The sequence below is a fragment of the Calliopsis andreniformis genome, unplaced genomic scaffold (genome assembly GCF_051401765.1).
Source record: "Calliopsis andreniformis isolate RMS-2024a unplaced genomic scaffold, iyCalAndr_principal scaffold0086, whole genome shotgun sequence".
In the NCBI taxonomy this organism is placed as follows: domain Eukaryota; kingdom Metazoa; phylum Arthropoda; class Insecta; order Hymenoptera; family Andrenidae; genus Calliopsis; species Calliopsis andreniformis.
In genome coordinates, this window is record NW_027480495.1 from 1245101 (window position 1) to 1317189 (window position 72089).

The following is a 72089-nucleotide window of genomic DNA, read 5'->3' on the forward strand; positions in this document are numbered from 1 at the left end:
CATCAATACTCAATCTTCAATCCTCAATCCTCAAACCTCAATCCTCAATCCTCATTCTTCAATACTAAACACCCAATCCTCAATCCTCAATCCTCAATCCTCAATCCTCAGGCATCAATACTCAATCTACAATATTCAATCCACAATCCTCAATCCTCAATCCTCAGGCATCAATACTCAATCTACAATATTCAATCCACAATCCTTAATCCTCAATCCACAATCCTCAACCTTCAATACTCAATACTCAATCTTCAATCCTCAATCCTCAATCCGCAATCCTCAATCCTCAATCCTCAATCCTCAATATTCAATCCTCAATACTCAATCCTCAATCATCAATCCTCAATCCTCAATTCTCAGTCGTCAATCCTCAGTCATCAATCCACAATCTTCAATACTCAATCGTCAATTCTTAGTCCTCAATCCTCAATCCTCGATCCTCGTTCCTCAAACCTCAATCCTCAACCCTCAGTCTTCATCCTCAATCCTCAAACCTCAATCCTCAACCCTCAATATTCAATCATCAATACTCAATCTTCAATCCTCAATCCTCAAACCTCAATCCTCAATCCTCATTCTTCAATACTAAACACCCAATCCTCAATCCTCAATCCTCAATACTCAATCTTCAACCCAGAACCCTCAACCCTCAATACTCAATCCTCAATCTTCAATCCTCAATACTCAATCTTCAATCCTCAATCCTCAATCCTCAATCCTCAATCCGCAATATTCAATCCTCAATACTCAATCTTCAATCATCAATCCTCAATCCTCAATTCTCAGTCGTCAATCCTCAGTCATCAATCCTCAATCTTCAATACTCAATCGTCAATCCTTAGCCCTCAATCCTCAATCCTCAATCCTCGTTCCTCAAACCTCAATCCTCAACCCTCAGTCTTCATCCTCAATCCTCAAACCTCAATCCTCAATCCTCAATATTCAATCATCAATACTCAATCTTCAATCCCCAATCCTCAAACCTCAATCCTCAATCCTCACTCTTCAATCCTAAATACCCAATCCTTAATCTTCAATCCTTAATCCTCAATCCTCAATTCTCAATCCTCAATCCTTAATCCTCAGACCTCAAATATTCAACCCTCAGTCCTCGTCCTCAATCCACAACCCTCAATCCTCAGTCCTCAATATTCAATCATAAATATTCAATCTTCAATCCTCAATCCTCAATCCTCAATCCTCAATCCTCAATCCTCAATCTTCAACCCTGAATCCTCAATCCTCAATACTCAATCCTCCATCTTCAATCCTCAATACTCAATCTTCAATCCTCAAACCTCAATCGTCAATCCTCTATCCTCAATTTTCAATCCTCAACACTCAATCTTCAATCCTCAATCCTCATCCTCACTCCTCAATCCTCATTCTTCAATCCTCAATACCCAATCCTCAATCTTCAATCCTCAATCCTCAATCCTCAATCCTAATTCCTCAATCCTCATTCTTCACTCCTCAACACCCAATCCTCAATTTCAATCCTCAATCCTCAATCCTCATTTCTCAATCCTCAATCCTCAATCCTCATCCTCATTCCTCAATCCTCAATACCCAATCCTCAATCTTCAATCCTCAAACATCAATCCTCAATTCTCAATCCTCAATCCTCACTCCTCAGTCGTCGAATCTCAATCCCCGACGCTTAGCACGCATCCTCAATCCTCAATCCTCAATCCTCAGGCATCAATACTCAATCTACAATATTCAATCCTCAGTCCTTAATCCTCAATCCACAATCCTCAACCTTCAATACTCAATACTCAATCTTCAATCCTCAATCCTCAATCCTCAATCCTCTATCCTCAATCCTCAATCCTCAATATTCAATCCTCAATGCTCAATCTTCAATCATGAATCCTCAATCCTCAATTCTCAGTCGTCAATCCTCAGTCATAAATCCTCAATCTTCAATACTCAATCGTCAATCCTTAGTCCTCAATCCTCAATCCTCAATCCTCAACCCTCAGTCTTCATCCTCAATTATCAAACCTCAATCCTCAATCCTCAATATTCAATCATCAATACTCAATCTTCAAACCTCAATCCTCAAACCTCAATCCTCAATCCTCATTCTTCAATCCTAAATACCCAATCCTCAATCTTCAATCCTCAATCCTCAATCCTCAATTCTCAATCCTCAATCCTTAGTCCCCAGACCTCAAACATCAATATTCAACCCTTAGTCCTCGTCCACAATCCACAACCCTCAATCCGCAGTCATCAATATTCAATCATCAATATTCAATCTTCAATCCTCAATCCTCAATCCTCAATCCTCAATCCTCAATCCTCAATCCTCATTCTTCAATCCTCAATACCTAATCCTCAACTTCAATCCTCAATCCTCAATCCTCATTTCTCAATCCTCAATCCTCAACCCTCAGCCCTCATACTCCATCCTCAGTACTCAATCCTCTATCCTCAATCTTCAATCCTCAATACTCAATCTTCAATCCTCATTCCTCAATCCTCAATCCTCAATCCTCAATCTTCAATCCTCAATACTCAATCTGCAATCCTCAATCCTTAAACCTCAATCCTCAATCCTCATTCCTCAATCCTCAATACCCAATCCTCAATCCTTAATCCTCAATCCTCAATCCTCAGTCCTCAATCTTCAACCCTGAATCCTCAATCCTCAATACTCAATCCTCAATCTTCAATCCTCAATACTCAATCTTCAATCCTCAATCCTCAATCCTCAATCCTCAATATTCAATCATCAATACTCAATCTTCAATCCCCATTCTCAATCCTCAATTCTCAATCCTCAATCCTCAATCCTCAATCCTCAATCCTCAATCCTCAATCCTCAATCCACAATCCTCAACCTTCTATACTCAATAATCAATCTCCAATCCTAGATCGTCAATCCTCAATCCTCAATCCTCAATCTTCAACCCTGAATCCTCAATCCTCAATACTCAATACTCAATCTTCAATCCTCAATACTCAATCTTCAATCCTCAATCCTCAATCCTCAATCCTCAGTCCTCAATCTTCAACCCTCAACACTCAACCTTCAATCCTCAATCCTCAATCCTCAATCCTCAATCCTCAATCCTCAATCTTCAATCCTCATCAATAATCTTCAATCCTCAATCCTCAATCCTCAATCCTCAATCCTCAATCCTCAATCCTCAATCCTCAATCTTCAATCCTCAATTCTCAATCTTCAATCCTCGATCCTCAATCATCAATCCTCAATCCTCAATCCTCAGGCATCAATACTCAATCTTCAATGCTCAATCCTCAATCCTCAATCCTCAATCCTCATTCCCCAACCCTCAATCCTCATTCCTCAAAGCTCAATCCTCAACCCCCAGTCCTCATACTCAATTCTCAATTCTTAATCCTCAATCCTCAATCCTCAATCTTCAATCCTCAATAATCAATCTCCAATCCTCAATACTCTATCCTCGATCCTCAATCCTCAGGCATCAATACTCAATCTTCAATACTCAATCCTCAATCCTCAATCCTCAATCCTCAATCCTCAAACCTCAATCCTCAATCCTCAATATTCAATCATCAATTCACAATCTTCAATCCTCAATCCTCAATCCTCAATCCTCAATCCTCAATCCTCAATCCTCAATCCTCAATCCTCAATCCTCAATCCTCAATCCTCAATCCTCAATCCTCAATTCTCAATCCTCAATCCTCAGTCCTCAATATTCAATCATCAATACTCAATCTTCAACCCTCAATCTTCAATCCTGAATACTCAATCTTCAATCCTCAATCCTCAATCCTCAATCCTCAATCCTTAATCTTCAATCCTCAACACTCAATCTTCAATCCTCAATCCTCAATCCCAATTCCTCAATCCACATTCTTCAATCCTCAATACCCAATCCTCAATCTTCAATCCTCAATCCTCAAACCTCAATCCTCAATCCTCAATCCTCAATCTTCAATCCTCAATACTCAATCTGCAACCCTCAATCCTCAAACCTCAATCCTCAATCCTCAATCCTCAATCCTCAATCCTCATTCCCCAACCCTCAATCCTCATTCCTCAAACCTCAACCCTCAACCCTCAGTCCTCATACTCAATTCTCAATTCTCAATCCTCAATCCTCAATCCTCAATCTTCAATCCTCAATAATCAATCTCCAATCCTCAATCCTCAATCCTCGATCCTCAATCCTCAGGCATCAATACTCAATCTTCAATACTCAACCCTCAATCCTCACTCCTCAATCCTCAATCCTCAAACCTCAATCCTCAATCCTCAATATTCAATCATCAATACTCAATCTTCAATCCGCAATCCTCAATCCTCAATCCTCAACCCTCAATCCTCATTCCTCAAACCTCAATCCTCAACCCTCAGTCCTCATACTCAATTCTCAATTCTCAATCCTCAATTCTCAATCCTCAATCTTCAGTCCTCAATAATCAATCTCCAATTCTTGATCCTCAATCCCCAATCTTCAATCCATAATCCTCAATCTTCAATCCCCAATCCCCAGTACTCAATCTTCAATCCTCAATGCTCAATCCTTAATCCTCAATCCTCAGTCCTCAGACCTCAATCTTCAATCCTCAAACCTCAATCCTCAACCGTCAGTCCTCATTCTCCAACCTCAATCCTCAATCCTCAATCCTCAATCTTCAATCCCCAATACTCAATCTTCAATCCTCAATCCTCAGTACTCAATCCTCAATCCTCAAGCCTCAGGCATCAATACTCAATCTTCAATACTCAATCCTCAATCCTCAATCCTCAATCCTCAATCCTCAACCATCAATCCTCATTCCACAAACCTCAATCCTCAACCCTCAGTCCTCATCCTCAATTCTCAATTCTCAATCCTCAATCCTCAATCCTCAAGCTTCAATCCTCAATAATCAATCTCCGATCCTAGGTCCTCAATCCCCAACCTTCAATCGTCAATCCTCAATCTTCAATCCTCAATCCCCAGTCATCAATCTTCAATCCTCAATGCTCAATCCTCAATCCTCAATCCTCAGTCCTCAATCCCCAATCCTTAATCCTCAAACCTCAATCCTCAACCGTCAGTCCTCGTCCTCAATCCTCAAACCTCAATCATCAATCCTCAATATTCAATCATCAATACTCAGTCTTCAATCCTCAATCCTCAATCCTCAATCCTCAATCCTCAATCCTCAATCCTCAGGCATCAATACTCAATCTACAATAATCAATCCTCAGTCCTTAATCCTCAATACACAATCCTCAACCTTCAATACTCAATACTCAATCTTCAATCCTCAATCCTCAATCCTCAATCCTCAATCCTCAATCCTCAATCCTCAATCCTCAGGCATCAATACTCAATCTTCAATGCTCAATCCTCAATCCTCAATCCTCAATCCTCATTCCCCAACCCTCAATCCTCATTCCTCAAACCTCAACCCTCAACCCTCAGTCCTCATACTCAATTCTCAATTCTCAATCCTGAATCCTCAATCCTCAATCTTCAATCCTCAATAATCAATCTCCAATCCTCAATCCTCAATCCTCGATCCTCAATCCTCAGGCATCAATACTCAATCTTCAATACTCAACCCTCAATCCTCACTCCTCAATCCTCAATCCTCAAACCTCAATCCTCAATCCTCAATATTCAATCATCAATACTCAATCTTCAATCCGCAATCCTCACTCCTCAATCCTCAACCCTCAATCCTCATTCCTCAAACCTCAATCCTTAACCCTCAGTCCTCATACTCAATTCTCAATTCTCAATCCTCAATTCTCAATCCTCAATCTTCAGTCCTCAATAATCAATCTCCAATTCTTGATCCTCAATCCCCAATCTTCAATCCATAATCCTCAATCTTCAATCCCCAATCCCCAGTACTCAATCGTCAATCCTCAATGCTCAATCCTTAATCCTCAATCCTCAGTCCTCAGACCTCAATCTTCAATCCTCAAACCTCAATCCTCAACCGTCAGTGCTCATTCTCCAACCTCAATCCTCAATCCTCAATCCTCAATCTTCAATCCCCAATACTCAATCTTCAATCCTCAATCCTCAGTACTCAATCCTCAATCCTCAAGCCTCAGGCGTCAATACTCAATCTTCAATACTCAATCCTCAATCCTCAATCCTCAATCCTCAATCCTCAATCCTCAACCATCAATCCTCATTCCTCAAACCTCAATCCTCAACCCTCAGTCCTCATCCTCAATTCTCAATTCTCAATCCTCAATCCTCAATCCTCAATCTTCAATCCTCAATAATCAATCTCCGATCCTAGGTCCTCAATCCCCAACCTTCAATCGTCAATCCTCAATCTTCAATCCTCAATCCCCAGTCATCAATCTTCAATCCTCAATGCTCAATCCTCAATCCTCAATCCTCAGTCCTCAATCCCCAATCCTTAATCCTCAAACCTCAATCCTCAACCGTCAGTCCTCGTCCTCAATCCTCAAACCTCAATCATCAATCCTCAATATTCAATCATCAATACTCAATCTTCAATCCTCAATCCTCAAACCTCAATCCTCAATCCTCATTCTTCAATCCTAAATACACAATCCTCAATTTCCAATCCTCAATCCTCAATCCTCAATTCTCAATCCTCAATCCTTAATCCTCAGACCTCAAACATCAATATTCAACCCTCAGTCCTCGTCCTCAATCCACAACCCTCAATCCTCAGTCCTCAATATTCAATCATCAATATTCAATCTTCAATCCTCAATCCTCAATCCTCAATCCTCAATCCTCAATCCTCAATTTTCAACCCTGAATCCTCAATCCTCAATACTCAATCCTCTATCTTCAATCCTCAATACTCAATCTTCAATCCTTAATCCTCAATCTGCAATCCCGAATCCCCAGTACTCAATCTTCAATCCTCAATGCTCAATCCTCAATCCTCAATCCTTAGTCCTCAGTCCTCAATCTTCAATCCTCAATCCTCAATCCTCAACCGTCAGTCCTCATTCTCCATCCTCAATCCTCAATCCTCAATATTCAATCATCAATACTCAATCTTCAATCCGCAATCCTCAATCCTCAATCCTCAACCCTCAATCCTCATTCCTCAAACCTCAATCCTCAACCCTCAGTCCTCATACTCAATTCTCAATTCTCAATCCTCAATTCTCAATCCTCAATCTTCAGTCCTCAATAATCAATCTCCAATTCTTGATCCTCAATCCCCAATCTTCAATCCATAATCCTCAATCTTCAATCCCCAATCCCCAGTACTCAATCTTCAATCCTCAATGCTCAATCCTTAATCCTCAATCCTCAGTCCTCAGACCTCAATCTTCAATCCTCAAACCTCAATCCTCAACCGTCAGTCCTCATTCTCCAACCTCAATCCTCAATCCTCAATCCTCAATCTTCAATCCCCAATACTCAATCTTCAATCCTCAATCCTCAGTACTCAATCCTCAATCCTCAAGCCTCAGGCATCAATACTCAATCTTCAATACTCAATCCTCAATCCTCAATCCTCAATCCTCAATCCTCAACCATCAATCCTCATTCCTCAAACCTCAATCCTCAACCCTCAGTCCTCATCCTCAATTCTCAATTCTCAATCCTCAATCCTCAATCCTCAAGCTTCAATCCTCAATAATCAATCTCCGATCCTAGGTCCTCAATCCCCAACCTTCAATCGTCAATCCTCAATCTTCAATCCTCAATCCCCAGTCATCAATCTTCAATCCTCAATGCTCAATCCTCAATCCTCAATCCTCAGTCCTCAATCCCCAATCCTTAATCCTCAAACCTCAATCCTCAACCGTCAGTCCTCGTCCTCAATCCTCAAACCTCAATCATCAATCCTCAATATTCAATCATCAATACTCAGTCTTCAATCCTCAATCCTCAATCCTCAATCCTCAATCCTCAATCCTCAATCCTCATACTCAATTCTCAATTCTCAATCCTCAATCCTCAATCCTCAATCTTCAATCCTCAATAATCAATCTCCAATCCTCAATCCTCAATCCTCGATCCTCAATCCTCAGGCATCAATACTCAATCTTCAATACTCAACCCTCAATCCTCACTCCTCAATCCTCAATCCTCAAACCTCAATCCTCAATCCTCAATATTCAATCATCAATACTCAATCTTCAATCCGCAATCCTCACTCCTCAATCCTCAACCCTCAATCCTCATTCCTCAAACCACAATCCTCAACCCACAGTCCTCATACTCAATTCTCAATTCTCAATCCTCAATTCTCAATCCTCAATCTTCAGTCCTCAATAATCAATCTCCAATTCTTGATCCTCAATCCCCAATCTTCAATCCATAATCCTCAATCTTCAATCCCCAATCCCCAGTACTCAATCTTCAATCCTCAATGCTCAATCCTTAATCCTCAATCCTCAGTCCTCAGACCTCAATCTTCAATCCTCAAACCTCAATCCTCAACCGTCAGTGCTCATTCTCCAACCTCAATCCTCAATCCTCAATCCTCAATCTTCAATCCCCAATACTCAATCTTCAATCCTCAATCCTCAGTACTCAATCCTCAATCCTCAAGCCTCAGGCGTCAATACTCAATCTTCAATACTCAATCCTCAATCCTCAATCCTCAATCCTCAATCCTCAATCCTCAATCCTCAACCATCAATCCTCATTCCTCAAACCTCAATCCTCAACCCTCAGTCCTCATCCTCAATTCTCAATTCTCAATCCTCAATCCTCAATCATCAATCTTCAATCCTCAATAATCAATCTCCGATCCTAGGTCCTCAATCCCCAACCTTCAATCGTCAATCCTCAATCTTCAATCCTCAATCCCCAGTCATCAATCTTCAATCCTCAATGCTCAATCCTCAATCCTCAATCCTCAGTCCTCAATCCCCAATCCTTAATCCTCAAACCTCAATCCTCAACCGTCAGTCCTCGTCCTCAATCCTCAAACCTCAATCATCAATCCTCAATATTCAATCATCAATACTCAATCTTCAATCCTCAATCCTCAAACCTCAATCCTCAATCCTCATTCTTCAATCCTAAATACACAATCCTCAATTTCCAATCCTCAATCCTCAATCCTCAATTCTCAATCCTCAATCCTTAATCCTCAGACCTCAAACATCAATATTCAACCCTCAGTCCTCGTCCTCAATCCACAACCCTCAATCCTCAGTCCTCAATATTCAATCATCAATATTCAATCTTCAATCCTCAATCCTCAATCCTCAATCCTCAATCCTCAATCCTCAATTTTCAACCCTGAATCCTCAATCCTCAATACTCAATCCTCTATCTTCAATCCTCAATACTCAATCTTCAATCCTTAATCCTCAATCTGCAATCCCGAATCCCCAGTACTCAATCTTCAATCCTCAATGCTCAATCCTCAATCCTCAATCCTTAGTCCTCAGTCCTCAATCTTCAATCCTCAATCCTCAATCCTCAACCGTCAGTCCTCATTCTCCATCCTCAATCCTCAATCCTCAATATTCAATCATCAATACTCAATCTTCAATCCGCAATCCTCAATCCTCAATCCTCAACCCTCAATCCTCATTCCTCAAACCTCAATCCTCAACCCTCAGTCCTCATACTCAATTCTCAATTCTCAATCCTCAATTCTCAATCCTCAATCTTCAGTCCTCAATAATCAATCTCCAATTCTTGATCCTCAATCCCCAATCTTCAATCCATAATCCTCAATCTTCAATCCCCAATCCCCAGTACTCAATCTTCAATCCCCAATGCTCAATCCTCAATCCTCAATCCTCAGTCCTCAGACCTCAATCTTCAATCCTCAAACCTCAATCCTCAACCGTCAGTCCTCATTCTCCAACCTCAATCCTCAATCCTCAATCCTCAATCTTCAATCCCCAATACTCAATCTTCAATCCTCAATCCTCAATACTCAATCCTCAATCCTCAAGCCTCAGGCATCAATACACAATCTTCAATACTCAATCCTCAATCCTCAATCCTCAATCCTCAATCCTCAACCATCAATCCTCATTCCTCAAACCTCAATCCTCAACCCTCAGTCCTCATCCTCAATTCTCAATTCTCAATCCTCAATCCTCAATCCTCAATCTTCAATCCTCAATAATCAATCTCCGATCCTAGGTCCTCAATCCCCAACCTTCAATCGTTAATCCTCAATCTTCAATCCTCAATCCCCAGTCATCAATCTTCAATCCTCAATGCTCAATCCTCAATCCTCAATCCTCAGTCCTCAATCCCCAATCCTTAATCCTCGAACCTCAATCCTCAACCGTCAGTCTTCGTCCTCAATCCTCAAACCTCAATCATCAATCCTCAATATTCAATCATCAATACTCAATCTTCAATCCTCAATCCTCAAACCTCAATCCTCAATCCTCATTCTTCAATCCTAAATACCCAATCCTCAATTTCCAATCCTCAATCCTCAATCCTCAATTCTCAATCCTCAATCCTTAATCCTCAGACCTCAAACATCAATATTCAACCCTCAGTCCTCGTCCTCAATCCACAACCCTCAATCCTCAGTCCTCAATATTCAATCATCAATATTCAATCTTCAATCCTCAATCCTCAGTCCTCAATCCTCAATCCTCAATCCTCAATTTTCAACCCTGAATCCTCAATCCTCAATACTCAATCCTCTATCTTCAATCCTCAATACTCAATCTTCAATCCTTAATCCTCAATCTGCAATCCCGAATCCCCAGTACTCAATCTTCAATCCTCAATGCTCAATCCTCAATCCTCAATCCTCAGTCCTCAGTCCTCAATCTTCAATCCTCAATCCTCAATCCTCAACCGTCAGTCCTCATTCTCCATCCTCAATCCTCAATCCTCAATCCTCAATCTTCAATCCCCAATACTCAATCTTCAATCCTCAATCCTCAATCCTCAATCCTCAATCCTCAATCCTCAATCCTCAATCCTCAATCCTCAGGCATCAATACTCAATCTACAATATTCAATCCTCAGTCCTTAATCCTCAATCCACAATCCTCAACCTTCAATACTCAATACTCAATCTTCAATCCTCAATCCTCAATCCTCAATCCTCAATCCTCAATCCTCAATCCTCAGGCATCAATACTCAATCTTCAATGCTCAATCCTCAATCCTCAATCCTCAATCCTCATTCCCCAACCCTCAATCCTCATTCCTCAAACCTCAACCCTCAACCCTCAGTCCTCATACTCAATTCTCAATTCTCAATCCTCAATCCTCAATCCTCAATCTTCAATCCTCAATAATCAATCTCCAATCCTCAATCCTCAATTCTCGATCCTCAATCCTCAGGCATCAATACTCAATCTTCAATACTCAACCCTCAATCCTCATTCCTCAATCCTCAATCCGCAATCCTCAATCCTCAATCCTCAACCCTCAATCCTCATTCCTCAAACCTCAATCCTCAACCCTCAGTCCTCATACTCAATTCTCAACACTCAATCCTCAATTCTCAATCCTCAATCTTCAGTCCTCAATAATCAATCTCCAATTCTAGATCCTCAATCCCCAATCTTCAATCCTTAATCCTCAATCTTCAATCCCCAATCCCCAGTACTCAATCTTCAATCCTCAATGCTCAATCCTCAATCCTCAATCCTCAATCCTCAATCCTCAACCATCAATCCTCATTCCTCAAACCTCAATCCTCAACCCTCAGTCCTCATCCTCAATTCTCAATTCTCAATTCTCAATCCTCAATCCTCAATCCTCAATCTTCAATCCTCAATAATCAATCTCCGATCCTAGGTCCTCAATCCCCAACCTTCAATCGTTAATCCTCAATCTTCAATCCTCAATCCCCAGTCATCAATCTTCAATCCTCAATGCTCAATCTTCAATCCTCAATCCTCAGTCCTCAATCCCCAATCCTTAATCCTCGAACCTCAATCCTCAACCGTCAGTCTTCGTCCTCAATCCTCAAACCTCAATCATCAATCCTCAATATTCAATCATCAATACTCAATCTTCAATCCTCAATCCTCAAACCTCAATCCTCAATCCTCATTCTTCAATCCTAAATACCCAATCCTCAATTTCCAATCCTCAATCCTCAATCCTCAATTCTCAATCCTCAATCCTTAATCCTCAGACCTCAAACATCAATATTCAACCCTCAGTCCTCGTCCTCAATCCACAACCCTCAATCCTCAGTCCTCAATATTCAATCATCAATATTCAATCTTCAATCCTCAATCCTCAGTCCTCAATCCTCAATCCTCAATCCTCAATTTTCAACCCTGAATCCTCAATCCTCAATACTCAATCCTCTATCTTCAATCCTCAATACTCAATCTTCAATCCTTAATCCTCAATCTGCAATCCCGAATCCCCAGTACTCAATCTTCAATCCTCAATGCTCAATCCTCAATCCTCAATCCTCAGTCCTCAGTCCTCAATCTTCAATCCTCAAACCTCAATCCTCAACCGTCAGTCCTCATTCTCCATCCTCAATCCTCAATCCTCAATCCTCAATCTTCAATCCCCAATACTCAATCTTCAATCCTCAATCCTCAATCCTCAATCCTCAATCCTCAATCCTCAATCCTCAATCCTCAGGCATCAATACTCAATCTACAATATTCAAGCCTCAGTCCTTAATCCTCAATCCACAATCCTCAACCTTCAATACTCAATACTCAATCTTCAATCCTCAATCCTCAATCCTCAATCCTCAATCCTCAATCCTCAATCCTCAGGCATCAATACTCAATCTTCAATGCTCAATCCTCAATCCTCAATCCTCAATCCTCATTCCCCAACCCTCAATCCTCATTCCTCAAACCTCAACCCTCAACCCTCAGTCCTCATACTCAATTCTCAATTCTCAATCCTCAATCCTCAATCCTCAATCTTCAATCCTCAATAATCAATCTCCAATCCTCAATCCTCAATTCTCGATCCTCAATCCTCAGGCATCAATACTCAATCTTCAATACTCAACCCTCAATCCTCATTCCTCAATCCTCAATCCGCAATCCTCAATCCTCAATCCTCAACCCTCAATCCTCATTCCTCAAACCTCAATCCTCAACCCTCAGTCCTCATACTCAATTCTCAACACTCAATCCTCAATTCTCAATCCTCAATCTTCAGTCCTCAATAATCAATCTCGAATTCTAGATCCTCAATCCCCAATCTTCAATCCTTAATCCTCAATCTTCAATCCCCAATCCCCAGTACTCAATCTTCAATCCTCAATGCTCAATCCTCAATCCTCAATCCTCAGTCCTCAGACCTCAATCTTCAATCCTCAAACCTCAATCCTCAACCGTCAGTCCTCATTCTCCAACCTCAATCCTCAATCCTCAATCCTCAATCTTCAATCCCCAATACTCAATCTTCAATCCTCAATCCTCAATACCCAATCCTCAATCCTCAAGCCTCAGGCATCAATACTCAATCTTCAATACTCAATCCTCAATCCTCAATCCTCAATCCTCAATCATCAACCATCAACCCTCATTCCTCAAACCTCAATCCTCAACCCTCAGTCCTCATCCTCAATTCTCAATTCTCAATCCTCAATCCTCAATCCTCAATCTTCAATCCTCAATAATCAATCTCCCATCCTAGGTCCTCAATTCCCAACCTTCAATCGTTAATCCTCAATCTTCAATCCTCAATCCCCAGTCATCAATCTTCAATCCTCAATGCTCAATCCTCAATCCTCAATCCTCAGTCCTCAATCCCCAATCCTTAATCCTCAAACCTCAATCCTCAACCGTCAGTCCTCGTCCTCAATCCTCAAACCTCAATCATCAATCCTCAATATTCAATCATCAATACTCAATCTTCAATCCTCAATCCTCAAACCTCAATCCTCAATCCTCATTCTTCAATCCTAAATACCCAATCCTCAATTTCCAATCCTCAATCCTCAATCCTCAATTCTCAATCCTCAATCCTTAATCCTCAGACCTCAAACATCAATATTCAACCCTCAGTCCTCGTCCTCAATCCACAACCCTCAATCCTCAGTCCTCAATATTCAATCATCAATATTCAATCTTCAATCGTCAATCCTCAGTCCTCAATCCTCAATCCTCAATCCTCAATTTTCAACCCTGAATCCTCAATCCTCAATACTCAATCCTCTATCTTCAATCCTCAATACTCAATCTTCAATCCTTAATCCTCAATCTGCAATCCCGAATCCCCAGTACTCAATCTTCAATCCTCAATGCTCAATCCTCAATCCTCAATCCTCAGTCCTCAGTCCTCAATCTTCAATCCTCAAACCTCAATCCTCAACCGTCAGTCCTCATTCTCCATCCTCAATCCTCAATCCTCAATCCTCAATCTTCAATCCCCAATACTGAATCTTCAATCCTCAATCCTCAATCCTCAATCCTCAATCCTCAATCCTCAATCCTCAATCCTCAGGCATCAATACTCAATCTACAATATTCAATCCTCAGTCCTTAATCCTCAATCCACAATCCTCAACCTTCAATACTCAATACTCAATCTTCAATCCTCAATCCTCAATCCTCAATCCTCAATCCTCAATCCTCAATCCTCAGGCATCAACCCTCAATCCTCATTCCTCAATCCTCAATCCGCAATCCTCAATCCTCAATCCTCAACCCTCAATCCTCATTCCTCAAACCTCAATCCTCAACCCTCAGTCCTCATACTCAATTCTCAACACTCAATCCTCAATTCTCAATCCTCAATCTTCAGTCCTCAATAATCAATCTCCAATTCTAGATCCTCAATCCCCAATCTTCAATCCTTAATCCTCAATCTTCAATCCCCAATCCCCAGTACTCAATCTTCAATCCTCAATGCTCAATCCTCAATCCTCAATCCTCAGTCCTCAGACCTCAATCTTCAATCCTCAAACCTCAATCCTCAACCGTCAGTCCTCATTCTCCAACCTCAATCCTCAATCCTCAATCCTCAATCTTCAATCCCCAATACTCAATCTTCAATCCTCAATCCTCAATACTCAATCCTCAATCCTCAAGCCTCAGGCATCAATACTCAATCTTCAATACTCAATCCTCAATCCTCAATCCTCAATCCTCAATCATCAACCATCAACCCTCATTCCTCAAACCTCAATCCTCAACCCTCAGTCCTCATCCTCAATTCTCAATTCTCAGTCCTCAATCCTCAATCCTCAATCTTCAATCCTCAATAATCAATCTCCGATCCTAGGTCCTCAATTCCCAACCTTCAATCGTTAATCCTCAATCTTCAATCCTCAATCCCCAGTCATCAATCTTCAATCCTCAATGCTCAATCCTCAATCCTCAATCCTCAGTCCTCAATCCCCAATCCTTAATCCTCAAACCTCAATCCTCAACCGTCAGTCCTCGTCCTCAATCCTCAAACCTCAATCATCAATCCTCAATATTCAATCATCAATACTCAATCTTCTATCCTCAATCCTCAAACCTCAATCCTCAATTCTCATTCTTCAATCCTAAATACCCAATCCTCAATTTCCAATCCTCAATCCTCAATCCTCAATTCTCAATCCTCAATCCTTAATCCTCAGACCTCAAACATCAATATTCAACTCTCAGTCCTCGTCCTCAATCCACAACCCTCAATCCTCAGTCCTCAATATTCAATCATCAATATTCAATCCTCAATCCTCAATCCTCAATCCTCAATCCTCAATCCTCAATCCTCAATTTTCAACCCTGAATCCTCAATCCTCAATACTCAATCCTCTATCTTCAATCCTCAATACTCAATCTTCAATCCTTAATCCTCAATCTGCAATCCCGAATCCCCAGTACTCAATCTTCAATCCTCAATGCTCAATCCTCAATCCTCAATCCTAAGTCCCCAGTCCTCAATCTTCAATCCCCAAACCTCAATCCTCAACCGTCAGTCCTCATTCTCCATCCTCAATCCTCAATCCTCAATCCTCAATCTTCAATCCCCAATACTCAATCTTCAATCCTCAATCCTCAATCCTCAATTCTCAATCCTCAATCCTTAATACTCAGACCTCAAACATCAATATTCAACCCTCAGCCCTCGTCCTCAATCCACAACCCTCAATCCTCAGTCCTCAATATTCAATCATCAATATTCAATCTTCAATCCTCAATCCTCAATCCTGAATCCTCGATCCTCAATCCTCAATCTTCAACCCTGAATCCACAATCCTCAATACTCAATCCTCAATCTTCAATCCTCAATACTCAACCTTCAATCCTCAATCCTCAATCCTCAATCCTCAATCCTCAATCTTCAATCCTCAACACTAATCTTCAATCCTCAATCCCCAATCCTCAATCCTCAATCCTCATTCTTCAACCCTCAATACCCAATCCTAAATCTTCAATCCTCAATCCTCAATCCTCAATCCTAATACCTCAATCCTCATTCTTCAATCCTCAATACCCAATCCTCAATTTCAATCCTCAATCCTCAATCCTCATTTCTCAATCCTCAATCCTCAACTCTCAGCCCTCATCCTCCATCCTCAAACCTCAGTCCACAATCCTCGATCTTCAATCCTCAATTCTCAATCTTCAATCCTCGATCCTCAATCATCAATCCTCAATCCTCAATCCTCAGGCATCGGTACTCAACCTTCAATGCTCAATCCTCAATCCTCAATCCTCAATCCTCATTCCCAAACCCTCAGTCCTCATTCCTCAAACCTCAATCCTCAACCCTCAGTCCTCATACTCAATTCTCAATACTCAATCCTCAATCCTCAATCCTCAATCTTCAATCCTCAATAGTCAATCTCCAATCCTCAATCCTCAATCCTCGATCCTCAATCCTCAGGCATCAATAGTCAATCTTCAATACTCAATCCTCAATCCTCAATCCTCAATCCTCAATCCTCAAACCTCAATCCTCAATCCTCATTCTTCAATCCTCAATATTCAATCATCAATACTCAATCTTCAATCCTCAATCCTCAATCCTCAATCCTCAATCCTCAATCCTCAATCCTCAATATTCAATCATCAATACGCAATCTTCAACCCTCAATTTTCAATCCTCAATAGTCAATCTTCAATCCTCAATCCTCAATCCTCAATCCTCAATCCTCAATCCTCAATCCTCAGGTATCAATACTCAATCTACAATATTCAATCCTCAATCCTTAATCCTCAATCCACAATCCTCAGCCTTCAATACTCAATACTCAATCTTCAATCCTCAATCCTCAATCCTCAATCCTCAATCCTCAATCCTCAATCCGCAATATTGAATCCTCAATACTCAATCTTCAATCATCAATCCTCAATCCTCAATTCTCAGTCGTCAATCCTCAGTCATCAATCCTCAATCTTCAATACTCAATCGTCAATCCTTAGTCCTCAATCCTCAAACCTCAATCCTCGATCCTCAAATCTCAATCCTCAACCCCCAGTCTTCATCCTGAATCCTCAAACCTCAATCCTCAATCCTCAATATTCAATCATCAATACTAAATCTTCAATCCTCAATCCTCAAACCTCAATCCTCAATCCTCATTCTTCAATCCTCAATCCTAATTCCTCAATCCTCATTCTTCAATCCTCAATACCCAATCCTCAATTTCAATCCTCAATCCTCAATCTTCATTTCTCAATCCTCAATCCTCAACCCTCAGCCCTCATCCTCCATCCTCAGTACTCAATCCTCTATCCTCAATCTTCAATCCTCAATACTCAATCTTCAATCCTCATTCCTCAATCCTCAATCCTCAATCCTCAATCTTCAATCCTCAATACTCAATCTGCAATCCTCAATCCTCAAACCTCAATTCTCAATCCTCATTCCTCAATCCTCAATACCCAATCCCCAATCCTCAATCCTCAATACTCAATCCTCAATATACAATCATCAATACTCAATCTTCAATCATCAATACTCAATCTTCAATCCTCAATCCTCAAACCTCAATCCTCAATCCTCATTACTCAATCCTCAATACCCAATCCTCAATCCTCAATCCTCAATCCTCAATCCTCAATATTCAATCATCAATACTCAATCTTCAATCCTCAATCTTCAATCCTCAATACTCAACCTTCAATCCTCAATCCTCAATCCTCAATCCTCAATCCCCAATCCTCAGGCATCAATACTCAATCTACAATATTCAATCCACAATCCTTAATCCTCAATCCACAATCCTCAACCTTCAATACTCAATACTCAATCTTCAATCCTCAATCCTCAATCCTCAATCCTCAATACTCAATCCTCAATCCTCAATATTCAATCCTCAATACTCAATCTTCAATCATCAATCCTCAATCCTCAATTCTCAGTCGTCAATCCTCAGTCATCAATCCTCAATGTTCAATACTCAATCGTCAATCATTAGTCCTCAATCCTCAATCCTCAATCCTCGTTCCTCAAACCTCAATCCTCAACCCTCAGTCTTCATCCTCCATCCTCAAACCTCAATCCTCAACCCTCAATATTCAATCATCAATACTCAATCTTCAATCCTCAATCCTCAGACCTCAATCCTCAATCCTCATTCTTCAATCCTAAATACCCAATCCTCAATCTTCAATCCGCAATCCTCAATCCTCAATCCTCAATCCTCAATCCTCAATCTTCAACCCTGAATCCACAATCCTCAATACTCAATCCTCAATCTTCAATCCTCAATACTCAATCTTCAACCCTCAATCCTCAATCCTCAATCCTCAATCCTCAATCCTCAATCCGCAATCTTCAATCCTCAACACTCAATCTTCAATCCTCAATCCTCAATCCTCAATCCTCAATCCTCATTCTTCAACCCTCAATACCCAATCCTCAATCTTCAATCCTCAATCCTCAATCCTCAATCCTAATTCCTCAATCCTCATTCTTCAATCCTCAATACCCAATCCGCAATTTCAATCCTCAATCCTCAATCCTCATTTCTCAATCCTCAATCCTCAATCCTCAGCCCTCATTCTTCATCCTCAATCCTCAATCCTCAATCCTCAATCTTCAATCCTCAATTCTCAATCTTCAATCCTCGATCCTCAATCATCAATCCTCTATCCTCAATCCTCAGGCATCAATACTCAATCTTCAATGCTCAATCCTCAGTCCTCAATCCTCAATCCTCATTACCCAACACTCAATCCTCATTCCTCAAACCTCAATCCTCAACCTTCAGTCGTCATACTCAATTCTCAATTCTCAATCCTCAATCCTCAATCCTCAATCTTCAATCCACAATAATCAATCTCCAATCCTCAATCCTCAATCCTCGATACTCAATCCTCAGGCATCAATCCTGAATCCTCAATCCTCAATCCTCAGGCATCAATACTCAATCTACAATATTCAATCCACAATCCTTAATCCTCAATCCACAATCCTCAACCTTCAATACTCAATACTCAATCTTCAATCCTCAATCCTCAATCCTCAATCCTCAATCCTCAATCCTCAATCCTCAATCCTCAATATTCAATCCTCAATACTCAATCTTCAATCATCAACCCTCATTCCTCAAACCTCAATCCTCAACCCTCAGTCCTCATCCTCAATTCTCAATTCTCAGTCCTCAATCCTCAATCCTCAATCTTCAATCCTCAATAATCAATCTCCGATCCTAGGTCCTCAATTCCCAACCTTCAATCGTTAATCCTCAATCTTCAATCCTCAATCCCCAGTCATCAATCTTCAATCCTCAATGCTCAATCCTCAATCCTCAATCCTCAGTCCTCAATCCCCAATCCTTAATCCTCAAACCTCAATCCTCAACCGTCAGTCCTCGTCCTCAATCCTCAAACCTCAATCATCAATCCTCAATATTCAATCATCAATACTCAATCTTCTATCCTCAATCCTCAAACCTCAATCCTCAATTCTCATTCTTCAATCCTAAATACCCAATCCTCAATTTCCAATCCTCAATCCTCAATCCTCAATTCTCAATCCTCAATCCTTAATCCTCAGACCTCAAACATCAATATTCAACTCTCAGTCCTCGTCCTCAATCCACAACCCTCAATCCTCAGTCCTCAATATTCAATCATCAATATTCAATCCTCAATCCTCAATCCTCAATCCTCAATCCTCAATCCTCAATCCTCAATTTTCAACCCTGAATCCTCAATCCTCAATACTCAATCCTCTATCTTCAATCCTCAATACTCAATCTTCAATCCTTAATCCTCAATCTGCAATCCCGAATCCCCAGTACTCAATCTTCAATCCTCAATGCTCAATCCTCAATCCTCAATCCTAAGTCCCCAGTCCTCAATCTTCAATCCCCAAACCTCAATCCTCAACCGTCAGTCCTCATTCTCCATCCTCAATCCTCAATCCTCAATCCTCAATCTTCAATCCCCAATACTCAATCTTCAATCCTCAATCCTCAATCCTCAATTCTCAATCCTCAATCCTTAATACTCAGACCTCAAACATCAATATTCAACCCTCAGCCCTCGTCCTCAATCCACAACCCTCAATCCTCAGTCCTCAATATTCAATCATCAATATTCAATCTTCAATCCTCAATCCTCAATCCTGAATCCTCGATCCTCAATCCTCAATCTTCAACCCTGAATCCACAATCCTCAATACTCAATCCTCAATCTTCAATCCTCAATACTCAACCTTCAATCCTCAATCCTCAATCCTCAATCCTCAATCCTCAATCTTCAATCCTCAACACTAATCTTCAATCCTCAATCCCCAATCCTCAATCCTCAATCCTCATTCTTCAACCCTCAATACCCAATCCTAAATCTTCAATCCTCAATCCTCAATCCTCAATCCTAATACCTCAATCCTCATTCTTCAATCCTCAATACCCAATCCTCAATTTCAATCCTCAATCCTCAATCCTCATTTCTCAATCCTCAATCCTCAACTCTCAGCCCTCATCCTCCATCCTCAAACCTCAGTCCACAATCCTCGATCTTCAATCCTCAATTCTCAATCTTCAATCCTCGATCCTCTATCATCAATCCTCAATCCTCAATCCTCAGGCATCGGTACTCAACCTTCAATGCTCAATCCTCAATCCTCAATCCTCAATCCTCATTCCCAAACCCTCAGTCCTCATTCCTCAAACCTCAATCCTCAACCCTCAGTCCTCATACTCAATTCTCAATACTCAATCCTCAATCCTCAATCCTCAATCTTCAATCCTCAATAGTCAATCTCCAATCCTCAATCCTCAATCCTCGATCCTCAATCCTCAGGCATCAATAGTCAATCTTCAATACTCAATCCTCAATCCTCAATCCTCAATCCTCAATCCTCAAACCTCAATCCTCAATCCTCAATATTCAATCATCAATACTCAATCTTCGATCCTCAATCCTCAATCCTCAATCCTCAATCCTCAATCCTCAATCCTCAATCCTCAATCCTCAATCCTCAATCCTCAATCCACAATCCTCAGCCTTCAATACTCAATAATCAATTTCCAATCCTAGATCCTCTATCCTCAATCCACAATCCTCAATCCTCAATCCTCATTCTTCAATCCTCAATATTCAATCATCAATACTCAATCTTCAATCCTCAATCCTCAATCCTCAATCCTCAATCCTCAATCCTCAATCCTCAATATTCAATCATCAATACGCAATCTTCAACCCTCAATCTTCAATCCTCAATAGTCAATCGTCAATCCTCAATCCTCAATCCTCAATCCTCAATCCTCAATCCTCAATCCTCAGGTATCAATACTCAATCTACAATATTCAATCCTCAATCCTTAATCCTCAATCCACAATCCTCAGCCTTCAATACTCAATACTCAATCTTCAATCCTCAATCCTCAATCCTCAATCCTCAATCCTCAATCCTCAATCCGCAATATTGAATCCTCAATACTCAATCTTCAATCATCAATCCTCAATCCTCAATTCTCAGTCGTCAATCCTCAGTCATCAATCCTCAATCTTCAATACTCAATCGTCAATCCTTAGTCCTCAATCCTCAAACCTCAATCCTCGATCCTCAAATCTCAATCCTCAACCCCCAGTCTTCATCCTGAATCCTCAAACCTCAATCCTCAATCCTCAATATTCAATCATCAATACTAAATCTTCAATCCTCAATCCTCAAACCTCAATCCTCAATCCTCATTCTTCAATCTTAAATACCCAATACTTAATCTTCAATCCTCAATCCTCAATCCTCAATTCTCAATCCTCAATCCTTAATCCTCAGACGTCAAACATCAATATTCAACCCGCAGTCCTCGTCCTCAATCCACAACCCTCAATCCTCAGTCCTCAATATTCAATCATCAATATTCAATCTTCAATCCTTAATCCTCAATCCTCATTCCTCAATTCTCAATCCTCAATCTTCAACCCTGAATCCTCAATCCTCAATACTCAATCCTCAACCTTCAATCCTCAATACTCAATCTTCAATCCTCAATCCTCAATCGTCAATCCTCAATCCTCAATCTTCAATCCTCAACACTCAATCTTCAATCCTCAATCCTCAATCCTCAGTCCTCAATCCTCATTCTTCAATCCTCAATACCCAATCCTCAATCTTCAATCCTCAATCCTCAATCCTCAATCCTAATTCCTCAATCCTCATTCTTCAATCCTCAATACCCAATCCTCAATTTCAATCCTCAATCCTCAATCTTCATTTCTCAATCCTCAATCCTCAACCCTCAGCCCTCATCCTCCATCCTCAGTACTCAATCCTCTATCCTCAATCTTCAATCCTCAATACTCAATCTTCAATACTCATTCCTCAATCCTCAATCCTCAATCCTCAATCTTCAATCCTCAATACTCAATCTGCAATCCTCAATCCTCAAACCTCAATTCTCAATCCTCATTCCTCAATCCTCAATACCCAATCCTCAATCCTCAATCCTCAATACTCAATCCTCAATATACAATCATCAATACTCAATCTTCAATCATCAATACTTAATCTTCAATCCTCAATCCTCAAACCTCAATCCTCAATCCTCATTACTCAATCCTCAATACCCAATCCTCAATCCTCAATCCTCAATCCTCAATCCTCAATATTCAATCATCAATACTCAATCTTCAATCCTCAATCTTCAATCCTCAATACTCAACCTTCAATCCTCAATCCTCAATCCTCAATCCTCAATCCCCAATCCTCAGGCATCAATACTCAATCTACAATATTCAATCCACAATCCTTAATCCTCAATCCACAATCCTCAACCTTCAATACTCAATACTCAATCTTCAATCCTCAATCCTCAATCCTCAATCCTCAATACTCAATCCTCAATCCTCAATATTCAATCCTCAATACTCAATCTTCAATCATCAATCCTCAATCCTCAATTCTCAGTCGTCAATCCTCAGTCATCAATCCTCAATGTTCAATACTCAATCGTCAATCATTAGTCCTCAATCCTCAATCCTCAATCCTCGTTCCTCAAACCTCAATCCTCAACCCTCAGTCTTCATCCTCCATCCTCAAACCTCAATCCTCAACCCTCAATATTCAATCATCAATACTCAATCTTCAATCCTCAATCCTCAGACCTCAATCCTCAATCCTCATTCTTCAATCCTAAATACCCAATCCTCAATCTTCAATCCGCAATCCTCAATCCTCAATCCTCAATCCTCAATCCTCAATCTTCAACCCTGAATCCACAATCCTCAATACTCAATCCTCAATCTTCAATCCTCAATACTCAATCTTCAACCCTCAATCCTCAATCCTCAATCCTCAATCCTCAATCCGCAATCTTCAATCCTCAACACTCAATCTTCAATCCTCAATCCTCAATCCTCAATCCTCAATCCTCATTCTTCAACTCTCAATACCCAATCCTCAATCTTCAATCCTCAATCCTCAATCCTCAATCCTAATTCCTCAATCCTCATTCTTCAATCCTCAATACCCAATCCTCAATTTCAATCCTCAATCCTCAATCCTCATTTCTCAATCCTCAATCCTCAATCCTCAGCCCTCATCCTTCATCCTCAATCCTCAATCCTCAATCCTCAATCTTCAATCCTCAATTCTCAATCTTCAATCCTCGATCCTCAATCATCAATCCTCTATCCTCAATCCTCAGGCATCAATACTCAATCTTCAATGCTCAATCCTCAATCCTCAATCCTCAATCCTCATTACCCAACACTCAATCCTCATTCCTCAAACCTCAATCCTCAACCTTCAGTCGTCATACTCAATTCTCAATTCTCAATCCTCAATCCTCAATCCTCAATCTTCAATCCTCAATAATCAATCTCCAATCCTCAATCCTCAATCCTCGATACTCAATCCTCAGGCATCAATCCTGAATCCTCAATCCTCAATCCTCAGGCATCAATACTCAATCTACAATATTCAATCCACAATCCTTAATCCTCAATCCACAATCCTCAACCTTCAATACTCAATACTCAATCTTCAATCCTCAATCCTCAATCCTCAATCCTCAATCCTCAATCCTCAATCCTCAATCCTCAATATTCAATCCTCAATACTCAATCTTCAATCATCAATCCTCAATCCTCAATTCTCAGTCGTCAATCCTCAGTCATCAATCCTCAATCTTCAATACTCAATCGTCAATCCTTAGTCCTCAATCCTCAATCCTCAATCCTCGTTCCTCAAACCTCAATCCTCAACCCTCAGTCTTCATCCTCAATCCTCAAACCTCAATCCTCAACCCTCAATATTCAATCATCAATACTCAATCTTCAATCCTCAATCCTCAAACCTCAATCCTCACTCTTCAACCCTGAATCCACAATCCTCAATACTCAATCCTCAATCTTCAATCCTCAATACTCAATCTTCAATCTTCAATCCTCAATCCTCAATCCTCAATCCTCAATCTTCAATCCTCAACACTCAATCTTCAATCCTCAATCCTCAATCCTCAATCCTCAATCCTCATTCTTCAACCCTCAATACCCAATCCTCAATCTTCAATCCTCAATCCTCAATCCTCAATCCTAATTCCTCAATCCTCATTCTTCAATCCTCAATACCCAATCCTCAATTTCAATCCTCAATCCTCAATCCTCATTTCTCAATCCTCAATCCTCAACCCTCAGCCCTCATCCTCCATCCTCAATCCTCAATCCACAATCCTCGATCTTCAATCCTCAATTCTCAATCTTCAATCCTCGATCCTCAATCATCAATCCTCAATCCTCAATCCTCAGGCATCAATACTCAACCTTCAATGCTCAATCCTCAATCCTCAATCCTCAATCCTCAATCCTCAATCCTCAATCCTCAATCCTCAATCCTCAATCCACAATCCTCAGCCTTCAATACTCAATAATCAATTTCCAATCCTAGATCCTCTATCCTCAATCCTCAATCCTCAATCCTCAATCCTCATTCTTCAATCCTCAATATTCAATCATCAATACTCAATCTTCAATCCTCAATCCTCAATCCTCAATCCTCAATCCTCAATCCTCAATCCTCAATATTCAATCATCAATACGCAATCTTCAACCCTCAATCTTCAATCCTCAATAGTCAATCTTCAATCCACAATCCTCAATCCTCAATCCTCAATCCTCAATCCTCAGGTATCAATACTCAATCTACAATATTCAATCCTCAATCCTTAATCCTCAATCCACAATCCTCAACCTTCAATACTCAATACTCAATCTTCAATCCTCAATCCTCAATCCTCAATCCTCAATCCTCAATCCTCAATCCTCAATATTCAATCCTCAATACTCAACCTTCAATCATCAATCCTCAATCCTCAATTCTCAGTCGTCAATCCTCAGTCATCATTCCTCAATCTTCAATACTCAATCGTCAATCCTTAGTCCTCAATCCTCAATCCTCAATCCTGGTTCCTCAAACCTCAATCCTCAACCCTCAGACTTCATCCTCAATCCTCAAACCTCATTCCTCAATGCTCAATACTCAATCATCAATACTCAATCTTCAATCCTCAATCCTAAAACCTCAATCCTCAATCCTAATTCTTCAATCCTAAATACCCAATCCTCAATCTTCAATCCTCAATCCTCAATACTCAATTCTCAATCCTCAATCCTTAATCCTCAGACCTCAAACGTCAATATTCAACCCTCAGTCCTCGACCTCAATCCACAACCCTCAATCCTCAGTCCTCAATATTCAATCATCAATATTCAATCTTCAATCCTCAATCCTCAATCCTCAGTCCTCAATCCTCAATCCTCAATCATCAACCCTGAATCCTCAATCCTCAATACTCAATCCTCTACCTTCAATCCTCAATACTCAATCTTCAATCCTCAATCCTCAATCCTCAATCCTCAACATTCAATCATCAATACTCAATCTTCAATCCTCAATCCTCAATCCTCAATTCTCAATCCTCAATCCTCAATCCTCAATCCTCAATCCTCAATCCTCAATCCTCAATCCACAATCCTCAACCTTCTATACTCAATAATCAATCTCCAATCCTAGATCCTCAATCCTCAATCCTCAATCCTCAATCCTCAATCCTCAATCCTCAATCCTCAATATTCAATCATCAATACTCAATCTTCAAACCTCAATCTTCAATCCTCAATACTCAATCTTCAATCCTCAATCCTCAATCCTCAATCCTCAATCCTCAATCCTCAGGCATCAATACTCAATCTACAATATTCAATCCTCAATCCTTAATCCTCAATCCACAATCCTCAGCCTTCAATACGCAATACTCAATCTTCAATCCTCAATCCTCAATCCTCAATCCTCAATCCTCAATCCTCAATCCGCAATATTCAATCCTCAATACTCAATCTTCAATCATCAATCCTCAATCCTCAATTCTCAGTCGTCAATCCTCGGTCATCAATCCTCAATCTTCAATACTCAATCGTCAATCCTTAGTCCTCAATCCTCAAACCTCAATCCCCGTTCCTCAAACCTCAATCCTCAACCCCCAGTCTTCATCCTGAATCCTCAAACCTCAATCCTCAATCCTCAATATTCAATCATCAATACTAAATCTTCAATCCTCAATCCTCAAACCTCAATCCTCAATCCTCATTCTTCAATCCTAAATACCCAATACTTAATCTTCAATCCTCAATCCTCAATCCTCAATTCTCAATCCTCAATCCTTAATCCTCAGACGTCAAACATCAATATTCAACCCTCAGTCCTCGTCCTCAATCCACAACCCTCAATCCTCAATCTTCAACCCTGAATCCTCAATCCTCAATACTCAATCCTCAACCTTCAATCCTCAATACTCAATCATCAATCCTCAATCCTCAAGCGTCAATCCTCAATCCTCAATCTTCAATCCTCAACACTCAATCTTCAATCCTCAATCCTCAATCCTCAGTCCTCAATCCTCATTCTTCAATCCTCAGTACCCAATCCTCAATCTTCAATCCTCAATCCTCAATCCTCAATCCTAATTCCTCAATCCTCATTCTTCAATCCTCAATACCCAATCCTCAATTTCAATCCTCAATCCTCAATCTTCATTTCTCAATCCTCAATCCTCAACCCTCAGCCCTCATCCTCCATCCTCAGTACTCAATCCTCAATATCCAATCCTCAATCCTCAATCCTCAATCCTCAATCCTCAATCCTCAATCTTCAACCCTGAATCCTCAATCCTCAATACTCAATCCTCAATCTTCAATCCTCAATACTCAATCTTCAATCCTCAATCCTCAATCCTCAATCCTCAATATTCAATCATCAATACTCAATCTTCAAATCTCAATCCTCAATCCTCAATTCTCAATCCTCAATCCTCAATCCTCAATCCTCAATCCTCAATCCTCAATCCACAATCCTCAACCTTCTATACTCAATAATCAATCTCAAATCCTAGATCGTCAATCCTCAATCCTCAATCCTCAATCTTCAACCCTGAATCCTCAATCCTCAATACTCAATACTCAATCTTCAATCCTCAATACTCAATCTTCAATCCTCAATCCTGAATCCTCAATCCTCAGTCCTCAATCTTCAACCCTCAACACTCAACCTTCAATCCTCAATCCTCAATCCTCAATCCTCAATCCTCAATCTTCAATCCTCATCACTAATCTTCAATCCTCAATCCTCAATCCTCAATCCTCAATCCTCATTCCCCAACCCTCAATCCTCATTCCTCAAAGCTCAATCCTCAACCCTCAGTCCTCATACTCAATTCTCAATCCTCAATCCTCAATCCTCAAACCTCAATCCTCAATCCTCAATATTCAATCATCAATACTCAATCTTCAATCCTCAATCCTCAATCCTCAATCCTCAATCCTCAATCCTCAATCCTCAATCTTCAATACTCAATCGTCAATCCTTAGTCCTCAATCCTCAATCCTCAATCATCGTTCCTCAAACCTCAATCCTCAACACTCAGTCTTCATCCTCAATCCTCAAACCTCAATCCTCAATCCTCAATATTCAATCATCAATACTCAATCTTCAATCCCCAATCCTCAAACCTCAATCCTCAATCCACATTCTTCAATCCTAAATACCCAATCCTTAATCTTCAATCCTCAATCCTCAATCCTCAATTCTCAATCCTCAATCCTTAATCCTCAGACCTCAAACATCAATATTCAACCCTCAGTCCTCGTCCTCAATCCACAACCCTCAATCCTCAGTCCTCAATATTCAATCATAAATATTCAATCTTCAATCCTCAATCCTCAATCCTCAATCCTCAATCCTCAATCCTCAATCCTCAGTCTTCAACCCTGAATCCTCAATACTCAATCCTCAATCTTCAATCCTCAATACTCGATCTTCAATCCTCAATCCTCAATCGTCAATCCTCAATCCTCAATTTTCAATCCTCAACACTCAATCTTCAATCCTCAATCCTCAATCCTCAATCCTCAATCCTCATTCTTCAATCCTCAATACCCAATCCTCAATCTTCAATCCTCAATCCTCAATCCTCAATCCTAATCCCTCAATCCTCATTCTTCAATCCTCAATACCCAATCCTCAATTTCAATTCTCAATCCTCAATCCTCATTTCTCAAGCCTCAATCCTCAACCCTCAGCACTCATCCTCCATCCTCAATCCTCAATCCTCAATACTCAATCCTCAATCCTCAATCTTCAATCCTCAATTCTCAATCTTCAATCCTCGATCCTCAATCCTCAATCCTCAATATTCAATCATCAATACTCGATCTTCAACCCTCAATCTTCAATCCTCAATACTCAATCTTCAATCCTCAATCCTCAATCCTCAATCCTCAATCCTCAATCCTCAATCCTCAGGCATCAATACTCAATCTACAATATTCAATCCTCAGTCCTTAATCCTCAATCCACAATCCTCAACCTTCAATACTCAATACTCAATCTTCAATCCTCAATCCTCAATCCTCAATCCTCTATCCTCAATCCTCAATCCTCAATATTCAATCCTCAATGCTCAGTCTTCAATCATGAATCCTCAATCCTCAATTCTCAGTCGTCAATCCTCAGTCATCAATCCTCAATCTTCAATACTCAATCGTCAATCCTTAGTCCTCAATCCTCAATCCTCAATCCTCGTACCTCAAACCTCAATCCTCAACCCTCAGTCTTCATCCTCAATCCTCAAACCTCAATCCTCAATCCTCAATATTCAATCATCAATACTCAATCTTCAATCCTCAATCCTCAAACCTCAATCCTCAATCCTCATTCTTCAATCCTAAATACCCAATCCTCAATCTTCAATCCTCAATCCTCAATCCTCAATTCTCAATCCTCAATCCTTAGTCCCCAGACCTCAAACATCAATATTCAACTCTTAGTCCTCGTCCACAATCCACAACACTCAATCCGCAGTCATCAATATTCAATCATCAACATTCAATCTTCAATCCTCAATCCTCAATCCTCAATCCTCAATCCTCAATCCTCAATCCTCATTCTTCAATCCTCAATACCCAATCCTCAATTTCAATCCTCAATCCTCAATCCTCATTTCTCAATCCTCTATCCTCAACCCTCAGCCCTCATACTCCATCCTCAGTACTCAATCCTCTATCCTCAATCTTCAATCCTCAATACTCAATCTTCAATCCTCATTCCTCAATCCTCAATCCTCAATCTTCAATCCTCAACACTCAATCTGCAATCCTCAATCCTTAAACCTCAATCCTCAATCCTCATTCCTCAATCCTCAATACCCAATCCTCAATCCTCAATCCTCAATCCTCAATCCTCAATCCTCAATCTTCAACCCTGAATCCTCAATCCTCAATACTCAATCCTCAATCTTCAATCCTCAATACTCAATCTTCAATCCTCAATCCTCAATCCTCAATCCTCAATATTCAATCATCAATACTCAATCTTCAATCCCCAATGCTCAATCCTCAATTCTCAATCCTCAATCCTCAATCCTCAATCCTCAATCCTCAATCCTCAATCCTCAATCCACAATCCTCAACCTTCTATACTCAATAATCAATCTCCAATCCTAGATCGTCAATCCTCAATCCTCAATCCTCAATCTTCAACGCTGAATCCTCAATCCTCATTACTCAATACTCAATCTTCAATCCTCAATACTCAATCTTCAATCCTCAATCCTCAATCCTCAATCCTCAGTACTCAATCTTCAACCCTCAACACTCAACCTTCAATCCTCAATCCTCAATCCTCAATCCTCAATCCACAATCTTCAATCCTCATCACTAATCTTCAATACTCAATCCTCAATCCTCAATCCTCAATCCTCAATCCTCAATCCTCAATCCTCAATCCTCAATCTTCAATCCTCAATTCTCAATCTTCAATCCTCGATCCTCAATCATCAATCCTCAATCCTCAATCCTCAGGCATCAATACTCAATCTTCAATGCTCAATCCTCAATCCTCAATCCTCAATCCTCATTCCCCAACCCTCAATCCTCATTCCTCAAAGCTCAATCCTCAACCCTCAGTCCTCATACTCAATTCTCAATTCTTAATCCTCAATCCTCAATCCTCAATCTTCAATCCTCAATAATCAATCTCCAATCCTCAATACTCTATCCTCGATCCTCAATCCTCAGGCATCAACACTCAATCTTCAATACTCAATCCTCAATCCTCAATCCTCAATCCTCAATCCTCAAACCTCAATCCTCAATCGTCAATATTCAATCATCAATACTCAATCTTCAATCCTCAATCCTCAGTCCTCAGTCGTCGAATCTCAATCCCCGACGCTTAGCACGCATCCTCAATCCTCAATCCTCAATCCTCAGGCATCAATACTCAATCTACAATATTCAATCCTCAGTCCTTAATCCTCAATCCACAATCCTCAACCTTCAATACTCAATACTCAATCTTCAATCCTCAATCCTCAATCCTCAATCCTCTATCCTCAATCCTCAATCCAAAATATTCAATCCTCAATGCTCAATCTTCAATCATGAATCCTCAATCCTCAATTCTCAGTCGTCAATCCTCAGTCATCAATCCTCAATCTTCAATACTCAATCGTCAATCCTTAGTCCTCAATCCTCAATCCTCAATCCTCGTTCCTCAAACCTCAATCCTCAACCCTCAGTCTTCATCCTCAATCCTCAAACCTCAATCCTCAATCCTCAATATTCAATCATCAATACTCAATCTTCAACCCTCAATCCTCAAACCTCAATCCTCAATCCTCATTCTTCAATCCTAAATACCCAATCCTCAATCTTCAATCCTCAATCCTCAATCCTCAATTCTCAATCCTCAATCCTTAGTCCCCAGACCTCAAACATCAATATACAACCCTTAGTCCACGTCCACAATCCACAACCCTCAATCCGCAGTCATCAATATTCAATCATCAATATTCAATCTTCAATCCTCAATCCTCAATCCTCAATCCTCAATCCTCAATCCTCAATCCTCATTCTTCAATCCTCAATACCTAATCCTCAATTTCAATCCTCAATCCTCAATCCTCATTTCTCAATCCTCAATCCTCAACCCTCAGCCCTCATACTCCATCCTCAGTACTCAATCCTCTATCCTCAATCTTCAATCCTCAATACTCAATCTTCAATCCTCATTCCTCAATCCTCAATCCTCAATCCTCAATCTTCAATCCTCAATACTCAATCTGCAATCCTCAATCCTTAAACCTCAATCTTCAATCCTCATTCCTCAATCCTCAATCCTCAATCCTCAATCTTCAATCCTCAATACTCAATCTGCAATCCTCAATCCTTAAACCTCAATCCTCAATCCTCATTCCTCAATCCTCAATACCCAATCCTCAATCCTCAATCCTCAATCCTCAATCCTCAATCTTCAACCCTGAATCCTCAATCCTCAATACTGAATCCTCAATCTTCAATCCTCAATACTCAATCTTCAATCCTCAATCCTCAATCTTCAACCCTGAATCCTCAATCCTCAATACTCAATACTCAATCTTCAATCCTCAATACTCAATCTTCAATCCTCAATCCTCAATCCTCAATCCTCAGTCCTCAATCTTCAACCCTCAACACTCAACCTTCAATCCTCAATCCTCAATCCTCAATCCTCAATCCTCAATCTTCAATCCTCATCACTAATCTTCAATCCTCAATCCTCAATCCTCAATCCTCAATCCTCAATCCTCAATCCTCAATCTTCAATCCTCAATTCTCAATCTTCAATCCTCGATCCTCAATCCTCAATTCTCAATCCTCAATCCTAAGTCCCCAGACCTCAAACATCAATATTCAACCCTTAGTCCTCGTCCACAATCCACAACCCTCAATCCGCAGTCATCAATATTCAATCATCAATATTCAATCTTCAATCCTCAATCCTCAATCCTCAATCCTCAATCCTCAATCCTCAATCCTCATTCTTCAATCCTCAATACCTAATCCTCAATTTCAATCCTCAATCCTCAATCCTCATTTCTCAATCCTCAATCCTCAACCCTCAGCCCTCATACTCCATCCTCAGTACTCAATCCTCTATCCTCAATCTTCAATCCTCAATACTCAATCTTCAATCCTCATTCCTCAATCCTCAATCCTCAATCCTCAATCTTCAATCCTCAATACTCAATCTGCAATCCTCAATCCTTAAACCTCAATCCTCAATCCTCATTCCTCAATCCTCAATACCCAATCCTCAATCCTCAATCCTCAATCCTCAATCCTCAATCCTCAATCTTCAACCCTGAATCCTCAATCCTCAATACTCAATCCTCAATCTTCAATCCTCAATACTCAATCTTCAATCCTCAATCCTCAATCCTCAATCCTCAATATTCAATCATCAATACTCAATCTTCAATCCCCATTCTCAATCCTCAATTCTCAATCCTCAATCCTCAATCCTCAATCCTCAATCCTCAATCCTCAATCCTCAATCCACAATCCTCAACCTTCTATACTCAATAATCAATCTCCAATCCTAGATCGTCAATCCTCAATCCTCAATCCTCAATCTTCAACCCTGAATCCTCAATCCTCAATACTCAATACTCAATCTTCAATCCTCAATACTCAATCTTCAATCCTCAATCCTCAATCCTCAATCCTCAGTCCTCAATCTTCAACCCTCAACACTCAACCTTCAATCCTCAATCCTCAATCCTCAATCCTCAATCCTCAATCCTCAATCTTCAATCCTCATCACTAATCTTCAATCCTCAATCCTCAATCCTCAATCCTCAATCCTCAATCCTCAATCCTCAATCCTCAATCTTCAATCCTCAATTCTCAATCTTCAATCCTCGATCCTCAATCATCAATCCTCAATCCTCAATCCTCAGGCATCAATACTCAATATTCAATGCTCAATCCTCAATCCTCAATCCTCAATCCTCATTCCCCAACCCTCAATCCTCATTCCTCAAAGCTCAATCCTCAACCCCCAGTCCTCATACTCAATTCTCAATTCTTAATCCTCAATCCTCAATCCTCAATCTTCAATCCTCAATAATCAATCTCCAATCCTCAATACTCTATCCTCGATCCTCAATCCTCAGGCATCAATACTCAATCTTCAATACTCAATCCTCAATCCTCAATCCTCAATCCTCAATCCTCAAACCTCAATCCTCAATCCTCAATATTCAATCATCAATACTCAATCTTCAATCCTCAATCCTCAATCCTCAATCCTCAATCCTCAATCCTCAATCCTCAATCCTCAATCCTCAATCCTCAATCCTCAATCCTCAATTCTCAATCCTCAATCCTCAGTCCTCAATATTCAATCATCAATACTCAATCTTCAACCCTCAATCTTCAATCCTGAATACTCAATCTTCAATCCTCAGTCCTCAATCCTCAATCCTCAATCCTCAATCTTCAATCCTCAACACTCAATCTTCAATCCTCAATCCTCAATCCCAATTCCTCAATCCACATTCTTCAATCCTCAATACCCAATCCTCAATCTTCAATCCTCAATCCTCAAACCTCAATCCTCAATCCTCAATCCTCAATCTTCAATCCTCAATACTCAATCTGCAACCCTCAATCCTCAAACCTCAATCCTCAATCCTCATTCCTCAATCCTCAATACCCAATCCTGAATCCTCAGTACTCAATGCTCAATCCTCAATACTCAACCATCAACCCTGAATCCTCAATCCTCAATACTCAATCCTCAATCCTCAATCCTCAATCCTGAGGCATGAATACTCAATCTACAATATTCAATCCACAATCCACAATCCTCAATCCTCAGGCATCAATACTCAATCTACAATATTCAATCCACAATCCTTAATCCTCAATCCACAATACTCAACCTTCAATACTCAATACTCAATCTTCAATCCTCAATCCTCAATCCTCAATCCTCAATCCTCAATCCTCAATATTCAATCCCCAATACTCAATCTTCAATCATCAATCCTCAATCCTCAATTCTCAGTCGTCAATCCTCAGTCATCAATCCTCAATCTTCAATACTCAATCGTCAATCCTTAGTCCTCAATCCTCAATCCTCGATCCTCGTTCCTCAAACCTCAATCCTCAACCCTCAGTCTTCATCCTCAATCCTCAAACCTCAATACTCAACCCTCAATATTCAATCATCAATACTCAATCTTCAATCCTCAATCCTCAAACCTCAATCCTCAATCCTCATTCTTCAATACTAAACACCCAATCCTCAATCCTCAATCCTCAATCCTCAATCCTCAATCCTCAATCTTCAACCCTGAATCCTCAATCCTCAATACTCAATCCTCAATCTTCAATCCTCAATCCTCAATTCTCGATCCTCGATCCTCAGGCAACAATCTTCAATCCTCAATTCTCAATCTTCAATCCTCGATCCTCAATCCTCAATCCTCAATATTCAATCATCAATACTCAATCTTCAACCCTCAATCTTCAATCCTCAATTCTCAATCTTCAATCCTCAATCCTCAATCCTCAATCCTCAATCCTCAATCCTCAATCCTCAATCCTCAATCCTCAGGCATCAGTACTCAATCTACAATATTCAATCCTCAGTCCTTAATCCTCAATACACAATCCTCAACCTTCAATACTCAATACTCAATCTTCAATCCTCAATCCTCAATCCTCAATCCTCAATCCTCAATCCTCAATCCTCAGGCATCAATACTCAATCTTCAATGCTCAATCCTCAATCCTCAATCCTCAATCCTCATTCCCCAACCCTCAATCCTCATTCCTCAAACCTCAACCCTCAACCCTCAGTCCTCATACTCAATTCTCAATTCTCAATCCTCAATCCTCAATCCTCAATCTTCAATCCTCAATAATCAATCTCCAATCCTCAATCCTCAATCCTCGATCCTCAATCCTCAGGCATCAATACTCAATCTTCAATACTCAACCCTCAATCCTCACTCCTCAATCCTCAATCCTCAAACCTCAATCCTCAATCCTCAATATTCAATCATCAATACTCAATCTTCAATCCGCAATCCTCAATCCTCAATCCTCAACCCTCAATCCTCATTCCTCAAACCTCAATCCTCAACCCTCAGTCCTCATACTCAATTCTCAATTCTCAATCCTCAATTCTCAATCCTCAATCTTCAGTCCTCAATAATCAATCTCCAATTCTTGATCCTCAATCCCCAATCTTCAATCCATAATCCTCAATCTTCAATCCCCAATCCCCAGTACTCAATCTTCAATCCTCAATGCTCAATCCTTAATCCTCAATCCTCAGTCCTCAGACCTCAATCTTCAATCCTCAAACCTCAATCCTCAACCGTCGGTCCTCATTCTCCAACCTCAATCCTCAATCCTCAATCCTCAATCTTCAATCCCCAATACTCAATCTTCAATCCTCAATCCTCAGTACTCAATCCTCAATCCTCAAGCCTCAGGCATCAATACTCAATCTTCAATACTCAATCCTCAATCCTCAACCCTCAATCCACAATCCTCAACCATCAATCCTCATTCCTCAAACCTCAATCCTCAACCCTCAGTCCTCATCCTCAATTCTCAATTCTCAATCCTCAATCCTCAATCCTCAATCTTCAATCCTCAATAATCAATCTCCGATCCTAGGTCCTCAATCCCCAACCTTCAATCGTCAATCCTCAATCTTCAATCCTCAATCCCCAGTCATCAATCTTCAATCCTCAATGCTCAATCCTCAATCCTCAATCCTCAGTCCTCAATCCCCAATCCTTAATCCTCAAACCTCAATCCTCAACCGTCAGTCCTCGTCCTCAATCCTCAAACCTCAATCATCAATCCTCAATATTCAATCATCAATACTCAATCTTCAATCCTCAATCCTCAATCCTCAATCCTCAATCCTCAATCCTCAATCCTCAGGCATCAATACTCAATCTACAATATTCAATCCTCAGTCCTTAATCCTCAATACACAATCCTCAACCTTCAATACTCAATACTCAATCTTCAATCCTCAATCCTCAATCCTCAATCCTCAATCCTCAATCCTCAATCCTCAGGCATCAATACTCAATCTTCAATGCTCAATCCTCAATCCTCAATCCTCAATCCTCATTCCCCAACCCTCAATCCTCATTCCTCAAACCTCAACCCTCAACCCTCAGTCCTCATACTCAATTCTCAATTCTCAATCCTCAATCCTCAATCCTCAATCTTCAATCCTCAATAATCAATCTCCAATCCTCAATCCTCAATCCTCGATCCTCAATCCTCAGGCATCAATACTCAATCTTCAATACTCAACCCTCAATCCTCACTCCTCAATCCTCAATCCTCAAACCTCAATCCTCAATCCTCAATATTCAATCATCAATACTCAATCTTCAATCCGCAATCCTCAATCCTCAATCCTCAACCCTCAATCCTCATTCCTCAAACCTCAATCCTCAACCCTCAGTCCTCATACTCAATTCTCAACACTCAATCCTCAATTCTCAATCCTCAATCTTCAGTCCTCAATAATCAATCTCCAATTCTAGATCCTCAATCCCCAATCTTCAATCCTTAATCCTCAATCTTCAATCCCCAATCCCCAGTACTCAATCTTCAATCCTCAATGCTCAATCCTCAATCCTCAATCCTCAGTCCTCAGACCTCAATCTTCAATCCTCAAACCTCAATCCTCAACCGTCAGTCCTCATTCTCCAATCTCAATCCTCAATCCTCAATCCTCAATCTTCAATCCCCAATACTCAATCTTCAATCCTCAATCCTCAATACTCAATCCTCAATCCTCAAGCCTCAGGCATCAATACTCAATCTTCAATACTCAATCCTCAATCCTCAATCCTCAATCCTCAATCATCAACCATCAACCCTCATTCCTCAAACCTCAATCCTCAACCCTCAGTCCTCATCCTCAATTCTCAATTCTCAATCCTCAATCCTCAATCCTCAATCTTCAATCCTCAATAATCAATCTCCGATCCTAGGTCCTCAATTCCCAACCTTCAATCGTTAATCCTCAATCTTCAATCCTCAATCCCCAGTCATCAATCTTCAATCCTCAATGCTCAATCCTCAATCCTCAATCCTCAGTCCTCAATCCCCAATCCTTAATCCTCAAACCTCAATCCTCAACCGTCAGTCCTCGTCCTCAATCCTCAAACCTCAATCATCAATCCTCAATATTCAATCATCAATACTCAATCTTCAATCCTCAATCCTCAAACCTCAATCCTCAATCCTCATTCTTCAATCCTAAATACCCAATCCTCAATTTCCAATCCTCAATCCTCAATCCTCAATTCTCAATCCTCAATCCTTAATCCTCAGACCTCAAACATCAATATTCAACCCTCAGTCCTCGTCCTCAATCCACAACCCTCAATCCTCAGTCCTCAATATTCAATCATCAATATTCAATCTTCAATCGTCAATCCTCAGTCCTCAATCCTCAATCCTCAATCCTCAATTTTCAACCCTGAATCCTCAATCCTCAATACTCAATCCTCTATCTTCAATCCTCAATACTCAATCTTCAATCCTTAATCCTCAATCTGCAATCCCCAATCCCCAGTACTCAATCTTCAATCCTCAATGCTCAATCCTCAATCCTCAATCCTCAGTCCTCAGTCCTCAATCTTCAATCCTCAAACCTCAATCCTCAACCGTCAGTCCTCATTCTCCATCCTCAATCCTCAATCCTCAATCCTCAATCTTCAATCCCCAATACTCAATCTTCAATCCTCAATCCTCAATCCTCAATCCTCAATCCTCAATCCTCAATCCTCAATCCTCAATCCTCAGGCATCAATACTCAATCTACAATATTCAATCCTCAGTCCTTAATCCTCAATCCACAATCCTCAACCTTCAATACTCAATACTCAATCTTCAATCCTCAATCCTCAATCCTCAATCCTCAATCCTCAATCCTCAATCCTCAGGCATCAACCCTCAATCCTCATTCCTCAATCCTCAATCCGCAATCCTCAATCCTCAATCCTCAACCCTCAATCCTCATTCCTCAAACCTCAATCCTCAACCCTCAGTCCTCATACTCAATTCTCAACACTCAATCCTCAATTCTCAATCCTCAATCTTCAGTCCTCAATAATCAATCTCCAATTCTAGATCCTCAATCCCCAATCTTCAGTCCTTAATCCTCAATCTTCAATCCCCAATCCCCAGTACTCAATCTTCAATCCTCAATGCTCAATCCTCAATCCTCAATCCTCAGTCCTCAGACCTCAATCTTCAATCCTCAAACCTCAATCCTCAACCGTCAGTCCTCATTCTCCAACCTCAATCCTCAATCCTCAATCCTCAATCTTCAATCCCCAATACTCAATCTTCAATCCTCAATCCTCAATACTCAATCCTCAATCCTCAAGCCTCAGGCATCAATACTCAATCTTCAATACTCAATCCTCAATCCTCAATCCTCAATCCTCAATCATCAACCATCAACCCTCATTCCTCAAACCTCAATCCTCAACCCTCAGTCCTCGTCCTCAATTCTCAATTCTCAGTCCTCAATCCTCAATCCTCAATCTTCAATCCTCAATAATCAATCTCCGATCCTAGGTCCTCAATTCCCAACCTTCAATCGTTAATCCTCAATCTTCAATCCTCAATCCCCAGTCATCAATCTTCAATCCTCAATGCTTAATCCTCAATCCTCAATCCTCAGTCCTCAATCCCCAATCCTTAATCCTCAAACCTCAAACCTCAATCCTCAACCGTCAGTCCTCGTCCTCAATCCTCAAACCTCAATCATCAATCCTCAATATTCAATCATCAATACTCAATCTTCTATCCTCAATCCTCAAACCTCAATCCTCAATTCTCATTCTTCAATCCTAAATACCCAATCCTCAATTTCCAATCCTCAATCCTCAATCCTCAATTCTCAATCCTCAATCCTTAATCCTCAGACCTCAAACATCAATATTCAACCCTCAGTCCTCGTCCTCAATCCACAACCCTCAATCATCAGTCCTCAATATTCAATCATCAATATTCAATCCTCAATCCTCAATCCTCAATCCTCAATCCTCAATCCTCAATCCTCAATTTTCAACCCTGAATCCTCAATCCTCAATACTCAATCCTCTATCTTCAATCCTCAATACTCAATCTTCAATCCTCAATCCTTAATACTCAGACCTCAAACATCAATATTCAACCCTCAGCCCTCGTCCTCAATCCACAACCCTCAATCCTCAGTCCTCAATATTCAATCATCAATATTCAATCTTCAATCCTCAATCCTCAATCCTCAATCCTCGATCCTCAATCCTCAATCTTCAACCCTGAATCCACAATCCTCAATACTCAATCCTCAATCTTCAATCCTCAATACTCAACCTTCAATCCTCAATCCTCAATCCTCAATCCTCAATCCTCAATCTTCAATCCTCAACACTAATCTTCAATCCTCAATCCCCAATCCTCAATCCTCAATCCTCATTCTTCAACCCTCAATACCCAATCCTAAATCTTCAATCCTCAATCCTCAATCCTCAATCCTAATACCTCAATCCTCATTCTTCAATCCTCAATACCCAATCCTCAATTTCAATCCTCAATCCTCAATCCTCATTTCTCAATCCTCAATCCTCAACTCTCAGCCCTCATCCTCCATCCTCAAACCTCAATCCACAATCCTCGATCTTCAATCCTCAATTCTCAATCTTCAATCCTCGATCCTCAATCATCAATCCTCAATCCTCAATCCTCAGGCATCGATACTCAACCTTCAATGCTCAATCCTCAATCCTCAATCCTCAATCCTCATTCCCAAACCCTCAGTCCTCATTCCTCAAACCTCAATCCTCAACCCTCAGTCCTCATACTCAATTCTCAATACTCAATCCTCAATCCTCAATCCTCAATCATCAATCCTCAATAGTCAATCTCCAATCCTCAATCCTCAATCCTCGATCCTCAATCCTCAGGCATCAATAGTCAATCTTCAATACTCAATCCTCAATCCTCAATCCTCAATCCTCAATCCTCAAACCTCAATCCTCAATCCTCAATATTCAATCATCAATACTCAATCTTCGATCCTCAATCCTCAATCCTCAATCCTCAATCCTCAATCCTCAATCCTCAATCCTCAATCCTCAATCCTCAATCCTCAATCCACAATCCTCAGCCTTCAATACTCAATAATCAATTTCCAATCCTAGATCCTCTATCCTCAATCCACAATCCTCAATCCTCAATCCTCATTCTTCAATCCTCAATATTCAATCATCAATACTCAATCTTCAATCCTCAATCCTCAATCCTCAATCCTCAATCCTCAATCCTCAATCCTCAATATTCAATCATCAATACGCAATCTTCAACCCTCAATCTTCAATCCTCAATAGTCAATCTTCAATCCTCAATCCTCAATCCTCAATCCTCAATCCTCAATCCTCAATCCTCAGGTATCAATACTCAATCTACAATATTCAATCCTCAATCCTTAATCCTCAATCCACAATCCTCAGCCTTCAATACTCAATACTCAATCTTCAATCCTCAATCCTCAATCCTCAATCCTCAATCCTCAATCCTCAGTCCGCAATATTGAATCCTCAATACTCAATCTTCAATCATCAATCCTCAATCCTCAATTCTCAGTCGTCAATCCTCAGTCATCAATCCTCAATCTTCAATACTCAATCGTCAATCCTTAGTCCTCAATCCTCAACCCTCAATCCTCGATCCTCAAATCTCAATCCTCAACCCCCAGTCTTCATCCTGAATCCTCAAACCTCAATCCTCAATCCTCAATATTCAATCATCAATACTAAATCTTCAATCCTCAATCCTCAAACCTCAATCCACAATCCTCATTCTTCAATCCTAAATACCCAATACTTAATCTTCAATCCTCAATCCTCAATCCTCAATTCTCAATCCTCAATCCTTAATCCTCAGACGTCAAACATCAATATTCAACCCTCAGTCCTCGTCCTCAATCCACAACCCTCAATCCTCAGTCCTCAATATTCAATCATCAATATTCAATCTTCAATCCTTAATCCTCAATCCTCATTCCTCAATCCTCAATCCTCAATCTTCAACCCTGAATCCTCAATCCTCAATACTCAATCCTCAACCTTCAATCCTCAATACTCAATCTTCAATCCTCAATCCTCAATCGTCAATCCTCAATCCTCAATCTTCAATCCTCAACACTCAATCTTCAATCCTCAATCCTCAATCCTCAGTCCTCAATCCTCATTCTTCAATCCTCAATACCCAATCCTCAATCTTCAATCCTCAATCCTCAATCCTCAATCCTAATTCCTCAATCCTCATTCTTCAATCCTCAATACCCAATCCTCAATTTCAATCCTCAATCCTCAATCTTCATTTCTCAATCCTCAATCCTCAACCCTCAGCCCTCATCCTCCATCCTCAGTACTCAATCCTCTATCCTCAATCTTCAATCCTCAATACTCAATCTTCAATCCTCATTCCTCAATCCTCAATCCTCAATCCTCAATCTTCAATCCTCAATACTCAATCTGCAATCCTCAATCCTCAAACCTCAATTCTCAATCCTCATTCCTCATTCCTCAATACCCAATCCTCAATCCTCAATCCTCAATCCTCAATCCTCAATATACAATCATCAATACTCAATCTTCAATCATCAATACTCAATCTTCAATCCTCAATCCTCAAACCTCAATCCTCAATCCTCATTACTCAATCCTCAATACCCAATCCTCAATCCTCAATCCTCAATCCTCAATCCTCAATATTCAATCATCAATACTCAATCTTCAATCCTCAATCTTCAATCCTCAATACTCAACCTTCAATCCTCAATCCTCAATCCTCAATCCTCAATCCCCAATCCTCAGGCATCAATACTCAATCTACAATATTCAATCCACAATCCTTAATCCTCAATCCACAATCCTCAACCTTCAATACTCAATACTCAATCTTCAATCCTCAATCCTCAATCCTCAATCCTCAATACTCAATCCTCAATCCTCAATATTCAATCCTCAATACTCAATCTTCAATCATCAATCCTCAATCCTCAATTCTCAATCCTCAATCCTCAATCTTCAACCCTGAATCCACAATCCTCAATACTCAATCCTCAATCTTCAATCCTCAATACTCAATCTTCAACCCTCAATCCTCAATCCTCAATCCTCAATCCTCAATCCTCAATCTTCAATCCTCAACACTCAATCTTCAATCCTCAATCCTCAATCCTCAATCCTCAATCCTCATTCTTCAACCCTCAATACCCAATCCTCAATCTTCAATCCTCAATCCTCAATCCTCAATCCTAATTCCCCAATCCTCATTCTTCAATCCTCAATACCCAATCCTCAATTTCAATCCTCAATCCTCAATCCTCATTTCTCAATCCTCAATCCTCAATCCTCAGCCCTCATCCTTCATCCTCAATCCTCAATCCTCAATCCTCAATCTTCAATCCTCAATTCTCAATCTTCAATCCTCAATCCTCAACCATCAATCCTCATTCCTCAAACCTCAATCCTCAACCCTCAGTCCTCATCCTCAATTCTCAATTCTCAATCCTCAATCCTCAATCCTCAATCTTCAATCCTCAATAATCAATCTCCGATCCTAGGTCCTCAATCCCCAACCTTCAATCGTCAATCCTCAATCTTCAATCCTCAATCCCCAGTCATCAATCTTCAATCCTCAATGCTCAATCCTCAATCCTCAATCCCCAGTCCTCAATCCCCAATCCTTAATCCTCAAACCTCAATCCTCAACCGTCAGTCCTCGTCCTCAATCCTCAAACCTCAATCATCAATCCTCAATATTCAATCATCAATACTCAATCTTCAATCCTCAATCCTCAATCCTCAATCCTCAATCCTCAATCCTCAATCCTCAGGCATCAATACTCAATCTACAATATTCAATCCTCAGTCCTTAATCCTCAATACACAATCCTCAACCTTCAATACTCAATACTCAATCTTCAATCCTCAATCCTCAATCCTCAATCCTCAATCCTCAATCCTCAGGCATCAATACTCAATCTTCAATGCTCAATCCTCAATCCTCAATCCTCAATCCTCATTCCCCAACCCTCAATCCTCATTCCTCAAACCTCAACCCTCAACCCTCAGTCCTCATACTCAATTCTCAATTCTCAATCCTCAATCCTCAATCCTCAATCTTCAATCCTCAATAATCAATCTCCAATCCTCAATCCTCAATCCTCGATCCTCAATCCTCAGGCATCAATACTCTATCTTCAATACTCAACCCTCAATCCTCACTCCTCAATCCTCAATCCTCAAACCTCAATCCGCAATCCTCAATATTCAATCATCAATACTCAATCTTCAATCCGCAATCCTCAATCCTCAACCCTCAACCCTCAATCCTCATTCCTCAAACCTCAATCCTCAACCCTCAGTCCTCATACTCAATTCTCAACACTCAATCCTCAATTCTCAATCCTCAATCTTCAGTCCTCAATAATCAATCTCCAATTCTAGATCCTCAATCCCCAATCTTCAATCCTTAATCCTCAATCTTCAATCCCCAATCCCCAGTACTCAATCTTCAATCCTCAATGCTCAATCCTCAATCCTCAATCCTCAGTCCTCAGACCTCAATCTTCAATCCTCAAACCTCAATCCTCAACCGTCAGTCCTCATTCTCCAACCTCAATCCTCAATCCTCAATCCTCAATCTTCAATCCCCAATACTCAATCTTCAATCCTCAATCCTCAATACTCAATCCTCAATCCTCAAGCCTCAGGCATCAATACTCAATCTTCAATACTCAATCCTCAATCCTCAATCCTCAATCCTCAATCATCAACCATCAACCCTCATTCCTCAAACCTCAATCCTCAACCCTCAGTCCTCATCCTCAATTCTCAATTCTCAATCCTCAATCCTCAATCCTCAATCTTCAATCCTCAATAATCAATCTCCGATCCTAGGTCCTCAGTTCCCAACCTTCAATCGTTAATCCTCAATCTTCAATCCTCAATCCCCAGTCATCAATCTTCAATCCTCAATGCTCAATCCTCAATCCTCAATCCTCAGTCCTCAATCCCCAATCCTTAATCCTCAAACCTCAATCCTCAACCGTCAGTCCTCGTCCTCAATCCTCAATATTCAATCATGAATATTGAATCTTCAATCGTCAATCCTCAGTCCTCAATCCTCAATCCTCAATCCTCAATTTTCAACCCTGAATCTTCAATCCTCAATACTCAATCCTCTATCTTCAATCCTCAATACTCAATCTTCAATCCTTAATCCTCAATCTGCAATCCCGAATCCCCAGTACTCAATCTTCAATCCTCAATGCTCAATCCTCAATCCTCAATCCTCAGTCCTCAGTCCTCAATCTTCAATCCTCAAACCTCAATCCTCAACCGTCAGTCCTCATTCTCCATCCTCAATCCTCAATCCTCAATCCTCAATCTTCAATCCCCAATACTCAATCTTCAATCCTCAATCCTCAATCCTCAATCCTCAATCCTCAATCCTCAATCCTCAATCCTCAATCCTCAGGCATCAATACTCAATCTACAATATTCAATCCTCAGTCCTTAATCCTCAATCCACAATCCTCAACCTTCAATGCTCAATACTCAATCTTCAATCCTCAATCCTCAATCCTCAATCCTCAATCCTCAATCCTCAATCCTCAGGCATCAACCCTCAATCCTCATTCCTCAATCCTCAATCCGCAATCCTCAATCCTCAATCCTCAACCCTCAATCCTCATTCCTCAAACCTCAATCCTCAACCCTCAGTCCTCATACTCAATTCTCAACACTCAATCCTCAATTCTCAATCCTCAATCTTCAGTCCTCAATAATCAATCTCCAATTCTAGATCCTCAATCCCCAATCTTCAATCCTTAATCCTCAATCTTCAATCCCCAATCCCCAGTACTCAATCTTCAATCCTCAATGCTCAATCCTCAATCCTCAATCCTCAGTCCTCAGACCTCAATCTTCAATCCTCAAACCTCAATCCTCAACCGTCAGTCCTCATTCTCCAACCTCAATCCTCAATCCTCAATCCTCAATCTTCAATCCCCAATACTCAATCTTCAATCCTCAATCCTCAATACTCAATCCTCAATCCTCAAGCCTCAGGCATCAATACTCAATCTTCAATACTCAATCCTCAATCCTCAATCCTCAATCCTCAATCATCAACCATCAACCCTCATTCCTCAAACCTCAATCCTCAACCCTCAGTCCTCGTCCTCAATTCTCAATTCTCAGTCCTCAATCCTCAATCCTCAATCTTCAATCCTCAATAATCAATCTCCGATCCTAGGTCCTCAATTCCCAACCTTCAATCGTTAATACTCAATCTTCAATCCTCAATCCCCAGTCATCAATCTTCAATCCTCAATGCTTAATCCTCAATCCTCAATCCTCAGTCCTCAATCCCCAATCCTTAATCCTCAAACCTCAAACCTCAATCCTCAACCGTCAGTCCTCGTCCTCAATCCTCAAACCTCAATCATCAATCCTCAATATTCAATCATCAATACTCAATCTTCTATCCTCAATCCTCAAACCTCAATCCTCAATTCTCATTCTTCAATCCTAAATACCCAGTCCTCAATTTCCAATCCTCAATCCTCAATCCTCAATTCTCAATCCTCAATCCTTAATCCTCAGACCTCAAACATCAATATTCAACCCTCAGTCCTCGTCCTCAATCCACAACCCTCAATCCTCAGTCCTCAATATTCAATCATCAATATTCAATCCTCAATCCTCAATCCTCAATCCTCAATCCTCAATCCTCAATCCTCAATTTTCAACCCTGAATCCTCAATCCTCAATACTCAATCCTCTATCTTCAATCCTCAATACTCAATCTTCAATCCTCAATCCTTAATACTCAGACCTCAAACATCAATATTCAACCCTCAGCCCTCGTCCTCAATCCACAACCCTCAATCCTCAGTCCTCAATATTCAATCATCAATATTCAATCTTCAATCCTCAATCCTCAATCCTCAATCCTCGATCCTCAATCCTCAATCTTCAACCCTGAATCCACAATCCTCAATACTCAATCCTCAATCTTCAATCCTCAATACTCAACCTTCAATCCTCAATCCTCAATCCTCAATCCTCAATCCTCAATCTTCAATCCTCAACACTAATCTTCAATCCTCAATCCCCAATCCTCAATCCTCAATCCTCATTCTTCAACCCTCAATACCCAATCCTAAATCTTCAATCCTCAATCCTCAATCCTCAATCCTAATACCTCAATCCTCATTCTTCAATCCTCAATACCCAATCCTCAATTTCAATCCTCAATCCTCAATCCTCATTTCTCAATCCTCAATCCTCAACTCTCAGCCCTCATCCTCCATCCTCAAACCTCAATCCACAATCCTCGATCTTCAATCCTCAATTCTCAATCTTCAATCCTCGATCCTCAATCATCAATCCTCAATCCTCAATCCTCAGGCATCGATACTCAACCTTCAATGCTCAATCCTCAATCCTCAATCCTCAATCCTCATTCCCAAACCCTCAGTCCTCATTCCTCAAACCTCAATCCTCAACCCTCAGTCCTCATACTCAATTCTCAATACTCAATCCTCAATCCTCAATCCTCAATCATCAATCCTCAATAGTCAATCTCCAATCCTCAATCCTCAATCCTCGATCCTCAATCCTCAGGCATCAATAGTCAATCTTCAATACTCAATCCTCAATCCTCAATCCTCAATCCTCAATCCTCAAACCTCAATCCTCAATCCTCAATATTCAATCATCAATACTCAATCTTCGATCCTCAATCCTCAATCCTCAATCCTCAATCCTCAATCCTCAATCCTCAATCCTCAATCCTCAATCCTCAATCCTCAATCCACAATCCTCAGCCTTCAATACTCAATAATCAATTTCCAATCCTAGATCCTCTATCCTCAATCCACAATCCTCAATCCTCAATCCTCATTCTTCAATCCTCAATATTCAATCATCAATACTCAATCTTCAATCCTCAATCCTCAATCCTCAATCCTCAATCCTCAATCCTCAATCCTCAATATTCAATCATCAATACGCAATCTTCAACCCTCAATCTTCAATCCTCAATAGTCAATCTTCAATCCTCAATCCTCAATCCTCAATCCTCAATCCTCAATCCTCAATCCTCAGGTATCAATACTCAATCTACAATATTCAATCCTCAATCCTTAATCCTCAATCCACAATCCTCAGCCTTCAATACTCAATACTCAATCTTCAATCCTCAATCCTCAATCCTCAATCCTCAATCCTCAATCCTCAATCCGCAATATTGAATCCTCAATACTCAATCTTCAATCATCAATCCTCAATCCTCAATTCTCAGTCGTCAATCCTCAGTCATCAATCCTCAATCTTCAATACTCAATCGTCAATCCTTAGTCCTCAATCCTCAACCCTCAATCCTCGATCCTCAAATCTCAATCCTCAACCCCCAGTCTTCATCCTGAATCCTCAAACCTCAATCCTCAATCCTCAATATTCAATCATCAATACTAAATCTTCAATCCTCAATCCTCAAACCTCAATCCACAATCCTCATTCTTCAATCCTAAATACCCAATACTTAATCTTCAATCCTCAATCCTCAATCCTCAATTCTCAATCCTCAATCCTTAATCCTCAGACGTCAAACATCAATATTCAACCCTCAGTCCTCGTCCTCAATCCACAACCCTCAATCCTCAGTCCTCAATATTCAATCATCAATATTCAATCTTCAATCCTTAATCCTCAATCCTCATTCCTCAATCCTCAATCCTCAATCTTCAACCCTGAATCCTCAATCCTCAATACTCAATCCTCAACCTTCAATCCTCAATACTCAATCTTCAATCCTCAATCCTCAATCGTCAATCCTCAATCCTCAATCTTCAATCCTCAACACTCAATCTTCAATCCTCAATCCTCAATCCTCAGTCCTCAATCCTCATTCTTCAATCCTCAATACCCAATCCTCAATCTTCAATCCTCAATCCTCAATCCTCAATCCTAATTCCTCAATCCTCATTCTTCAATCCTCAATACCCAATCCTCAATTTCAATCCTCAAGCCTCAATCTTCATTTCTCAATCCTCAATCCTCAACCCTCAGCCCTCATCCTCCATCCTCAGTACTCAATCCTCTATCCTCAATCTTCAATCCTCAATACTCAATCTTCAATCCTCATTCCTCAATCCTCAATCCTCAATCATCAATCTTCAATCCTCAATACTCAATCTGCAATCCTCAATCCTCAAACCTCAATTCTCAATCCTCATTCCTCATTCCTCAATACCCAATCCTCAATCCTCAATCCTCAATCCTCAATCCTCAATATACAATCATCAATACTCAATCTTCAATCATCAATACTCAATCTTCAATCCTCAATCCTCAAACCTCAACCCTCAATCCTCATTACTCAATCCTCAATACCCAATCCTCAATCCTCAATCCTCAATCCTCAATCCTCAATATTCAATCATCAATACTCAATCTTCAATCCTCAATTTTCAATCCTCAATACTCAACCTTCAATCCTCAATCCTCAATCCTCAATCCTCAATCCCCAATCCTCAGGCATCAATACTCAATCTACAATATTCAATCCACAATCCTTAATCCTCAATCCACAATCCTCAACCTTCAATACTCAATACTCAATCTTCAATCCTCAATCCTCAATCCTCAATCCTCAATACTCAATCCTCAATCCTCAATATTCAATCCTCAATACTCAATCTTCAATCATCAATCCTCAATCCTCAATTCTCAATCCTCAATCCTCAATCTTCAACCCTGAATCCACAATCCTCAATACTCAATCCTCAATCTTCAATCCTCAATACTCAATCTTCAACCCTCAATCCTCAATCCTCAATCCTCAATCCTCAATCCTCAATCTTCAATCCTCAACACTCAATCTTCAATCCTCAATCCTGAATCCTCAATCCTCAATCCTCATTCTTCAACCCTCAATACCCAATCCTCAATCTTCAATCCTCAATCCTCAATCCTCAATCCTAATTCCCCAATCCTCATTCTTCAATCCTCAATACCCAATCCTCAATTTCAATCCTCAATCCTCAATCCTCATTTCTCAATCCTCAATCCTCAATCCTCAGCCCTCATCCTTCATCCTCAATCCTCAATCCTCAATCCTCAATCTTCAATCCTCAATTCTCAATCTTCAATCCTCGATCCTCAATCATCAATCCTCTATCCTCAATCCTCAGGCATCAATACTCAATCTTCAATACTCAATCCTCAATCCTCAATCCTCAATCCTCAATCATCAACCATCAACCCTCATTCCTCAAACCTCAATCCTCAACCCTCAGTCCTCGTCCTCAATTCTCAATTCTCAGTCCTCAATCCTCAATCCTCAATCTTCAATCCTCAATAATCAATCTCCGATCCTAGGTCCTCAATTCCCAACCTTCAATCGTTAATACTCAATCTTCAATCCTCAATCCCCAGTCATCAATCTTCAATCCTCAATGCTTAATCCTCAATCCTCAATCCTCAGTCCTCAATCCCCAATCCTTAATCCTCAAACCTCAAACCTCAATCCTCAACCGTCAGTCCTCGTCCTCAATCCTCAAACCTCAATCATCAATCCTCAATATTCAATCATCAATACTCAATCTTCTATCCTCAATCCTCAAACCTCAATCCTCAATTCTCATTCTTCAATCCTAAATACCCAGTCCTCAATTTCCAATCCTCAATCCTCAATCCTCAATTCTCAATCCTCAATCCTTAATCCTCAGACCTCAAACATCAATATTCAACCCTCAGTCCTCGTCCTCAATCCACAACCCTCAATCCTCAGTCCTCAATATTCAATCATCAATATTCAATCCTCAATCCTCAATCCTCAATCCTCAATCCTCAATCCTCAATCCTCAATTTTCAACCCTGAATCCTCAATCCTCAATACTCAATCCTCTATCTTCAATCCTCAATACTCAATCTTCAATCCTCAATCCTTAATACTCAGACCTCAAACATCAATATTCAACCCTCAGCCCTCGTCCTCAATCCACAACCCTCAATCCTCAGTCCTCAATATTCAATCATCAATATTCAATCTTCAATCCTCAATCCTCAATCCTCAATCCTCGATCCTCAATCCTCAATCTTCAACCCTGAATCCACAATCCTCAATACTCAATCCTCAATCTTCAATCCTCAATACTCAACCTTCAATCCTCAATCCTCAATCCTCAATCCTCAATCCTCAATCTTCAATCCTCAACACTAATCTTCAATCCTCAATCCCCAATCCTCAATCCTCAATCCTCATTCTTCAACCCTCAATACCCAATCCTAAATCTTCAATCCTCAATCCTCAATCCTCAATCCTAATACCTCAATCCTCATTCTTCAATCCTCAATACCCAATCCTCAATTTCAATCCTCAATCCTCAATCCTCATTTCTCAATCCTCAATCCTCAACTCTCAGCCCTCATCCTCCATCCTCAAACCTCAATCCACAATCCTCGATCTTCAATCCTCAATTCTCAATCTTCAATCCTCGATCCTCAATCATCAATCCTCAATCCTCAATCCTCAGGCATCGATACTCAACCTTCAATGCTCAATCCTCAATCCTCAATCCTCAATCCTCATTCCCAAACCCTCAGTCCTCATTCCTCAAACCTCAATCCTCAACCCTCAGTCCTCATACTCAATTCTCAATACTCAATCCTCAATCCTCAATCCTCAATCATCAATCCTCAATAGTCAATCTCCAATCCTCAATCCTCAATCCTCGATCCTCAATCCTCAGGCATCAATAGTCAATCTTCAATACTCAATCCTCAATCCTCAATCCTCAATCCTCAATCCTCAAACCTCAATCCTCAATCCTCAATATTCAATCATCAATACTCAATCTTCGATCCTCAATCCTCAATCCTCAATCCTCAATCCTCAATCCTCAATCCTCAATCCTCAATCCTCAATCCTCAATCCTCAATCCACAATCCTCAGCCTTCAATACTCAATAATCAATTTCCAATCCTAGATCCTCTATCCTCAATCCACAATCCTCAATCCTCAATCCTCATTCTTCAATCCTCAATATTCAATCATCAATACTCAATCTTCAATCCTCAATCCTCAATCCTCAATCCTCAATCCTCAATCCTCAATCCTCAATATTCAATCATCAATACGCAATCTTCAACCCTCAATCTTCAATCCTCAATAGTCAATCTTCAATCCTCAATCCTCAATCCTCAATCCTCAATCCTCAATCCTCAATCCTCAGGTATCAATACTCAATCTACAATATTCAATCCTCAATCCTTAATCCTCAATCCACAATCCTCAGCCTTCAATACTCAATACTCAATCTTCAATCCTCAATCCTCAATCCTCAATCCTCAATCCTCAATCCTCAATCCGCAATATTGAATCCTCAATACTCAATCTTCAATCATCAATCCTCAATCCTCAATTCTCAGTCGTCAATCCTCAGTCATCAATCCTCAATCTTCAATACTCAATCGTCAATCCTTAGTCCTCAATCCTCAACCCTCAATCCTCGATCCTCAAATCTCAATCCTCAACCCCCAGTCTTCATCCTGAATCCTCAAACCTCAATCCTCAATCCTCAATATTCAATCATCAATACTAAATCTTCAATCCTCAATCCTCAAACCTCAATCCACAATCCTCATTCTTCAATCCTAAATACCCAATACTTAATCTTCAATCCTCAATCCTCAATCCTCAATTCTCAATCCTCAATCCTTAATCCTCAGACGTCAAACATCAATATTCAACCCTCAGTCCTCGTCCTCAATCCACAACCCTCAATCCTCAGTCCTCAATATTCAATCATCAATATTCAATCTTCAATCCTTAATCCTCAATCCTCATTCCTCAATCCTCAATCCTCAATCTTCAACCCTGAATCCTCAATCCTCAATACTCAATCCTCAACCTTCAATCCTCAATACTCAATCTTCAATCCTCAATCCTCAATCGTCAATCCTCAATCCTCAATCTTCAATCCTCAACACTCAATCTTCAATCCTCAATCCTCAATCCTCAGTCCTCAATCCTCATTCTTCAATCCTCAATACCCAATCCTCAATCTTCAATCCTCAATCCTCAATCCTCAATCCTAATTCCTCAATCCTCATTCTTCAATCCTCAATACCCAATCCTCAATTTCAATCCTCAAGCCTCAATCTTCATTTCTCAATCCTCAATCCTCAACCCTCAGCCCTCATCCTCCATCCTCAGTACTCAATCCTCTATCCTCAATCTTCAATCCTCAATACTCAATCTTCAATCCTCATTCCTCAATCCTCAATCCTCAATCATCAATCTTCAATCCTCAATACTCAATCTGCAATCCTCAATCCTCAAACCTCAATTCTCAATCCTCATTCCTCATTCCTCAATACCCAATCCTCAATCCTCAATCCTCAATCCTCAATCCTCAATATACAATCATCAATACTCAATCTTCAATCATCAATACTCAATCTTCAATCCTCAATCCTCAAACCTCAACCCTCAATCCTCATTACTCAATCCTCAATACCCAATCCTCAATCCTCAATCCTCAATCCTCAATCCTCAATATTCAATCATCAATACTCAATCTTCAATCCTCAATTTTCAATCCTCAATACTCAACCTTCAATCCTCAATCCTCAATCCTCAATCCTCAATCCCCAATCCTCAGGCATCAATACTCAATCTACAATATTCAATCCACAATCCTTAATCCTCAATCCACAATCCTCAACCTTCAATACTCAATACTCAATCTTCAATCCTCAATCCTCAATCCTCAATCCTCAATACTCAATCCTCAATCCTCAATATTCAATCCTCAATACTCAATCTTCAATCATCAATCCTCAATCCTCAATTCTCAATCCTCAATCCTCAATCTTCAACCCTGAATCCACAATCCTCAATACTCAATCCTCAATCTTCAATCCTCAATACTCAATCTTCAACCCTCAATCCTCAATCCTCAATCCTCAATCCTCAATCCTCAATCTTCAATCCTCAACACTCAATCTTCAATCCTCAATCCTGAATCCTCAATCCTCAATCCTCATTCTTCAACCCTCAATACCCAATCCTCAATCTTCAATCCTCAATCCTCAATCCTCAATCCTAATTCCCCAATCCTCATTCTTCAATCCTCAATACCCAATCCTCAATTTCAATCCTCAATCCTCAATCCTCATTTCTCAATCCTCAATCCTCAATCCTCAGCCCTCATCCTTCATCCTCAATCCTCAATCCTCAATCCTCAATCTTCAATCCTCAATTCTCAATCTTCAATCCTCGATCCTCAATCATCAATCCTCTATCCTCAATCCTCAGGCATCAATACTCAATCTTCAATGCTCAATCCTCAATCCTCAATCCTCAATCCTCATTCCCCAACCCTCAATCCTCATTCCTCAAACCTCAATCCTCAACACTCAGTCCTCAATACTCAATCTTCAATCCTCAATCCTCAATCCTCAATCCTCAATATTCAATCATCAATACTCAATCTTCAATTCTCAATCCTCAATCCTCAATTCTCAATCCTCAATCCTCAATCCTCAATCCTCAATCCTCAATCCTCAATCCTCAATCCACAATCCTCAACCTTCTATACTCAATAATCAATCTCCAATCCTAGATCCTCAATCCTCAATCCTCAATCCTCAATCCTCAATCCTCAATCCTCAGCCTTCAATACTCAATAATCAATTTCCAATCCTAGATCCTCTATCCTCAATCCTCAATCCTCAATCCTCAATCCTCATTCTTCAATCCTCAATATTCAATCATCAATACTCAATCTTCAATCCTCAATCCTCAATCCTCAATCCTCAATCCTGAATCCTCAATCCTCAATATTCAATCATCAATACGCAATCTTCAACCCTCAATCTTCAATCCTCAATAGTCAATCTTCAATCCTCAATCCTCAATCCTCAATCCTCAATCCTCAGTCATCATTCCTCAATCTTCAATACTCAATCGTCAATCCTTAGTCCTCAATCCTCAATCCTCAATCCTGGTTCCTCAAACCTCAATCCTCAACCCTCAGACTTCATCCTCAATCCTCAAACCTCATTCCTCAATCATCAATATTCAATCATCAATACTCAATCTTCAATCCTCAATCCTAAAACCTCAATCCTCAATCCTCATTCTTCAATCCTAAATACCCAATCCTCAATCTTCAATCCGCAATCCTCAATACTCAATTCTCAATCCTCAATCCTTAATCCTCAGACCTCAAACGTGAATATTCAACCCTCAGTCCTCGTCCTCAATCCACAACCCTCAATCCTCAGTCCTCAATATTCAATCATCAATATTCAATCTTCATTCCTCAATCCTCAATCCTCAATCCTCAATCCTCAATCCTCAGGTATCAATACTCAATCTACAATATTCAATCCTCAATCCTTAATCCTCAATCCACAATCCTCAACCTTCAATACTCAATACTCAATCTTCAATCCTCAATCCTCAATCCTCAATCCTCAATCCTCAATCCTCAATCCTCAATATTCAATCCTCAATACTCAACCTTCAATCATCAATCCTCAATCCTCAATTCTCAGTCGTCAATCCTCAGTCATCATTCCTCAATCTTCAATACTCAATCGTCAATCCTTAGTCCTCAATCCTCAATCCTCAATCCTGGTTCCTCAAACCTCAATCCTCAACCCTCAGACTTCATCCTCAATCCTCAAACCTCATTCCTCAATGCTCAATACTCAATCATCAATACTCAATCTTCAATCCTCAATCCTAAAACCTCAATCCTCAATCCTCATTCTTCAATCCTAAATACCCAATCCTCAGTCTTCAATCCTCAATCCTCAATACTCAATTCTCAATCCTCAATCCTTAATCCTCAGACCTCAAACGTCAATATTCAACCCTCAGTCCTCGACCTCAATCCACAACCCTCAATCCTCAGTCCTCAATATTCAATCATCAATATTCAATCTTCAATCCTCAATCCTCAATCCTCAATCCTCAATCCTCAATCCTCAATCATCAACCCTGAATCCTCAATCCTCAATACTCAATCCTCTACCTTCAATCCTCAATACTCAATCTTCAATCCTCAATCCTCAATCCTCAATCCTCAACATTCAATCATCAATACTCAATCTTCAATCCTCAATCCTCAATCCTCAATCCTCAATTCTCAATCCTCAATCCTCAATCCTCAATCCTCAATCCTCAATCCTCAATCCACAATCCTCAACCTTCTATACTCAATAATCAATCTCCAATCCTAGATCCTCAATCCTCAATCCTCAATCCTCAATCCTCAATCCTCAATCCTCAATATTCAATCATCAATACTCAATCTTCAAACCTCAATCTTCAATCCTCAATACTCAATCTTCAATCCTCAATCCTCAATCCTCAATCCTCAATCCTCAATCCTCAGGCATCAATACTCAATCTACAATATTCAATCCTCAATCCTTAATCCTCAATCCACAATCCTCAGCCTTCAATACGCAATACTCAATCTTCAATCCTCAATCCTCAATCCTCAATCCTCAATCCTCAATCCTCAATCCGCAATATTCAATCCTCAATACTCAATCTTCAATCATCAATCCTCAATCCTCAATTCTCAGTCGTCAATCCTCGGTCATCAATCCTCAATCTTCAATACTCAATCGTCAATCCTTAGTCCTCAATCCTCAAACCTCAATCCCCGTTCCTCAAACCTCAATCCTCAACCCCCAGTCTTCATCCTGAATCCTCAAACCTCAATCCTCAATCCTCAATATTCAATCATCAATACTAAATCTTCAATCCTCAATCCTCAAACCTCAATCCTCAATCCTCATTCTTCAATCCTAAATACCCAATACTTAATCTTCAATCCTCAATCCTCAATCCTCAATTCTCAATCCTCAATCCTTAATCCTCAGACGTCAAACATCAATATTCAACCCTCAGTCCTCGTCCTCAATCCACAACCCTCAATCCTCAGTCCTCAATATTCAATCATCAATATTCAATCATCAATACTCAATCTTCAATCCTCAATCCTAAAACCTCAATCCTCAATCCTCATTCTTCAATCCTAAATACCCAATCCTCAATCTTCAATCCGCAATCCTCAATACTCAATTCTCAATCCTCAATCCTTAATCCTCAGACATCAAACGTGAATATTCAACCCTCAGTCCTCGTCCTCAATCCACAACCCTCAATCCTCAGTCCTCAATATTCAATCATCAATATTCAATCTTCAATCCTCAATCCTCAATCCTCAATCCTCAATCCTCAATCCTCAATCTTCAACCCTGAATCCTCAATCCTCAATACTCAATCCTCAATCTTCAATCCTCAATACTCAATCTTCAATCCTCAATCCTCAATCCTCAATCCTCAATATTCAATCATCAATGCTCAATCTTCAATCCTCAATCCTCAATCCTCAATTCTCAATCCTCAATCCTCAATGCTCAATCCTCAATCCTCAATCCTCAATCCACAATCCTCAACCTTCTATACTCAATAATCAATCTCCAATCCTAGATACTCAATCCTCAATCCTCAATCCTCAATCCTCAATCCTCAATCCTCAATATTCAATCATCAATACTCAATCTTCAAACCTCAATCTTCAATCCTCAATACTCAATCTTCAATCCTCAATCCTCAATCCTCAATCCTCAATCCTCAGTCCTCAGGCATCAATACTCAATCTACAATATTCAATCCTCAATCCTTAATCCTCAATCCACAATCCTCAGCCTTCAATACTCAATACTCAATCTTCAATCCTCAATCCTCAATCCTCAATCCTCAATCCTCAATCCTCAATCCGCAATATTCAATACTCAATACTCAATCTTCAAACATCAATCCTCAATCCTCAATTCTCAGTCGTCAATCCTCAGTCATCAATCCTCAATCTTCAATACTCAATCGTCAATCATTAGTCCTCAATCCTCAAACCTCAATCCTCGTTCCTCAAACCTCAATCCTCAACCCCCAGTCTTCATCCTGAATCCTCAAACCTCAATCCTCAATCCTCAATCTTCAATCCTCAATCCTCAATCCTCAATTCTCTATCCTCAATCCTTAATCCTCAGACCCCAAACATTAATATTCAACACTCAGTACTCGTCCTCAATCCACAACCCTCAATCCTCAGTCCTCAATATTCAATCATCAATATTCAATCTTCAATCCTCAATCCTCAATCCTCAATACCCAATCCTCAATTTCAATCCTCAATCCTCAATCCTCATTTCTCAATCCTCAATCCTCAACCCTCAGCCCTCATCCTCCATCCTCAATCCTCAATCCTCAATCCTCAATCTTCAATCCTCAATTCTCAACCTTCAATCCTCGATCCTCAGCCATCAATCCTCAATCCTCAATCCTCAGGCATCAATACTCAATCTTCAATGCTCAATCCTCAATCCTCAATCCTCAATCCTCATTACCCAACACTCAATCCTCATTCCTCAAACCTCAATCCTCAACCTTCAGTCGTCATACTCAATTCTCAATTCTCAATCCTCAATCCTCAATCCTCAATCTTCAATCCTCAATAATCAATCTCCAATCCTCAATCCTCAATCCTCGATACTCAATCCTCAGGCATCAATCCTCAATCCTCAATCCTCAATCCTCAGGCATCAATACTCAATCTACAATATTCAATCCACAATCCTTAATCCTCAATCCACAATCCTCAACCTTCAATACTCAATACTCAATCTTCAATCCTCAATCCTCAATCCTCAATACTCAATCCTCAATCCTCAATCCTCAATCCTCAATATTCAATCCTCAATACTCAATCTTCAATCATCAATCCTCAATCCTCAATTCTCAGTCGTCAATCCTCAGTCATCAATCCTCAATCTTCAATACTCAATCGTCAATCCTTAGTCCTCAATCCTCAATCCTCAATCCTCGTTCCTCAAACCTCAATCCTCAACCCTCAGTCTTCATCCTCAATCCTCAAACCTCAATCCTCAACCCTCAATATTCAATCATCAATACTCAATCTTCAATCCTCAATCCTCAAACCTCAATCCTCAATCCTCATTCTTCAATCCTAAATACCCAATCCTCAATCTTCAATCCGCAATCCTCAATCCTCAATCCTCAATCCTCAATCCTCACTCTTCAACCCTGAATCCACAATCCTCAATACGCAATCCTCAATCTTCAATCCTCAATACTCAATCTTCAATCTTCAATCCTCAATCCTCAATCCTCAATCCTCAATCTTCAATCCTCAACACTCTATCTTCAATCCTCAATCCTCAATCCTCAATCCTCAATCCTCATTCTTCAACCCTCAATACCCAATCCTCAATCTTCAATCCTCAATCCTCAATCATCAATCCTAATTCCTCAATCCTCATTCTTCAATCCTCAATACCCAATCCTCAATTTCAATCCTCAATCCTCAATCCTCATTTCTCAATCCTCAATCCTCAACCCTCAGCCCTCATCCTCCATCCTCAATCCTCAATCCACAATCCTCGATCTTCAATCCTCAATTCTCAATCTTCAATCCTCGATCCTCAATCATCAATCCTCAATCCTCAATCCTCAGGCATCAATACTCAACCTTCAATGCTCAATCCTCAATCCTCAATCCTCAATCCTCAATCCTCATTCCTCAATCCTCAATCCTCAATCCTCAATCCACAATCCTCAGCCTTCAAAACTCAATAATCAATTTCCAATCCTAGATCCTCTATCCTCAATCCTCAATCCTCAATCCTCAATCCTCATTCTTCAATCCTCAATATTCAATCATCAATACTCAATCTTCAATCCTCAATCCTCAATCCTCAATCCTCAATCCTCAATCCTCAATCCTCAATATTCAATCATCAATACGTAATCTTCAACCCTCAATCTTCAATCCTCAACAGTCAATCTTCAATCCTCAATCCTCAATCCTCAATCCTCAATCCTCAATCCTCAGGTATCAATACTCAATCTACAATATTCAATCCTCAATCCTTAATCCTCAATCCACAATCCTCAACCTTCAATACTCAATACTCAATCTTCAATCCTCAATCCTCAATCCTCAATCCTCAATCCTCAATCCTCAATCCTCAATATTCAATCCTCAATACTCAACCTTCAATCATCAATCCTCAATCCTCAATTCTCAGTCGTCAATCCTCAGTCATCATTCCTCAATCTTCAATACTCAATCGTCAATCCATAGTCCTCAATCCTCAATCCTCAATCCTGGTTCCTCAAACCTCAATCCTCGACCCTCAGACTTCATCCTCAATCCTCAAACCTCATTCCTCAATCCTCAATACTCAATCATCAATACTCAATCTTCAATCCTCAATCCTAAAACCTCAATCCTCAATCCTCATTCTTCAATCCTAAATACCCAATCCTCAATCTTCAATCCTCAATCCTCAATACTCAATTCTCAATCCTCAATCCTTAATCCTCAGACCTCAAGCGTCAATATTCAACCCTCAGTCCTCGACCTCAATCCACAACCCTCAATCCTCAGTCCTCAATATTCAATCATCAATATTCAATCTTCAATCCTCAATCCTCAATCCTCAATCCTCAATCCTCAATCCTCAATCATCAACCCTGAATCCTCAATCCTCAATACTCAATCCTCTACCTTCAATCCTCAATACACAATCTTCAACCCTCAATCCTCAATCCTCAATCCTCAACATTCAATCATCAATACTCAATCTTCAATCCTCAATCCTCAATCCTCAATTCTCAATCCTCAATCCTCAATCCTCAATCCTCAATCCTCAATCCTCAATCCACAATCCTCAACCTTCTATACTCAATAATCAATCTCCAATCCTAGATCCTCAATCCTCAATCCTCAATCCTCAATCCTCAATCCTCAATCCTCAATATTCAATCATCAATACTCAATATTCAAACCTCAATCTTCAATCCTCAATACTCAATCTTCAATCCTCAATCCTCAATCCTCAATCCTCAATCCTCAATCCTCAGGCATCAATACTCAATCTACAATATTCAATCCTCAATCCTTAATCCTCAATCCACAATCCTCAGCCTTCAATACGCAATACTCAATCTTCAATCCTCAATCCTCAAACCTCAATCCTCAACCCCCAGTCTTCATCCTGAATCCTCAAACCTCAATCCTCAATCCTCAATATTCAATCATCAATACTAAATCTTCAATCCTCAATCCTCAAACCTCAATCCTCAATCCTCATTCTTCAATCCTAAATACCCAATACTTAATCTTCAATCCTCAATCCTCAATCCTCAATTCTCAATCCTCAATCCTTAATCCTCAGACGTCAAACATCAATATTCAACCCTCAGTCCTCGTCCTCAATCCACAACCCTCAATCCTCAGTCCTCAATATTCAATCATCAATATTCAATCTTCAATCCTTAATCCTCAATCCTCATTCCTCAATCCTCAATCCTCAATCTTCAACCCTGAATCCTCAATCCTCAATACTCAATCCTCAACCTTCAATCCTCAATACTCAATCTTCAATCCTCAATCCTCAATCGTCAATCCTCAATCCTCAATCTTCAATCCTCAACACTCAATCTTCAATCCTCAATCCTCAATCCTCAGTCCTCAATCCTCATTCTTCAATCCTCAGTACCCAATCCTCAATCTTCAATCCTCAATCCTCAATCCTCAATCCTAATTCCTCAATCCTCATTCTTCAATCCTCAATACCCAATCCTCAATTTCAATCCTCAATCCTCAATCTTCATTTCTCAATCCTCAATCCTCAACCCTCAGCCCTCATCCTCCATCCTCAGTACTCAATCCTCTATCCTCAATCTTCAATCCTCAATACTCAATCTTCAATCCTCATTCCTCAATCCTCAATCCTCAATCCTCAATCTTCAATCCTCAATACTCAATCTTCAATGCTCAATCCTCAATCCTCAATCCTCAATCCTCATTCCCCAACCCTCAATCCTCATTCCTCCAACCTCAACCCTCAACCCTCAGTCCTCATACTCAATCCTCAATCCTCAATCCTCAATCCTCAATCCTCGATCCTCAATCCTCAATATTCAATCCTCAATACTCAATCTTCAATCATCAATCCTCAATCCTCAATTCTCAGTCGTCAATCCTCAGTCATCAATCCTCAATCTTCAATACTCAATCGTCAATCCTTAGTCCTCAATCCTCAATCCTCAATCCTCGTTCCTCAAACCTCAATACTCAACCCTCAGTCTTCATCCTCAATCCTCAAACCTCAATCCTCAATCCTCAATATTCAAACATCAATACTCAATCTTCAATCCTCAATCCTCAAACCTCAATCCTCAATCCTCATTCTTCAATCCTAAATACCCAATCCTCAATCTTCAATCCTCAATCCTCAATACTCAATTCTCAATCCTCAATCCTTAATCCTCAGACCACAGACATCAATATTCAACCCCCAGTCCTCGTCCTCAATCCACAACCCTCAATCCTCAGTTCTCAATATTCAGTCATCAATATTCAATCTTCAATCATCAATCCTCAATCCTCAATCCTCAATCCTCAATCCTCAATCTTCAACCCTGAATCCTCAATCCTCAATACTCAATCCTCAATCTTCAATCCTCAATACTCAATCTTCAATCCTCAATCCTCAATCCTCAATCCTCAATCCTCAATCTTCAACCCTCAACACTCAATCTTCAATCCTCAATCCTCAATCCTCAATACTCAATCCTCAATCTTCAATCCTCAACACTAATCTTCAATCCTCAATCCTCAATCCTCAATCCTCAATCCTCATTCTTCAATCCTCAATACCCAATCCTCAATCTTCAATCCTCAATCCTCAATCCTCAGTCATAATCCCTCAATCCTCATTCTTCAATCCTCAATACCCAATCCTCAATTTCAATTCTCAATCCTCAATCCTCATTTCTCAATCCTCAACCCTCAACCCTCAGCACTCATCCTCCATCCTCAATTCTCAATCTTCAATCCTCGATCCTCAATCCTCAATCCTCAATATTCAATCATCAATACTCGATCTTCAACCCTCAATCTTCAATCCTCAATACTCAATCTTCAATCCTCAATCCTCAATCCTCAACCTTCAATACTCAATACTCAATCTTCAATCCTCAATCCTCAATCCTCAATCCTCTATCCTCAATCCTCAATCCTCAATATTCAATCCTCAATGCTCAATCTTCAATCATGAATCCTCAGTCCTCAATTCTCAGTCGTCAATCCTCAGTCATCAATCCTCAATCTTCAATACTCAATCGTCAATCCTTAGTCCCCAGACCTCAAACATCAATATTCAACCCTTAGTCCTCGTCCACAATCCACAACCCTCAATCCGCAGTCATCAATATTCAATCATCAATATTCAATATTCAATCCTCAATCCTCAATCCTCAATCCTCAATCCTCAATCCTCAATCCTCATTCTTCAATCCTCAATACCCAATCCTCAATTTCAATCCTCAATCCTCAATCCTCATTTCTCAATCCTCAATCCTCAACCCTCAGCCCTCATACTCCATCCTCAGTACTCAATCCTCTATCCTCAATCTTCAATCCTCAATACTCAATCTTCAATCCTCATTCCTCAATCCTCAATCCTCAATCCTCAATCTTCAATCCTCAATACTCAATCTGCAATCCTCAATCCTTAAACCTCAATCCTCAATCCTCATTCCTCAATCCTCAATACCCAATCCTCAATCCTCAATCCTCAGTCCTCAATCCTCAATCCTCAATCTTCAACCCTGAATCCTCAATCCTCAATACTCAATCCTCAATCTTCAATCCTCAATACTCAATCTTCAATCCTCAAACCTCAATCCTCAATCCTCAATATTCAATCATCAATACTCAATCTTCAATCCTCAATCCTGAATCCTCAATCCTCAATCCTCAATCCTCAATCCTCAATATTCAATCATCATTACTCAATCTTCAACCCTCAATCTTCAATCCTCAATACTCAATCTTCAATCCTCAATCCTCAATCCTCAATCCTCAATCCTCAATCTTCAATCCTCAACACTCAATCTTCAATACTCAATCCTCAATCCTCAATCCTCAATCCTCATTCTTCAATCCTCAATACCCAATCCTCAATCTTCAATCCTCAATCCTCAATCCTCAATCCCAATTCCTCAATCCTCATTCTTCAATCCTCAATACCCAATCCTCAATCTTCAATCCTCAATCCTCAAACCTCAATCCTCAATCCTCAATCCTCAATCTTCAATCCTCAATACTCAATCTGCAACCCTCAATCCTCAAACCTCAATCCTCAATCCTCATTCCTCAATCGTCAATACCCAATCCTCAATCCTCAGTACTCAATCCTCAATCCTCAATCCTCAATCTTCAACCCTGAATCCTCAATCCTCAATACTCAATCCTCAATCCTCAATCCTCAATCCTCAGGCATCAATACTCAATCTACAATATTCAATCCACAATCCTCAATCCTCAATCCTCAGGCATCAATACTCAATCTACAATATTCAATCCACAATCCTTAATCCTCAATCCACAATCCTCAACCTTCAATACTCAATACTCAATCTTCAATCCTCAATCCTCAATCCTCAATCCTCAATCCTCAATCCTCAATCCTCAATATTCAATCCCCAATAATCAATCTTCAATCATCAATCCTCAACCCTCAATTCTCAGTCGTCAATCCTCAGTCATCAATCCTCAATCTTCAATACTCAATCGTCAATCCTTAGTCCTCAATCCTCAATCCTCGATCCTCGTTCCTCAAACCTCAATCCTCAACCCTCAGTCTTCATCCTCAATCCTCAAACCTCAATCCTCAACCCTCAGTATTCAATCATCAATACTCAATCTTCAATCCTCAATCCTCAAACCTCAATCCTCAATCCTCATTCTTCAATACTAAACACCCAATCCTCAATCCTCAATCCTCAATCCTCAATCCTCAATCCTCAATCTTCAACACTGAATCCTCAATCCTCAATACTCAATCCTCAATCTTCAATCCTCAATACTCAATCTTCAATCCTCAATCCTCAATACTCAATCCTCAATATTCAATCATCAATACTCAATCTTCAATCCTCAATCCTCAATCCTCAATCCTCAATCCTCAATCCTCAATCCTCAGTCCTCAATCCTCAATCCTCAATCATCAATCCGCAATTTTCAATCTTCAATCATCAATCCTCAATCCTCAATTCTCAGTCGTCAATCCTCAGTCATCAATCCTCAATCTTCAATACTCAATCGTCAATCCTTAGTCCTCAATCCTCAATCCTCAATCATCGTTCCTCAAACCTCAATCCTCAACCCTCAGTCTTCATCCTCAATCCTCAAACCTCAATCCTCAATCCTCAATATTCAATCATCAATACTCAATCTTCAATCCCCAATCCTCAAACCTCAATCCTCAATCCACATTCTTCAATCCTAAATACCCAATCCTTAATCTTCAATCCTCAATCCTCAATCCTCAATTCTCAATCCTCAATCCTTAATCCTCAGACCTCAAACATCAATATTCAACCCTCAGTCCTCGTCCTCAATCCACAACCCTCAATCCTCAGTCCTCAATATTCAATCATAAATATTCAATCTTCAATCCTCAATCCTCAATCCTCAATCCTCAATCCTCAATCCTCAATCCTCAGTCTTCAACCCTGAATCCTCAATACTCAATCCTCAATCTTCAATCCTCAATACTCGATCTTCAATCCTCAATCCTCAATCGTCAATCCTCAATCCTCAATTTTCAATCCTCAACACTCAATCTTCAATCCTCAATCCTCAATCCTCAATCCTCAATCCTCATTCTTCAATCCTCAATACCCAATCCTCAATCTTCAATCCTCAATCCTCAATCCTCAATCCTAATCCCTCAATCCTCATTCTTCAATCCTCAATACCCAATCCTCAATTTCAATTCTCAATCCTCAATCCTCATTTCTCAAGCCTCAATCCTCAACCCTCAGCACTCATCCTCCATCCTCAATCCTCAATCCTCAATACTCAATCCTCAATCCTCAATCTTCAATCCTCAATTCTCAATCTTCAATCCTCGATCCTCAATCCTCAATCCTCAATATTCAATCATCAATACTCGATCTTCAACCCTCAATCTTCAATCCTCAATACTCAATCTTCAATCCTCAATCCTCAATCCTCAATCCTCAATCCTCAATCCTCAATCCTCAATCCTCAGGCATCAATACTCAATCTACAATATTCAATCCTCAGTCCTTAACCCTCAATCCACAATCCTCAACCTTCAATACTCAATACTCAATCTTCAATCCTCAATCCTCAATCCTCAATCCTCTATCCTCAATCCTCAATCCTCAATATTCAATCCTCAATGCTCAATCTTCAATCATGAATCCTCAATCCTCAATTCTCAGTCGTCAATCCTCAGTCATCAATCCTCATTCTTCAATACTCAATCGTCAATCCTTAGTCCTCAATCCTCAATCCTCAATCCTCGTTCCTCAAACCTCAATCCTCAACCCTCAGTCTTCATCCTCAATCCTCAAACCTCAATCCTCAATCCTCAATATTCAATCATCAATACTCAATCTTTAATCCTCAATCCTCAAACCTCAATCCTCAATCCTCATTCTTCAATACTAAACACCCAATCCTCAATCCTCAATCCTCAATCCTCAATCTTCAACCCTGAATCCTCAATCCTCAATACTCAATCCTCAATCTTCAATCCTCAATACTCAATCTTCAATCCTCAATCCTCAATCCTCAATCCGCAATATTCAATCCTCAATACTCAATCTTCAATCATCAATCCTCAATCCTCAATTCTCAGTCGTCAATCCTCAGTCATCAATCCTCAATCTTCAATACTCAATCGTCAATCCTTAGTCCTCAATCCTCAATCCACAATCCTCGCTCCTCAAACCTCAATCCTCAACCCTCAGTCTTCATCCCCAATCCTCAAACCTCAATCCTCAATCCTCAATATTCAATCATCAATACTCAATCTTCAATCCCCAATCCTCAAACCTCAATCCTCAATCCTCACTCTTCAATCCTAAATACCCAATCCTTAATCTTCAATCCTTAATCCTCAATCCTCAATTCTCAATCCTCAATCCTTAATCCTCAGACCTCAAATATTCAACCCTCAGTCCTCGTCCTCAATCCACAACCCTCAATCCTCAGTCCTCAATATTCAATCATAAATATTCAATCTTCAATCCTCAATCCTCAATCCTCAATCCTCAATCCTCAATCCTCAATCTTCAACCCTGAATCCTCAATCCTCAATACTCAATCCTCCATCTTCAATCCTCAATACTCAATCTTCAATCCTCAAACCTCAATCGTCAATCCTCAATCCTCAATTTTCAATCCTCAACACTCAATCTTCAATCCTCAATCCTCAATCCTCAATCCTCAATCCTCATTCTTCAATCCTCAATACCCAATCCTCAATCTTCAATCCTCAATCCTCAATCCTCAATCCTAATTCCTCAATCCTCATTCTTCAATCCTCAATACCCAATCCTCAATTTCAATCCTCAATCCTCAATCCTCATTTCTCAATCCTCAATCCTCAATCCTCAATCCTCATTCCTCAATCCTCAATACCCAATCCTCAATCTTCAATCCTCAAACATCAATCCTCAATTCTCAATCCTCAATCCTCAGTCCTCAGTCGTCGAATCTCAATCCCCGACGCTTAGCACGCATCCTCAATCCTCAATCCTCAATCCTCAGGCATCAATACTCAATCTACAATATTCAATCCTCAGTCCTTAATCCTCAATCCACAATTCTCAACCTTCAATACTCAATACTCAATCTTCAATCCTCAATCCTCAATCCTCAATCCTCTATCCTCAATCCTCAATCCAAAATATTCAATCCTCAATGCTCAATCTTCAATCATGAATCCTCAATCCTCAATTCTCAGTCGTCAATCCTCAGTCATCAATCCTCAATCTTCAATACTCAATCGTCAATCCTTAGTCCCCAGACCTCAAACATCAATATTCAACCCTTAGTCCTCGTCCACAATCCACAACCCTCAATCCGCAGTCATCAATATTCAATCATCAATATTCAATATTCAATCCTCAATCCTCAATCCTCAATCCTCAATCCTCAATCCTCAATCCTCATTCTTCAATCCTCAATACCCAATCCTCAATTTCAATCCTCAATCCTCAATCCTCATTTCTCAATCCTCAATCCTCAACCCTCAGCCCTCATACTCCATCCTCAGTACTCAATCCTCTATCCTCAATCTTCAATCCTCAATACTCAATCTTCAATCCTCATTCCTCAATCCTCAATCCTCAATCCTCAATCTTCAATCCTCAATACTCAATCTGCAATCCTCAATCCTTAAACCTCAATCCTCAATCCTCATTCCTCAATCCTCAATACCCAATCCTCAATCCTCAATCCTCAGTCCTCAATCCTCAATCCTCAATCTTCAACCCTGAATCCTCAATCCTCAATACTCAATCCTCAATCTTCAATCCTCAATACTCAATCTTCAATCCTCAAACCTCAATCCTCAATCCTCAATATTCAATCATCAATACTCAATCTTCAATCCTCAATCCTGAATCCTCAATCCTCAATCCTCAATCCTCAATCCTCAATATTCAATCATCAATACTCAATCTTCAACCCTCAATCTTCAATCCTCAATACTCAATCTTCAATCCTCAATCCTCAATCCTCAATCCTCAATCCTCAATCTTCAATCCTCAACACTCAATCTTCAATACTCAATCCTCAATCCTCAATCCTCAATCCTCATTCTTCAATCCTCAATACCCAATCCTCAATCTTCAATCCTCAATCCTCAATCCTCAATCCCAATTCCTCAATCCTCATTCTTCAATCCTCAATACCCAATCCTCAATCTTCAATCCTCAATCCTCAAACCTCAATCCTCAATCCTCAATCCTCAATCTTCAATCCTCAATACTCAATCTGCAACCCTCAATCCTCAAACCTCAATCCTCAATCCTCATTCCTCAATCGTCAATACCCAATCCTCAATCCTCAGTACTCAATCCTCAATCCTCAATCCTCAATCTTCAACCCTGAATCCTCAATCCTCAATACTCAATCCTCAATCCTCAATCCTCAATCCTCAGGCATCAATACTCAATCTACAATATTCAATCCACAATCCTCAATCCTCAATCCTCAGGCATCAATACTCAATCTACAATATTCAATCCACAATCCTTAATCCTCAATCCACAATCCTCAACCTTCAATACTCAATACTCAATCTTCAATCCTCAATCCTCAATCCTCAATCCTCAATCCTCAATCCTCAATATTCAATCCCCAATAATCAATCTTCAATCATCAATCCTCAACCCTCAATTCTCAGTCGTCAATCCTCAGTCATCAATCCTCAATCTTCAATACTCAATCGTCAATCCTTAGTCCTCAATCCTCAATCCTCGATCCTCGTTCCTCAAACCTCAATCCTCAACCCTCAGTCTTCATCCTCAATCCTCAAACCTCAATCCTCAACCCTCAGTATTCAATCATCAATACTCAATCTTCAATCCTCAATCCTCAAACCTCAATCCTCAATCCTCATTCTTCAATACTAAACACCCAATCCTCAATCCTCAATCCTCAATCCTCAATCCTCAATCCTCAATCTTCAACACTGAATCCTCAATCCTCAATACTCAATCCTCAATCTTCAATCCTCAATACTCAATCTTCAATCCTCAATCCTCAATACTCAATCCTCAATATTCAATCATCAATACTCAATCTTCAATCCTCAATCCTCAATCCTCAATCCTCAATCCTCAATCCTCAATCCTCAGTCCTCAATCCTCAATCCTCAATCATCAATCCGCAATTTTCAATCTTCAATCATCAATCCTCAATCCTCAATTCTCAGTCGTCAATCCTCAGTCATCAATCCTCAATCTTCAATACTCAATCGTCAATCCTTAGTCCTCAATCCTCAATCCTCAATCATCGTTCCTCAAACCTCAATCCTCAACCCTCAGTCTTCATCCTCAATCCTCAAACCTCAATCCTCAATCCTCAATATTCAATCATCAATACTCAATCTTCAATCCCCAATCCTCAAACCTCAATCCTCAATCCACATTCTTCAATCCTAAATACCCAATCCTTAATCTTCAATCCTCAATCCTCAATCCTCAATTCTCAATCCTCAATCCTTAATCCTCAGACCTCAAACATCAATATTCAACCCTCAGTCCTCGTCCTCAATCCACAACCCTCAATCCTCAGTCCTCAATATTCAATCATAAATATTCAATCTTCAATCCTCAATCCTCAATCCTCAATCCTCAATCCTCAATCCTCAATCCTCAGTCTTCAACCCTGAATCCTCAATACTCAATCCTCAATCTTCAATCCTCAATACTCGATCTTCAATCCTCAATCCTCAATCGTCAATCCTCAATCCTCAATTTTCAATCCTCAACACTCAATCTTCAATCCTCAATCCTCAATCCTCAATCCTCAATCCTCATTCTTCAATCCTCAATACCCAATCCTCAATCTTCAATCCTCAATCCTCAATCCTCAATCCTAATCCCTCAATCCTCATTCTTCAATCCTCAATACCCAATCCTCAATTTCAATTCTCAATCCTCAATCCTCATTTCTCAAGCCTCAATCCTCAACCCTCAGCACTCATCCTCCATCCTCAATCCTCAATCCTCAATACTCAATCCTCAATCCTCAATCTTCAATCCTCAATTCTCAATCTTCAATCCTCGATCCTCAATCCTCAATCCTCAATATTCAATCATCAATACTCGATCTTCAACCCTCAATCTTCAATCCTCAATACTCAATCTTCAATCCTCAATCCTCAATCCTCAATCCTCAATCCTCAATCCTCAATCCTCAATCCTCAGGCATCAATACTCAATCTACAATATTCAATCCTCAGTCCTTAACCCTCAATCCACAATCCTCAACCTTCAATACTCAATACTCAATCTTCAATCCTCAATCCTCAATCCTCAATCCTCTATCCTCAATCCTCAATCCTCAATATTCAATCCTCAATGCTCAATCTTCAATCATGAATCCTCAATCCTCAATTCTCAGTCGTCAATCCTCAGTCATCAATCCTCATTCTTCAATACTCAATCGTCAATCCTTAGTCCTCAATCCTCAATCCTCAATCCTCGTTCCTCAAACCTCAATCCTCAACCCTCAGTCTTCATCCTCAATCCTCAAACCTCAATCCTCAATCCTCAATATTCAATCATCAATACTCAATCTTTAATCCTCAATCCTCAAACCTCAATCCTCAATCCTCATTCTTCAATACTAAACACCCAATCCTCAATCCTCAATCCTCAATCCTCAATCTTCAACCCTGAATCCTCAATCCTCAATACTCAATCCTCAATCTTCAATCCTCAATACTCAATCTTCAATCCTCAATCCTCAATCCTCAATCCGCAATATTCAATCCTCAATACTCAATCTTCAATCATCAATCCTCAATCCTCAATTCTCAGTCGTCAATCCTCAGTCATCAATCCTCAATCTTCAATACTCAATCGTCAATCCTTAGTCCTCAATCCTCAATCCACAATCCTCGTTCCTCAAACCTCAATCCTCAACCCTCAGTCTTCATCCCCAATCCTCAAACCTCAATCCTCAATCCTCAATATTCAATCATCAATACTCAATCTTCAATCCCCAATCCTCAAACCTCAATCCTCAATCCTCACTCTTCAATCCTAAATACCCAATCCTTAATCTTCAATCCTTAATCCTCAATCCTCAATTCTCAATCCTCAATCCTTAATCCTCAGACCTCAAATATTCAACCCTCAGTCCTCGTCCTCAATCCACAACCCTCAATCCTCAGTCCTCAATATTCAATCATAAATATTCAATCTTCAATCCTCAATCCTCAATCCTCAATCCTCAATCCTCAATCCTCAATCTTCAACCCTGAATCCTCAATCCTCAATACTCAATCCTCCATCTTCAATCCTCAATACTCAATCTTCAATCCTCAAACCTCAATCGTCAATCCTCAATCCTCAATTTTCAATCCTCAACACTCAATCTTCAATCCTCAATCCTCAATCCTCAATCCTCAATCCTCATTCTTCAATCCTCAATACCCAATCCTCAATCTTCAATCCTCAATCCTCAATCCTCAATCCTAATTCCTCAATCCTCATTCTTCAATCCTCAATACCCAATCCTCAATTTCAATCCTCAATCCTCAATCCTCATTTCTCAATCCTCAATCCTCAATCCTCAATCCTCATTCCTCAATCCTCAATACCCAATCCTCAATCTTCAATCCTCAAACATCAATCCTCAATTCTCAATCCTCAATCCTCAGTCCTCAGTCGTCGAATCTCA